At 37.8% G+C, this 60,948-nt stretch overlaps 3 protein-coding genes across 29 annotated transcripts in view; 1 reads left to right on the top strand and 2 right to left on the bottom strand.

The window, feature by feature from the left end:
- Nucleotides 1–425: 425 nt before the first annotated feature.
- On the bottom strand, nucleotides 426–14,695 carry LOC114468911 (SUN domain-containing protein 1-like). The gene is given in 14 exon segments (XM_028456082.1): nucleotides 426–1,618; nucleotides 1,695–1,787; nucleotides 2,393–2,560; nucleotides 2,644–2,759; nucleotides 3,357–3,441; nucleotides 4,762–4,887; nucleotides 10,904–11,089; nucleotides 11,205–11,349; nucleotides 11,467–11,561; nucleotides 12,464–12,550; nucleotides 12,644–12,919; nucleotides 13,028–13,158; nucleotides 13,789–13,847; nucleotides 14,598–14,695. Coding segments are annotated over 14 exon segments (1,713 nt in total). The 5' UTR covers nucleotides 14,630–14,695; the 3' UTR covers nucleotides 426–1,504.
- Nucleotides 14,696–18,132: 3,437 nt separating this feature from the next.
- On the bottom strand, nucleotides 18,133–48,813 carry sun1b (Sad1 and UNC84 domain containing 1b). 23 transcript variants are annotated; one of them, XM_028456063.1, is made up of 23 exons: nucleotides 48,490–48,663; nucleotides 40,581–40,678; nucleotides 33,280–33,468; nucleotides 31,696–31,874; nucleotides 30,850–31,098; nucleotides 29,333–29,479; nucleotides 28,534–28,683; nucleotides 27,442–27,525; nucleotides 26,876–26,983; nucleotides 26,184–26,255; nucleotides 25,968–26,061; nucleotides 25,159–25,217; nucleotides 24,660–24,790; nucleotides 24,321–24,551; nucleotides 24,142–24,228; nucleotides 23,160–23,251; nucleotides 22,898–23,042; nucleotides 22,468–22,782; nucleotides 21,064–21,148; nucleotides 20,350–20,465; nucleotides 20,098–20,265; nucleotides 19,402–19,494; nucleotides 18,133–19,325 (listed from the first exon to the last, which is right to left on the bottom strand). In XM_028456063.1, exons 2-23 carry the CDS (start codon nucleotides 40,661–40,663, stop codon nucleotides 19,212–19,214), a joined length of 2,991 nt encoding a protein of 996 aa, XP_028311864.1. In that variant the 5' UTR covers nucleotides 40,664–40,678; nucleotides 48,490–48,663; the 3' UTR covers nucleotides 18,133–19,211. The 23 variants fall into 23 exon arrangements, with proteins under 23 accessions (XP_028311864.1, XP_028311863.1, XP_028311862.1 ...); XM_028456062.1 differs by lacking the exon at nucleotides 48,490–48,663 and adding an exon at nucleotides 46,516–46,870; XM_028456061.1 differs by lacking the exon at nucleotides 48,490–48,663 and adding an exon at nucleotides 44,834–45,176.
- A 6,937-nt stretch (nucleotides 48,814–55,750) lies between these two features.
- The window catches only part of ccp110 (centriolar coiled-coil protein 110), a 12,468-nt gene continuing 7,270 nt past the window's right edge, over nucleotides 55,751–60,948 (top strand). For 4 of the 5 annotated variants that reach the window (XR_003674645.1, XM_028455494.1, XM_028455492.1 and 1 more), the window contains exons 1-4: nucleotides 55,751–55,953; nucleotides 57,477–57,691; nucleotides 58,662–58,790; nucleotides 59,803–60,922. Coding sequence is in view for 4 of the 5 variants with exons in the window: in XM_028455494.1 (XP_028311295.1) it covers nucleotides 57,527–57,691; nucleotides 58,662–58,790; nucleotides 59,803–60,922 (1,414 nt within the window). In the remaining variant the exon portion in view is untranslated. The remainder of the gene's footprint in view (nucleotides 55,954–57,476; nucleotides 57,692–58,661; nucleotides 58,791–59,802; nucleotides 60,923–60,948) is intronic. The other variant, XM_028455493.1, reaches the window with a different exon arrangement.

Here is a 60,948-nt window from a genome sequence, read left to right as displayed (position 1 = left end):
AGACCCTCTTTTTTTTTTTTTCAAAATTAAAATCTTTAATGGAATATATTCCAAAGCAGTTAAGTCACTTTATGACTGAACAAAAACAACAATTTACCTTAAAAAAAAGTCCCAGAATGTTTTAAAATGCACTGAAACAGCTTATGACCAAATATACACAGCATACCTTGCAGCCACTAATTGTTAATAAATAAAAAGATGAACAAAACAACTTTTTTTTTTTTTTTTTTATGATTTAAAGCAAATAATGACCACACTTTCATACTTCAAAACAAAATGTAGACCTTGAAAAGACCCTTTGCACAAATGTGTCGTCGCAGTGGTTCTTCTTAATATAAACATTCCTCTCTCTCATGGAAACAAGGCAAAAGCCACAACTCATACTGATGATAGAAATAATATTAGAATATTAGATGACAATGTTATTTAACAGAGCAACACAGGTTAAAGTAGATGATATAAAGGAGCAACTATCAACAGTGTAATATACAGATTACATTCCTTCAGGGTTTTCGAGCAGTGTCTCCTCATGTACTGTTAAACTGGGATAGGAAACGAGGAATCTTGAAAACAGGAAAAGCACTCCTACAGTTACATTATTGATTGTTTAACATGAATTGGGATTTTGAGCTCTAGGCACAGCGCTAATGTTGAGAGGAGAAATTCTCTTTTGCAAATCCTGATACGAGGAAAAGGAAAAGGGCATGATTCAGGGAGCGTCACATGCTAGCATCAATCCTTTGAGTCTGTTAATAAAACTACTGTACAGTTGACGTCCTAACACTTGAGTCACATAGAGCTCAGCTCAGTGGTTTATGTGGTCAAAAATGCATCGAGCTGCAATTAGAAAAACAACATTCAGAGCTAGTTTTTAGGCAGCACGTTCAGTTAAAAAATATGGCTATGTAGAAGCATGAAACAGCACAGAATATAGTAACACTGACTTTTCCTGCTAACCTCTACTGAACTCATAAAAGAGGCTGAATTACCTCAAGAGTGTGACATGTCTGAATAGCATTTCAGGCAAACGTGTGGAGTTCTTCCTTCTAAAAATAGCTGACTAATGAGGAAAGAAAAAGTTATGCACAAATCAATAAAAATCTGAAGAGTGAGAGACAGTGCATGAAGAAATGCTGGAGATGAGCCTGTAACAGCCCCATTATACGTGTCCTCCTTCCCGTAAAAAAGGAAGGTGCAGAAAGGGTAATGGGTTATACAGACAAGGATTTAGTGCAAGAGGCGTTCATGAAAAAGGGGGCGGGGACTTTTTTCTTCTTCTGTGGTTCTACCCCTTTTTCACAATCCTTTTAAAAACAACTTCTGTGATTCTTTGTGTACAAAGATGCATGTTAATGATTGAGTGGGAACTTTGCTTCAATAACCCATAACTTTTATTTCAACTAGTCTAGAGAGAGGTGCCCAGTTCATCTGTTTAGTAGAAGTAGGTTAAACGATGCACAGGTGGGATGGTGATGTCAACAACGAGAAGGTAATGAAGCATGGGTCACTGAGAAGAAGGTTTTCCATGGACCCTGAAGCGGTACAAGCAAGTGTAATCTGGGTGACCCCAGTTGGACAACACACGCACTTCGATGATCTGGAAGGCCTTGTTCTGCTCCTGAAAGAGTAGAAAGGGTGCAGACTCAGCAAATACTCTATTTTTCATTTGCCTTCCTAAAGTGTTACCGAGTTACCTCAACATTGAAGGTTTGTAGTGATTCCCCATCTTCCTGGTACGTGTATTGGCCCAGAAGCTTTCCCTCTTCTTGGGACTCATCATCAAGACCCTAAGCAGTTAAAGATTTCAGAAGAATTAATGCTTGGCATTTGTATTGGATTATTTTTCACTGGCCACGTTTACATGAAAGCATTCATTCTCCTTTAACAAATGAAAATGGTCATTCCAAATGAAACTTCAATCTGAATTAGGTCAATGGTTTATTTCCTAATTAAATAATTCTTCTATCTTGTAAACGCTTAATTTTGCTTTAAGTTATGGACAACGTATGGTCATTTATCTCCTTCTCCTCAGCTGACGAAAGTGAAAACATGTTATTGTCGAGCTGCTGCTTCAAAACTACAATCAACATAAAAGCAAAAACAGTTCTTATTATGAGGTCTTCTATGTTGTAGCCGAAAAGAGAGGGTTTGTTGTGTGTTTTTTTCCATATTGGCGAAATACGTCATGTTCGTCCAATTAGAACCCTTCCCAATCCCAGGACCTAAAGCGGAATTGAATAAAGCCAAATAAACCTGTTTTCGATGTAAACCTCAATTTGGAATTACTATTTCCATGTAAACATGAAGCAGAACACTTTAATTCCAACTTAATTTAAATTAAAAAAAACTTCATGTAACCGTGGCCATTGTATGTTTTAGATGTGCATCTTACATAAACAGTGAAGTCGCGAGGGGCACTTGCGATTTTTCCTGTCAGGGATAGAGACTTTGGGATGTGCTCCACGCTGAAGGACGAGGGCACGATGTTCATGGATAACCGGATCACCAGATAGCCTTGGGAGCCCTTAAATGCCCAGCAGAGACCTGGATACACATCAGGCTGATGGAGGGAGATTAAGAACTTGTAATCAACAAACACATACTGAAAAAAAAAATTGACAGTGTTACTAAGTTGTATTTTACCTGGATGGCCACACGTGGAGACTGTGAGAAGTACCAGAGGGGCAGGCCGAACAGACTAATCAGGGCTGCCTTTGTCTTGTATGTCTCAGAGCAGCGGGTACTGAGGATGCTGCCACCTAAACACATACAAACAAAAAATATATTCCACAAAATAACACTTTAGAGCCAAAAACAATGACCAGAGATGAAAAATAAAAAAAAATGATAGAATTTCATGCTCAGTGGACGATTTAAAACACGACAAAAGATGCTGTGTGAGTTGATTTTTCCCTGAAGGCTTCCAAGGACTGATTATCACTGAACGCACTGGCCCTTCTCTGAGGAATTTGTGTTGAGTCTGCAATTTGTTTAGACTCCAATTAGTGAGATATTCCATCACAGAGATTATCAATATTGCCCATTCATGTAACTTAACATGCTGTCGTTTCAAACACTGGTGATTGTGACAACTTGATTTGTGCCAAGTTTACTCCTTTCTTAACCACATGTTCAGTCGTCACACTGGTTTAGAGGTTTTGTGGAGAGGCAGCATTTCTGCATCTATAACCAAGCCTCTTTCTTTAGATCCAAATCTTCTTGTTAATTTATGTAAAGGTTTCTCAGTAAAAGAAACCATGCTACGTTGCTCGATCCTTATTGCATAAGAGACAAATATAGCACAAGACCAAGTTATGTATTGGTTATTCCACCGTTCCTGTTCATTTTCTGTTTACCTGCAGACTCCAAAGCATAGTCCACCAGGCCTATCCGATCCTGGGAGTAGAGCTTCAGCGCATTCTATACAATCAGTTTCACATGCTGATGGAGAACAAGAACAGAAAACACACAGAGTTAAACAATACAGAGAGATGACTAGGGCTGTGTTTGCAATCGCATACTAACGTAATACACGCTACATAAGCAGATACTGTCTACTGCAAACATCCTGTAATGACAAAAAACCTGAAGCACACTGACGCTAAATATCTGTTAATTCGCCACCTATGAAAGTTCTAAAAACAATTTAAGTGAGAAAGTGACCAAGTAGAATTAAACATGTGGTTTGATCCATAAAACATTTGGAAACACATTTTATGTCAATATTTCAGAGATTTTCGGAAACCCTCCATTGTGCCACTGACAAAACTTCTGGTTAAACAAGAGCCTTATTTACAAACGCGTTAAAAACTAATGGAAGACAAGAAGAGATGCTTTTATTTTGAAAAGGGGAAGTTTGATTTTTAGCCTGAAGATGGCCCAAGGAAGTTTTTATGACCTGCTTGCAATGCATCATGGGGCGGTTGAGTATGACTAGTGTGTCCACTAGGGCTGTATTCAACCAAGGAAATGGTTGGTTGACCAAGACTCTGGCACATGTAGCGATTAGTCAACCAAAAAAAATAAACTGAGAATGAATGAACAGGTGGAGGAGGACGAGGAGAAAGAAAAAGAGAGACACATATTTTGTTTTGTTTTTTTTGTGGTGCCAATTTGCTTTTAAACACATACCATTTATGATATGAACCTTATTCAAGCTTTGACCAGAACCCGACAAAGAAAAAGTGAAACCTACAGGTCCGACAGACATTGGGTATTTATATCAGAGCCTGACCTGAAACCGACAATTAAAACCTATTTTTTCCTCATACAAAAGTCATATTTACGTTTGTTTTAGTGGTAAGCCTGCTTTTATTAATAAACAACTGTTAATATCAACATCAGATCAGCGCACGGGGAAACAAACGCACAACAAACACACTCGGGTGCGCAGTGCGCGCTGCAGCGCCAGAGGCAGCAGTGGATCTATTTCCATAATCCACGTATCAAATATAAGGATAAACTGTGTTCTTGTGCAGGAAAAGGATTGATTCAATACTGGATGCTTGTGTTTCAAGCACGTCTTAATTCGTTCCGTCTCTGCTCTGATCCGATTTTTTTAATTAATTTTTTTGCAGCCAGCACTCACTCACACAGCTGTTGTTGGACATAGAATCATGTTTAGGCATTAAATAACTACATACTCATTTTGACGTCAGACTAAGTATGAGTAGTACGTTAGTATGAGATTTTGAACACAGCCTCAGAGTTAAAGCAGCTTCATTGTGAATTATACATGCTCATTACGTGTTCATTTCTTACCTTCTCAGACAGTCCCTCAGCAGTGGTGGTGTGTTGGACCGTCCCAGTTACCTTCTGGACTATGTACTCCTCAAACTCAGTCTTGTCCGACATCTGCACTCGACTCTGCTCAAGCTGCAGGGAAATCTTTCTTTTTTTTTTTTTTTTTTTTTATTAATCTTTTTTATTTGGGAATACAAAGGTAAACAAAAATTATACATAATACACATTTCCCATCATTTTTTCTTTTACAATGTACATAAAACTCAAGGCCCTAAAAAAAAGAGCCAAACAACAAAAACAGTGTCTCTGACAGGAATTATAATAGTAATGTAGATATATTAATACAATTGTACAGAAAAAAAAAATAAAAAAAAAATAAAAAAAAATAAATAAAAAAAAAAAAAAAAAAAAAAAAAAATAAAAATGAAAATACAAATTTGACATAAATTAACCCAAATGAAGACTCACGTACAAGTGATTAACTGTGATGAATGGTTGATTGGGTTACGAGAGTGCAGAAAAACGTGGCATTTGTAATGATAACCTTCACAAATACTGCTAATAAAACAATAATAATAAAAAAAATTAAAATAAAAAAAAAAATTAAAAAAAGGGGGGGGGGGGGCTGGGTGCGGCGGGTATTGGCAGCATGGAGGGGGAGTCAGTCAGGGGGTAAGGTTTTCAAAGAGTTAAAGTAGTCCGTGAAAGGTTTCCATTTACGAACAAACTTAGCAGTGTCACCCTTCACAGAGAACATTATCTTTTCAGATTTAACAAAATATATAACATCTCTAAGCCAGCGGGCAATCGAAGGTGGTTTTGGGGATTTCCAAAGGAATAGAATACATCGTCTTGCTAACAGAGATGTAAAGGACAATATATCTGACTGTAGGCGGTTTAAATTAGAAGAATCAACAGAAAGGCCAAATATAGCAAGGAAGGGACCCATTTTAATGCATTTCCCCATAACTTGTGACATAATTGTGGAGTAGTCGTTCCAGAATTTCTGTAAGCTCGGACATGAAAAGAACATATGGCTTAGAGTACAGGATGGAGCCTGACATTTATCACATTGATCTGAAACATTAGGGTATATTCGGGATAACCGAGATTTTGGTAGATGAACTCTGTGCAGAACTTTAAATTGTATTAATCCCAGCCTAGCACAGGGTGTGCTCGAACGTATATTATTGATGGCCTCATCCCACAACCGATCTGTAAACTGAAGACCCAACTCCTGTTCCCAAGCAACACGAGGTTTGGAAACCGAGTGGCCATCAAATGACAATAACTGGGAGTATATTTTAGATATTAAAGCTTTCTGGCTGGGTTTTAGTGATAAGAGATCCTCCCATGGTTGGCCAACAGGGAGAGAGGGATAGCATGGGAATAGGCTAGAGGTACAGTGTCTGATCTGGAAATAGCGAAACAGATGGGAGGCTGGTAAATTAAAATCTATACACAAGTCCGAAAATTTCGAGAAAACACCATCTTTATAAAGATCCCTGAAACACGTAATGCCTTGGCTCTGCCAGCTCTTAAACCCATTGTCAGTAAGTGATGGAGGAAACATATGATTTTTGACGACAGGTGTGAGAGTGGATGGAGACACAAATTTAAAATGCTGTCTAAACTGAAACCAGACTTTGAGGGTGGACAGCACCACAGGACTAGTTGTAAAACTAGAAGGATTTAGTGGCAGGGAGGAGGAAAGCAGAGCCAGTAAAGAGGATGAGGATAGCGATTGCGCCTCCAACTTGCACCACAGCAAATCTGAAGATTTAAGCCAACAAATCACCTTCTGAATATGTGCTGACCAATAATAAAACAAAAAATTTGGTAATGCCAATCCTCCACCAAGACGAAGTTGTTGCAGCAATGAATATCTTACTCTGGGTGTCTTCCCACACCACAAAAAGGTAGAAATACATTGGTCAAGTGATTTGAAAAATTTTTTGGTTAGAAATACAGGTGCACATTGAAATAAAAAAAGAAATTTGGGCAGCACAGACATTTTAATTACATTAATTCTACCTATCAAAGACAAAGGCAAGGAGTTCCACCTCTGTAAATCAGCCTTGACCTGGGCCAACAAGGGGGAGAAATTAGAGGCAAAAAGTGAAGGTAGAGTGCGGGTGACATTAATCCCCAGATACCTGAATCCCGTCACACTCAATTTAAAAGGAATGTCAGATTGTTTAAGTGATAATGCAGATTGGTTTATGGGATAACATTCACTTTTAAGAAAATTAACTTTATAGCCGGAGAAGGAGCCAAACCTTTGAAGTAAATCCAAAATAGATGCTATACTAGACAGTGGGTCTGAGACATAAAGGAGCAGGTCATCTGCATAAAGTGATACCTTAAGTTCAATATCAGACCGAGAAACCCCGCGGTAAATGGGGAGGGATTTTAAGGCAATTGACAGGGGTTCAATGGCCAGCGCGAAAAGTAGTGGGGACAAAGGACATCCTTGTCTGGTACCACGTGAAAGTGTAAAATAGTCAGAATAAGTATTGTTTGTGTGAATACTAGCCTGGGGTGAAGTGTAGAGAAGGCGAATCCAAGATATAAATCTATTACCTAATCCGAATTTATTAAGTACCGCAAACATATAATTCCACTCTACACGGTCGAATGCTTTCTCTGCATCAGTTGAGATGACCACTTCAGGGACTAAGGAAGAGTTTACAGAAAAAATTACATCGAAAAGAGTGCGGATATTATAAAACAGCTGACGCCCTTTGATAAAACCATTTTGTTCTTCTGAAATAATAGTAGGAAGAATCTTCTCGAGGCGCATGGCCAGGACTTTGGCTAAAATTTTGACATCAACATTTAACAAAGACAGGGGCCTATAAGAGGCACAAGAAGCAGGGTCCTTGTCCTTCTTTAAAAGTAGAGTTATGGAGGCCTGGGTCAAAGTCGGAGGCAGTAAACCAAGTTCAAGAGACTCATTATACATTGAAATGAGAAGAGGCATTAACTTACCCACAAATCTTTTATAAAACTCAATACAAAATCCGTCGGGACCTGGGGCTTTGTTACTTTGCATCGATCTAATGGCAGCTGTAATTTCTTGCGAAGTAAGAGGCGCATCTAACACATTTGCTACATCTAAACCCACAGTAGGGAAATTAAGCTTATCAAAAAAAGAATTCATTGCTGATGCATCGGATGGAAATTCTGATTGATAAAGAGAGGAGTAATAGGATTTAAAAATGGTATTAATAACAGCTGGGTCAGATGTGAGTGAGCCTGTTGAGTCTCTAACTTGAGGAATCAATCGAGAAGTAGATTGTCTTTTTAACTGATGGGCTAGTAATCTGCTCGATTTATCGCCATATTCATAATAGGTACTTCGAGAACGTTGTATAAGTCGTTCTGCATCCACTGTTGTTAAGAAATCAAGCTCTGCCTGTAAGTCAAGTCTCTGTTTCAACAAATCAGGGGTTGGGTTCACAGAATTTAGTCTGTCTGTGTCCAAAATTTTTGCCGTAAGCTCTGAATATGCTGAATATGAAATAATTTGTCCACGAATATAAGCCTTCAAAGACTCCCATAAAATTGAAAAACTGACGGAGTCGTTTTTATTCAATCTAATAAAATCATCTAATGAAGATGAAATAAATACATTAAATGCCTCCTCAGACAAAAGCAGAGGATTAAGCCTCCAGGGCGAAAAAAAGCGCGGCCGGTCAAGGAATTTTATGTCTAAAGTCAGAGGGGCGTGGTCTGAAATAACAATCGAATGATAAGCAGAAGAAGTAACTTTAGGAAGAAGAGAGTTGTCAATAAAAAAGTAATCAATACGAGAATAGGATTGGTGTGCATGAGAAAAGAAAGAAAAATCTTTGGCTTGAGGGTTGCAAACCCTCCAAGGGTCGACCAAACCATTCTCGAGCACAAGGTCGGAAACTGACTTGGCCATACGGGATTGTGTTAGGGTGCGCACATTCGAGCGATCCAGGGAGGGATCAATAACACAATTTAAGTCACCTCCCACTATCAAAAGGTGTGTGTCCAAGAAAGGTAAGTTGCTAAACAATTTATTCATAAAATTTGGGTCGTCGAAATTCGGAGCATAAATATTCACCAATAAAACTGGGTTGTGGTATAGTGCCAGCAACAATCACGTACCGACCATTTTTATCACTTATAATTTTAGAAACAGTTAATTGAATGTTTTTGCGGACCAAAATCGCCACTCCTCTTGCCTTGGAATTAAAATTTGAGTGAAAAATATCTCCAACCCATGGACATCTCAGTTTTATTTGATCCCTATCACGCAAGTGGGTTTCCTGGAGGAACCCTATATCAACGTCAAAACGCTTTAAATGGGAAAATATCCTCGAGCGCTTAACTGGGTTATTTACACCTTTAACATTCCAACTAAGAAATCTAATACAGGATCCCGAATTATGCAAGTTAGTACCGGTCATTTACATGATGATCAAAAAAAAATTGACCAACCCACCGCACCGTGGGGAGGAGGAGGAGGGGGAGAAAAGAAAAAAAATAAAAATAAATAAATAAATAAATAAAAAAAAAAAAAACACACACACAGGTATTCAGAGACACAACACCAACCCACCCGCCCACCCCCGCACATTAGTTGTTCCCATCCCCAAATGATAGGAGCAGCCGTGCTGACTCCAATGGGAGCCATTCTCCTATTGAGCTACTTACAGCTATTTAACTTAAGCCTAAATATAACGGGGAAACCCCTGCAATGAGTAAAATGTTAACAGAACGCAAAATGTAGGGCAATAAGAAGATAGAATAAACAAATAATAATAATAAATGAATTAAAAAACAAAACTAAATTATCCCAATTTCTGGATATCACAAATAGACAGTATAGTAAAAGTTGCCAACAGCACAGCGGTAATAACATAGTAAATATAATAAACAAACTATTGCAGCCTGTAGTTATACAAACTAAACCATATCCCTTCAGCTCGGTTCCCGTGGGAAGCCAGTGTGCATGAAAGTATTAACTCACCCAGGAACCTACAGCCATGCTAGAAAACAGTGCGAACAATGTCCTCTGGAAAAACAACCGTGCTTTACTTGGTCATCGTCTGAATGAACAACTTAGCCTCTTCTGGTGATGTGAAGTCTCGCTGCACGCCTCTGTGGGTTATGCGCAGCCGAGCAGGGTGTAACAGTCCGAACCGAACTCCCTCAATCTCACGTAACTGGCGACGGACGTCGTTGAAAGCAGCACGGGCCCGTGCTGTCTTGGTGGTGTGATCCGGGAAGACGGAGATGGACATATCCCGAATGTTTATGCGCTGCCTTTCTCTCGCTTTTTTTAGAATGTCGGAGCAGTCCGTGAAATAATGAAGCCTGGCCACAATCGCGCGGGGACGGTCGCCAGGTTTGGGTTTAGGCATAAGGGACCGGTGGGCTCTGTCCACCAGCGGCTCCTTTTCCAGGTCGAAAGCCTGCATTAGTAGTTTAGCCACGCCGATCGGAGATACGGGAGCAGAGTCGTCTTCTGGGACGCCAATAATTCTTATGTTCTGACGGCGGGCTCTAGATTCCAGGTCCTCACACTTGTTTTCAAGCTTCACGTATTCCTTGGAAAGCTGATCGACCTTATTTTTAAGGACAACTATGTCGTCCGTGCAGGTGGAAAGGGACTGCTCCATCTCAGTGACCGTGACTTTTAGTCCCGCAACCTCCGCTTGTGTAGAAGTGATACTGCCTGATAATTCCGTTTTTAAGGCGAGCAGCTCGGTCTTAATGGAAGAGAGATTCTCACTTAAAGCCGCTTGAAGCTCTGCCCGAAATACAGTCACAACTTCATTTCGAAGAGCAACCAGAAGCTCCGCCTTGAGTGCTGTGGTATCTATAGCATTGAGAGGCGGCGTGCAGCTGGGCAACTCCGGGGGTGGTAAATCACTCAGAGGCGAGGAGGTGACGTTAGCAACAGGCCGCTGATTAGGCTGAGCGCTGCCTCCTGCTTTACCGCTTTTTGGTGGCATTTTCACGGTGAGAATTCAGGCGCATCGGTTGAAGAAGAGGATAAGTCCAGTTAGGGTTTTAAAAAACACCAGGAATAGTGCCCATTTACAACTAAATAATTTCACTCAGCAGGAGCTCCCCAACACGCGTCCTACACCATGCTTAGCTAAACCGGAAGCCGGGAAATCTTTCTAAGAATGCTCTGCTCCAGAGCCGTCAGGGACGCCTGCAGGTCAGGTGTGGTCACGTAACGCTGAGACAACCAAAGGATCAAAGACTCGGGCACCTCCCCCTGCTCCTCTCCTGATCCAGTATTATCAAAGAACAGAGCCTGTAGCTGTTTACGCATCTGAGCGGTCACCTGAGAGGTTATCTTAATGGAGAAAGTAGAAATACAATGTCAAAACATAAGAAAATTGCTTGATTTCCTCAAAAAGCTGCATTATTGTGAAATTTAATTCACAAACGTTTGTATTTGTGTTACTCACCGTCTCCTGCAGCGTGCCCAGCTGTTCACACTTGCCTTTGCATCCCATAACACCTTGGAGATCGTGTCTGATTTTACAGAGTTCTAGTTCCAGTCGCTGCACCTCCGCCAGCAGAGCATCGTGCTCCTTCTGCTTCACACCCACACTGAGTCAAACACCAACCATATTTGTTAGCTGCTTAGGTTTTGGAATAGCTTGTACACAAGAGGTTGAAGAGCACGTCACAAAAACATTGAATTGATTCTCTTCTTAGTTTTTGTACCTGACAGAAAGTGTGTCAGCTGATGAAGTCACAACCTCTTCCTCTTGTTTCTGTGCTTTGTGCTCAAACTGCTGCTGCTGCTTCTGTTGCACCTCCTAAAAAAGAAAAACAAGTGTCACTAACAGAAGAGGTGGAATTTTCAGAGTCAGAAATGAAGGTGAAACAATAACCTGTGAGTTTTTCTATAGATCCATTGATCTGCATAACAACCAATCTAGTATTACAAGTTTTTTTTTATGTATATTTCATATTGTATTTCTTTGACATAGAATTTCATAAATCATAAACTGATATTCTTAGGGGGCTTTCACATATATAGTACGGTGGGTTGTATACAATATTGCTGTATTTTAATTTAGTATGGTTGGCTTTCAGCACAAATATTGTGTAAGTAAGTATAAAATCTTGTTTATCCGTTTGCAGTGAAACTTTCTTGAATTCATTAGGTGTGCCATGGTTCAAAAACTTTTGAACACTATGAGAAATTCGTGTGTTTTGGCCAAAAACTGAATAAAAGTGCCAAATTTGGCCTGCTAAATTCAAAATTGCAGACTTCCTGTTGAATTTAGATTTTAGTTCTCTTTTACATTTTTGCTAGTCATGGTCCAATGCATATACCTACCAAATGCCATCTAGTTCAAACCAGTGGAAAGTTATAAACGCTAGGTGGCGCTAATGAGTCCTGACATTGCATCAATAAACTACACTTTAGATTTTTCACCAAACTATACATTCCTGCCAAATTTCATGAATCTGCACCGCCGGGAAGGGCCTCAAAAACCCAAGTAAAGTGTCATAATAATAATAATAATAATAATAATAATAATAATAATAATAATAAAAAGGAACAATAGGGCCTTCAGTGCTCGGGCCCTAAAAACACACAAATTACTGCATAATAAGAAACCATTTTTACATCTAAATTTAGATGTAAGGCTATACTAAAGTCAGCAGGCTCCGGTCTTCAGTGGTATAGTTGTAAATCTGCTGTACATACCTCTGTTTTGTCAGAAAGCGCTTTGATAAGCAGCTCTACATCTGCCAGTCGAGCAGCCTGACCCTGTTGGAGTCGTTCCTCTACACTCTGTGAGGAATCAAACAAAAAAAATCACCCAAACAAATACTCGCTAATTCAAACCAATATTTGAGCAGTGAGTGTGGATCTTCTTGTTCTTACCTGAACTCTGAGAGTGTTCTCCTGGTCCAGCTCTCCACGCAGCAGCTTAATCTTCTGCTCCAGCAGGGAGGACACCCACAGACCCAGGCTCTGCTTGTCCGTCTGTGTGTGGAGCTGCTCCTTCAGGGAGCCGTAGAGACCCAGAAGCTCAACGTGATGTTTCTCTTTTCTCTGGTCGCTGTGCTGGATTAGCTCCAATATCTGGTCGAGCTGATGATCCATGTGCTTAAGATGCTCCAAGGCCAAAGCAGAATCCCTCTCAGGGAGACGAATTGGCTGTTGGAAAAGAAGGAGAAACTTTGCCACTTCAGTTTTACAGCACAAATCACAAATCTTATTTTAGCAAAATGTCACTTTTCTCTGGAAATAGGTCATTGCTTTTACCGGCACTTGTGAGGCTGGGGTGGCTGGATTCCTGTTCATTGTAGTATCTGACACTGGGACAGGAAGAGGAACAGAGGTGGTACTTGGAAATGAAGAAAGGAAGGCAAGGGATGGACCCCACAGCCATAAAGCTACAAGGAGAAGATACACAAACTTAGCAATCATAATGTTCACTCAGATAATAGTCATTCAATAAACTCAGTCTTTGCTAAAATGTCTTAAACAGGAGAACTTTTAAGGTTTAAATTGTGAAAGTAATTGTAAGGAGAAAATAATGAGAATGTGAAGTCCAGTACAGTGTTTCTCAAATACCCCTAGGGGTATGCGATGGCACTAATGTGTGTTATCACTCATTAATTCCATCATTATGCTCTATAGTTGTTTTTTCACAGAATTCTGAGCGAAATGTTGTAGTTGGTCAAAGGGGGGTACTTGGATTCAAAAAATAAGAGAAAGAAACACTGGTCTAGTGGCTCTAAACACGTCATAACTAGCAGCATATCTATTTATAAAACAGATTTTAAGCTTTTTAACACATAATTTAAGAATTTAAATTGCCTTATTGCTTCTTTATTGTATACAGCTAAAAAACTAAACTGCACCAGAGAAATGATCATGACAAATCTCAAGCATAACCATCTGCCCACACAGGGGGTGTTTGCTGATTATATCACCGACTTCTACACCACCAGCTTTCCTCTGCGTTCACTGCATTATAATCTGATGTGAAGCAGTGAGATGCTGCAGGTTCTCAAACTCACCCAAAAAGAGCAGCAGGGGTAAGAGAAGCCACAGGAGGATCCACAGTTTGGGACGGATTCTGAAACACAGAGTCATAGAGAAGGTTATTACTCAAATCAGAGAAGGAAGGTCAGAAAGAGCCATTAAATTATTTAAACATCTTTAAAACAAAAATGGGAAAGATGTGGAAATCAAAAAATTGTGTCATTCTAAGAATCCTAAAAGCTAAAGTTTTGACCTAATGTACAAATTAACCTAAAGTGAAAAAACCTACATGTAAGCTAAGTCTTACTTCAATCCACACTCTCATAGACATGTTACAGCTTCAATAGGAAAAGGTTCAAACTAATTCTAAAGGGAGGATAAATTCTGGTTGAACTTTAAATGATAAAATATAGTGAGGCACCAAAATTCCAGCCACATTCTCGGCTGAGAATGGCCCAAAAGTACATTTTCGGTTCTCAGAAGCTGATCTTCACCAAGAACCTAAATGCAATTTGTGTTTTAATGAGAGAACATATTTAATTAGACTCTTTCAGCAGCTTAGTCAATTATAGGCCTGAACATTATTATTTAACATATGAGTGAAGTCAAGTCAAACTTTTATATTAAATTGTACATTGTTAGAATATTCTTTGAAGCATTAATAGTCATTTATACAATTGAAATGTTTTAATTTTAGTGAGGTTAGTACACATTCAGAGCCAGAAATGCAATTGGACTAATAACTTGAAATTTTCAGTTTTCTACCTTGGTTTTACCATTTGCGGTTTTCATTTCAGTGCATTCATAATAAAATATACGTGTGTTAATGTGTAGAGATTCTCACCGTGTCAAAAAGAAGACGTTGAGGGCAGACATGAGATATACCAGCCCATACCATCCTGTTGCGAGTAGCCAGAAAACTTTCCTGACAGCAGTGTTGAAGTTTAAATTATTTATTTAAGTAGAGAGAAATTTGAAATATATCAAGATTACTTTGAAGAGGCAAAGTGTAAACTGAAGATGAACATTTCTGGGTAGAAAAGACCAAACTGTTACCTGGAAAAGCAAAAAGTGTCCAGAGCACTGCCAGTAAACTGTGTCCAGCATATCCCACGGCTGATCCCAGCGCTAGACACAAATTCATCACATAAGAAGTTGGTTGGCAGAGACAATCACATGGAAGACACAAACACAGCAGGGGCATTGTTATGTTCTGTTGGGAGTTTAGTTATTCTGTGTCTTTGTTTATTTTAAGTCTGTCATGAGTCTGCTTAGTTAGTCATTGTTTACCTCTTTATTCGCTCCCTGTTCCTTGATTTTGCCTGTTCCTGTTCATGTTTTTCTGCCTGCCCAGTTTTTCTACTCTCCACAGCTGCTCCTCGTTCCCTCGTCAAGTCAGAGGAGGGTATATATACTCCCTCAGTTCAGTCAGTCGGTTGCGGGATCATTGTGTTTGTATGTTGTCTCTCCTCCTCGTGTCCAGGCAATTTAAGGCACAACAAGACCACAGCTGTTATCGTGGAAATCCACATTTCAAATGGCTGTCAAAAATTCAGTTAAGAGATAAATCCTTTAAAAACAGCATGGAGAAATAAAGAGAGATATGGAGAGATAAAATCCTGTTACCCAAATGGCGCTCTTTTAGAGTTCATAAATGTAGCTATACTTAGAGCCCGAGAGTTTTAAAAATTTTGAATTAAATTAATTGGCGTTATTTATTTTGAAAATAAATGTACATTTGAACAAAACTTTTTATACAGATGCCTTTGTGGAAAATTGTGCAAGATTTGGTCCCTTCCTTTTTAAGATTATACATGAGATGTTTACTGTATGCAAGAAAACCGTGGCAAGATTTATTACCAAAAGTAAACATGGAGGCATGAAAATAACTTTGAGTACTATTTAACTGAGCTACTTTTTACCTGTACTTGAGTATTTTATGTATGGTTTACTTGTACCTGAATACAGTTCCAATCAACAGTAACAGTACTTCTACTTGACTAGGATACCTCTGCCAATAGGGGCCCAATAGGGGCCCTAATAATCTTACGTTGATGGATCCCTGTGGCACTTTCAGACTGAGCACTTGAAGGACACTTGGGCTTTTCTAACACTGAGTAACCAGCCAGTGCAGGGTGATGTAGGAGAGGATCAAAGTCTGCCAGAGGATCTCCATCCTCAGACACCTGTCGACAGATAACACACACAGACTCTGTAAAGATAAACATCACATAGACATAACAATAATTTACAGAGCAGAGCTCACCTTAACAGTGGTGAGTCCATAGAACACTGGGGTGTGTTTACTGGCACTGTACTGGGAGACCTGTGTGCTCACTGAGCTGCTGTCTGCCAGCACAGCACTGGGAGGACTGGGCTGCTCGGCTTCTACCTCTTAGCACAACACAAGAAATAAACTTCTTTTTTTCCACTATTAAAATGTATATTTAATAAGATTATTATTGTCGCTGACTTGCCTTCGCACACTTGTTCCCAAAGGGATTTCCTCGCCCGGATTGTTTTTGCCATTTATAAACGCTTTTCTCGGGTGTTGCTGGTGACTTGCCGACGTAGGAAATGAAAGGTGTGCCTGGTTACCATGACAACCAGTGTCAACGGGGCGGGAAAACGTCATGTGATTTATAACACACCGCAAGAGGGCAGCAGATAACGTTTAAATGACGTTTTTTATTTGTACACCGTTGTAGTTTGGTCAACTAACATTCTTAACATTTAACAACACAGAACAAAAAATAATTATAAAAATGAATTATTAATAATCATAAAAATGACAATACATTTTGAAAATAAATATAGGTTACAATTATATACAATATATGAAACAAAACCTTATTGAACAGAATACAATTTATATGTAATTCTAATCATATTTTGTTTTGTTTTATATTTGTATTCAAGAAACTTTGATGAGAATGACTGCGTATTGTTAATTACACTTTTATTTGGAAATAAAAAAAATTATAATAGATTTTATTGCTGTTAATTTATTTGTTTATTAAAAACACTTCTAAGAATGACTTACTGTGTTTGATTCCTATTCAAGCACTTTGATGAGAATGATTGTATAATTTTACAGGATACACATTTTATTTTTCAAGGTTGTGTGCCTTGAGTTTTTTTTTTTTTTTCAATGTAAAGTTGTACCTTGGCAAAAAAAAAAAAAAAAATTTTTTAAAAATGATGTAATATGCAAATAATTGAATAATTAAAAATGACTCCTTACAGTAAGAGTGTAAAAAAAAGTCAACGACGGAAGGGAAAGCAGAAACTTAACCATGGTGTGATAGGCCACATTAGACATTGATGCAGAAGCAATGGCTACAAATCCTTCAGATGAGCTCAGTCACAGTGTGTCAAGAGTCATGGAATGGTTTTATGTTAATAAATCCAAATTGCTTGGTAGTAAAGTCCATATGCATGTAAAGCACTTACTAAAAAAATAAGGGAAGTAAAAGAAAAAATAAACAAGAAGACAGTCATCAACATCCCCCACCAGATTGGATGTCATAACTCACAACCTTTTCCTAAATGTTCGAAATCTAAGAACTGAGATGTATACATAAAACATTATCAAATCAGAATATAAAATTACTATCTTAATCGTTTTCTAAGAAAAGCTGTCCCCTTTGAAGATACCTCGAACAAAGAAAAAAAAAACAAGGGGAATTACTCCGGAAAAAATAATTGCACGCTTCTTATTTTCGAACTTCATCAAGGTATTGATACCCTGAAGCCACACACCAAATTTGGTTATCTTATTTTGAACAGTTTCTGAGAAAAGTTGTCCCCTTTAACTGGGACTGAAGGATGGACGGAGCTCAAACCTATATCCCCCTTCATGGATAATAACCTGAGCTTTATATAACATTTTCTTACACAGTTAGTCATTCAGCAAAAATAATTCACAGACCCTCTTTTTTTTTTTTTCAAAATTAAAATCTTTAATGGAATATATTCCAAAGCAGTTAAGTCAATTTATGACTGAACAAAAACAACAATTTACCTTAAAAAAAAGTCCCAGAATGTTTTAAAATGCACTGAAACAGCTTATGACCAAATATACACAGCATACCTTGCAGCCACTAAGTGTTAATAAATAAAAAGATGAACAAAACAACTTTTTTTTTTTTTTTTTTTTTTTTTACAAAAATCTTGTTTTGCCCATGATTTAAAGCAAATAATGACCACACTTTCATACTTCAAAACAAAATGTAGACCTTGAAAAGACCCTTTGCACAAATGTGTCGTCGCAGTGCTTCTTCTTAATATAAACATTCCTCTCTCTCATGGAAACAAGGCAAAAGCCACAACTCATACTGATGATAGAAATAATATTAGAATATTAGATGACAATGTTATTTAACAGAGCAACACAGGTTAAAGTAGATGATATAAAGGAGCAACTATCAACAGTGTAATATACAGATTACATTCCTTCAGGGTTTTCGAGCAGTGTCTCCTCATGTGCTGTTAAACTGGGATAGGAAACGAGGAATCTTGAAAACAGGAAAAGCACTCCTACAGTTACATTATTGATTGTTTAACATGAATTGGGATTTTGAGCTCTAGGCACAGCGCTAATGTTGAGAGGAGAAATTCTCTTTTGCAAATCCTGATACGAGGAAAAGGAAAAGGGCATGATTCAGGGAGCGTCACATGCTAGCATCAATCCTTTGAGTCTGTTAATAAAACTACTGTACAGTTGACGTCCTAACACTTGAGTCACATAGAGCTCAGCTCAGTGGTTTATGTGGTCAAAAATGCGTCGAGCTGCAATTAGAAAAACAACATTCAGAGCTAGTTTTTAGGCAGCACGTTCAGTTAAAAAATATGGCTATGTAGAAGCATGAAACAGCACAGAATATAGTAACACTGACTTTTCCTGCTAACCTCTACTGAACTCATAAAAGAGGCTGAATTACCTCAAGAGTGTGACATGTCTGAATAGCATTTCAGGCAAACGTGTGGAGTTCTTCCTTCTAAAAATAGCTGACAAATGAGGAAAGAAAAAGTTATGCACAAATCAATAAAAATCTGAAGAGTGAGAGACAGTGCATGAAGAAATGCTGGAGATGAGCCTGTAACAGCCCCATTATACGTGTCCTCCTTCCCCTAAAAAAGGAAGGTGCAGAAAGGGTAATGGGTTATACAGACAAGGATTTAGTGCAAGAGGCGTTCATGAAAAAGGGGGCGGGGACTTTTTTCTTCTTCTGTGGTTCTACCCCTTTTTCACAATCCTTTTAAAAACAACTTCTGTGATTCTTTGTGTACAAAGATGCATGTTAATGATTGAGTGGGAACTTTGCTTCAATAACCCATAACTTTTATTTCAACTAGTCTAGAGAGAGGTGCCCAGTTCATCTGTTTAGTAGAAGTAGGTTAAACGATGCACAGGTGGGATGGTGATGTCAACAACGAGAAGGTAATGAAGCATGGGTCACTGAGAAGAAGGTTTTCCATGGACCCTGAAGCGGTACAAGCAAGTGTAATCTGGGTGACCCCAGTTGGACAACACACGCACTTCGATGATCTGGAAGGCCTTGCTCTGCTCCTGAAAGAGTAGAAAGGGTGCAGACTCAGCAAATACTCTATTTTTCATTTGCCTTCCTAAAGGGTTACCGAGTTACCTCAACATTGAAGGTTTGTAGTGATTCCCCATCTTCCTGGTACGTGTATTGGCCCAGCAGCTTTCCCTCTTCTTGGGACTCATCATCAAGACCCTAAGCAGTTAAAGATTTCAGAAGAATTAATGCTTGGCATTTGTATTGGATTATTTTTCACTGGCCACGTTTACATGAAAGCATTCATTCTCCTTTAACAAATGAAAATGGTCATTCCAAATGAAACTTCAATCTGAATTAGGTCAATGGTTTATTTCCTAATTAAATAATTCCTCTATCTTGTAAACGCTTAATTGCTTTAAGTTACGGACAACGTATGGTCATTTATCTCCTTCTCCTCAGCTGACGAAAGTGAAAACATGTTATTGTCGAGCTGCTGCTTCAAAACTACAATCAACATAAAAGCAAAAACAGTTCTTATTATGAGGTCTTCTATGTTGTAGCCGAAAAGAGAGGGTTTGTTGTGTGTTTTTTTCCATATAGGCGAGATACGTCATGTTCGTCCAATTAGAACCCTTCCCAACCCCAGGACCTAAAGCGGAATTGAATAAAGCCAAATAAACCTGTTTTCGATGTAAACCTCAATTTGGAATTACTATTTCCATGTAAACATGAAGCAGAACACTTTAATTCCAACTTAATTTAAATTAAAAAAAACTTCATGTAACCGTGGCCATTGTATGTTTTAGATGTGCATCTTACATAGACAGTGAAGTCGCGAGGGGCACTTGCGATTTTTCCTGTCAGGGATAGAGACTTTGGGATGTGCTCCACGCTGAAGGACGAGGGCACGATGTTCATGGATAACCGGATCACCAGATAGCCTTGGGAGCCCTTAAATGCCCAGCAGTTACCTGGATACACATCAGGCTGATGGAGGGAGATTAAGAACTTGTAATCAACAAACACATACTGAAAAAAAAAAATTGACAGTGTTACTAAGTTGTATTTTACCTGGATGGCCACACGTGGAGACTGTGAGAAGTACCAGAGGGGCAGGCCGAACAGACTCATCAGGGCTGTCTTTGTCTCGTATGTCTCAGAGCAGCGGGTACTGAGGATGCTGCCACCTAAACACATACAAACAAAAAATATATTCCACAAAATAACACTTTAGAGCCAAAAACAATGACCAGAGATGAAAAATAAAAAAAAATGATAGAATTTCATGCTCAGTGGACGATTTAAAACACGACAAAAGATGCTGTGTGAGCTGATTTTTTCCCTGAAAGCTTCCAAGGACTGATTATCACTGAACGCATTGGCCCTTCTCTGAGGAATTTGTGTTGAGTCTGCAATTTCTTTAGACTCCAATTAGTGAGATATTCCATCACAGAGATTATCAATATTGCCCATTCATGTAACTTAACATGCTGTCGTTTCAAACACTGGTGATTGTGACAATTTGATTTGTGCCAAGTTTACTCCTTTCTTAACCACATGTTCAGTCGTCACACTGGTTTAGAGGTTTTGTGGAGAGGCAGCATTTCTGCATCTATAACCAAGCCTCTTTCTTTAGATCCAAATCTTCTTGTTAATTTATGTAAAGGTTTCTCAGTAAAAGAAACCATGCTACATTGCTCGATCCTTATTGCATAAGAGACAAATATAGCACAAGACCAAGTTATGTATTGGTTATTCCACCGTTCCTGTTCATTTTCTGTTTACCTGCAGACTCCAAAGCATAGTCCACCAGGCCTATCTGATCCTGGGAGTAGAGCTTCAGCGCATTCTGTACAATCAGTTTCACATGCTGATGGAGAACAAGAACAGAAAACACACAGTTAAACAATACAGAGAGATGACTAGGGCTGTGTTTGCAATCGCATACTAACGTAATACACGCTACATAAGCAGATACTGTCTACTGCAAACATCCTGTAATGACAAAAAACCTGAAGCACACTGACGCTAAATATCTGTTAATTCGCCACCTATGAAAGTTCTGAAAACAATTTAAGTGAGAAAGTGACCAAGTAGAATTAAACATGTGGTTTGATCCATAAAACATTTGGAAACACATTTTATGTCAATATTTCAGAGATTTTCAGAAACCCTCCATTGTGCCACTGACAAAACTTCTGGTTAAACAAGAGCCTTATTTACAAACGCGTTAAAAACTAATGGAAGACAAAAAGAGATGCTTTTATTTTGAAAAGGGGAAGTTTGATTTTTAGCCTGAAGATGGCCCAAGGAAGTTTTTATGACCTGCTTGCAATGCATCATGGGGCGGTTGAGTATGACTAGTGTGTCCACTAGGGCTGTATTCAACCAAGGAAATGGTTGGTTGACCAAGACTCTGGCACATGTAGCGATTAGTCAACCAAAAAAAATAAACTGAGAATGAATGAACAGGTGGAGGAGGACGAGGAGAAAGAAAAAGAGAGACACATATTTTGTTTTGTTTTTTTTGTGGTGCCAATTTGCTTTTAAACACATACCATTTATGATATGAACCTTATTCAAGCTTTGACCAGAACCCGACAAAGAAAAAGTGAAACCTACAGGTCCGACAGACATTGGGTATTTATATCAGAGCCCGACCTGAAACCGACAATTAAAACCTATTTTTTCCTCATACAAATGTCATATTTACGTTTGTTTTAGTGGTAAGCCTGCTTTTATTAATAAACAACTGTTAATATCAACATCAGATCAGCGCACGGGGAAACAAACACACGACAAACACACTCGGGTGCGCAGTGCGCACTGCAGCACCAGAGGCAGCAGTGGATCTATTTCCATAATCCACGTATCAAATATAAGGATAAACTGTGTTCTTGTGCAGGAAAAGGATTGATTCAATACTGGATGCTTGTGTTTCAAGCACGTCTTAATTCGTTCCGTCTCTGCTCTGATCCGATTTTTTTAATTAATTTTTTTTGCAGTCAGCACTCACTCACACAGCTGTTGTTGGACATAGAGTCATGTTTAGGCATTAAATAACTACATACTCATTTTGACGTCAGACTAAGTATGAGTAGTATGTTAGTATGGGATTTTGAACACAGCCTCAGAGTTAAAGCAGCTTCATTGTGAATTATACATGCTCATTACGTGTCCATTTCTTACCTCCTCAGACAGTCCCTCAGCAGTGGTGGTGTGTTGGACCGTCCCAGTTACCTTCTGGACTATGTACTCCGCCTCAAACTCAGTCTTGTCCGACGTCTGCGCTCGACTCTGCTCAAGCTGCAGGGAAATCTTTCTAAGAATGCTCTGCTCCAGAGCCGCCAGGGACGCCTGCAGGTCAGGTGTGGTCACGTAACGCTGAGACAACCAAAGGATCAAAGACTCGGGCACCTCCCTCTGCTCCTCTCCTGATCCAGTATTATCAAAGAACAGAGCCTGTAGCTGTTTACGCATCTGAGCGGTCACCTGAGAGGTTATCTTAATGGAGAAAGTAGAAATACAATGTCAAAACATAAGAAAATTGCTTGATTTCCTCAAAAAGCTGCATTATTGTGAAATTTAATTCACAAACGTTTGTATTTGTGTTACTCACCGTCTCCTGCAGCGTGTCCAGCTGTTCACACTTGCCTTTGCATCCCATAACACCTTGGAGATCGTGTCTGATTTTACCGAGTTCTAGTTCCAGTCGCTGCACCTCCACCAGCAGAGCATCGTGCTCCTTCTGCTTCACACCCTCACTGAGTCAAACACCAACCATATTTGTTAGCTGCTTAGCTTTTGGAATAGCTTGTACACAAGAGGTTGAAGAGCGCGTCACAAAAACATTGAATTGATTCTCTTCTTAGTTTTTGTACCTGACAGAAAGTGTGTCAGCTGATGAAGTCACAACCTCTTCCTCTTGTTTCTGTGCTTTGTGCTCAAACTGCTGCTGCTTCTGTTGCACCTCCTAAAAAAGAAAAACAAGTGTCACTAACAGAAGAGGTGGAATTTTCAGAGTCAGAAATGAAGGTGAAACAATAACCTGTGAGTTTTTCTATAGATCCATTGATCTGCATAACAACCAATCTAGTATTACAAGTTTTTTTTTATGTATATTTCATATTGTATTTCTTTGGCATAGAATTTCATAAATCATAAACTGATATTCTTGGGGGGCTTTCACATATATCGTACGGTGGGTTGTATACAATATTGCTGTATTTTAATTTAGTATGGTTGGCTTTCAGCACAAATATTGTGTAAGTAAGTATAAAATCTTGTTTATCCATTTGCAGTGAAACGTTCTTGAATTCATTAGGTGTGCCATGGTTCAAAAACTTTTGAACACTATGAGAAATTCGTGTGTTTTGGCCAAAAACTGAATAAAAGTGCCAAATTTGGCCTGCTAAATTCAAAATTGCAGACTTCCTGTTGAATTTAGATTTTAGTTCTCTTTTACATTTTTGCTAGTCATGGTCCAATGCATATACCTACTAAATGCCATCTAGTTCAAACCAGTGGAAAGTTATAAACGCTAGGTGGCGCTAATGAGTCCTGACATTGCATCAATAAACTACACTTTAGATTTTTCACCAAACTATACATTCCTGCCAAATTTCATGAATCTGCACCGCCGGGAAGGGCCTCAAAAACCCAAGTAAAGTGTCAGAATAATAATAATAATAATAATAATAATAATAAAAAGGAACAATAGGGCCTTCAGTGCTCGGGCCCTAAAAACACACAAATTACTGCATAATAAGAAACCATTTTTACATCTAAATTTAGATGTAAGGCTATACTAAAGTCAGCAGGCTCCGGTCTTCAGTGGTATAGTTGTAAATCTGCTGTACATACCTCTGTTTTGTCAGAAAGCGCTTTGATAAGCAGCTCTACATCTGCCAGTCGAGCAGCCTGACCCTGTTGGAGTCGTTCCTCTACACTCTGTGAGGAATCAAACAAAGAAATCACCCAAACAAATACTCGCTAATTCAAACCAATATTTGAGCAGTGAGTGTGGATCTTCTTGTTCTTACCTGAACTCTGAGAGTGTTCTCCTGGTCCAGCTCTCCACGCAGCAGCTTAATCTTCTGCTCCAGCAGGGAGGACACCCACAGACCCAGGCTCTGCTTGTCCGTCGGTGTGTGGAGCTGCTCTTCTCTCTGGTCCCTGTGATGGATTCGCTCAAATAACTGGGCAAGCTGATGCTCCATGTGCTTAAGACGCTCCAAGTCCAAAGCAGAAACCGTCTCAGGGAGACGAATTGGCTGTTGGAAAAGAAGGAGAAACTTTGCCACTTCAGTTTTACAGCACAAATCACAAATCTTATTTTAGCAAAATGTCACTTTTCTCTGGAAATAGGTCATTGCTTTTACCGGCACTTGTGAGGCTGGGGTGGCTGGATTCCTGTTTATTGTATTATCTGACCCTGGGACAGGAAGAGGAACAGAGGTGGTACTTGGAAATGAAGAAAGGAAGGCAAGGGATGGACCCCACAGCCATAAAGCTACAAGGAGAAGATACACAAACTTAGCAATCATAATGTTCACTCAGATAATAGTCATTCATTAAACTCAGTCTTAAACAGGAGACACACATCATAACTAGCAGCATATCTATTTATAAAACAGATTTTAAGCTTTTTAACACATAATTTAAGAATTTAAATTGCCTTATTGCTTCTTTATTGTATACAGCTAAAAAACTAAACTGCACCAGAGAAATGATCATGACAAATCTCAAGCATAACCATCTGCCCACACAGGGGGTGTTTGCTGATTATATCACCGACTTCTACACCACCAGCTTTCCTCTGCGTTCACTGCATTATAATCTGATGTGAAGCAGTGAGATGCTGCAGGTTCTCAAACTCACCCAAAAAGAGCAGCAGGGGTAAGAGAAGCCACAGGAGGATCCACAGTTTGGGAAGGATTCTGAAACACAGAGTCATAGAGAAGGTTATTACTCAAATCAGAGAAGGAAGGTCAGAAAGATCCATTAAATTATTGAAACGTCTTTAAAACAAAAACGGGAAAGATGTGGAAATCAAAAAATTGTGTCATTCTAAGAATCCTAAAAGCTAAAGTTTTGACCTAATGTACAAATTAACCTAAAGTGAAAAAACCTACATGTAAGCTAAGTCTTACTTCAATCCACACTCTCATAGACATGTTACAGCTTCAATAGGAAAAGGTTCAAACTAATTCTAAAGGGAGGATAAATTCTGGTTGAACTTTAAATGATAAAATATAGTGAGGCACCAAAATTCCAGCCACATTCTCGGCTGAGAATGGCCCAAAAGTACATTTTCGGTTCTCAGAAGCTGATCTTCACCAAGAACCTAAATGCAATTTGTGTTTTAATGAGAGAACATATTTAATTAGACTCTTTCAGCAGCTTAGTCAATTATAGGCCTGAACATTATTATTTAACATATGAGTGAAGTCAAGTCAAACTTTTATATTAAATTGTACATTGTTAGAATATTCTTTGAAGCATTAATAGTCATTTATACAATTGAAATGTTTTAATTTTAGTGAGGTTAGTACACATTCAGAGCCAGAAATGCAATTGGACTAATAACTTGCAATTTTCAGTTTTCTACCTTGGTTTTACCATTTGCGGTTTTCATTTCAGTGCATTCATAATAAAATATACGTGTGTTAATGTGTAGAGATTCTCACCGTGTCAAAAAGAAGACGTTGAGGGCAGACATGAGATATACCAGCCCATACCATCCTGTTGCGAGTAGCCAGAAAACTTTCCTGACAGCAGCCACTGTTGAAGTTTAAATTATTTATTTAAGTAGAGAGAAATTTGAAATATATCAAGATTACTTTGAAGAGGCAAAGTGTAAACTGAAGATGAACATTTCTGGGTAGAAAAGACCAAACTGTTACCTGGAAAAGCAAAAAGTGTCCAGAGCACTGCCAGTAAACTGTGTCCAACATATCCCACGCCTGATCCCAGCCCTAGGCACAAATGAGTCACATAAGAAGTTGGTTGGCAGAGACAATCACATGGAAGACACAAACACAGCAGGGGCATCCAAAAGTCAATATACAGTAAGCGGCAAGAAAAAAATTGCAACGAGAACAAGCTTGAAATATTTACCCATTTGTAATGTGTACTGTTTACACAAATTATTAGAGATGTCCCGATACAACTTTTTCACTTCCGATACAATACCAATTGTGTAGCCTTGAGTAATGGCCAATACCAATATCGATCCAATATGAAATCAGCACGAATCATACATACTTTTATGACTTATTTTGTAGTGTGGAATGTTAGAAAAGGCTTAATCAAGTGATGTTACTCAGAGAACAATAGTCAGCAATAGTAGGTATGAGAAAAACTGACCCATTTATTATTAACCAATTGGTTACATACATTTTAACCTTCAACATAATATCTACAGTATTCTACAATTGAATAAATATAATAATATTATATATCGGAGATTTTAGATGCAGTCCGATAAAATCCAATATTCGTTTTCTGGCTGATATCGGACCGATATCTGATATCAATATCGGATCGGGACACCCCTACAGATTATCATCATTATTAGGACAAAGTATTGATTAACCTGTACTAGGTAGGGAGCTCCATAAGGTGTGTCCCAGGCGGTGAAACCTGGACGACTGCGCGTGGATGGAGTGTGTCTGAGAGAACTGCTTCCCTTTACAGTCATCACCTGTTTATGTCGGCAAGCAAGATCAGACACAAAAAAACCCCTAATATGTTAACGAACGTGTAAAAATTCGATTCTGAACAAAGAATCTATTAAATTTTACAAATTAATTATGAAATAAATTGCGAGTTAAAACAAAATAAGCAGGCAAAAAGCACGGTGTGTCCTTCAACATCAAGCAGCTTTTTGCGTTGACATCCATAACTTTAACTTTCCTTCTTCAACTTTCAGTAGAAAAACAGTGATTAGGTTATAGCATGTGCAGCTTTTCTCTTAGCGTTAAAAGGAGAAAACGTCACATCTGCGGGTCCTAGAGGTCAACAGGCTGCGGACCAGAAAAAGCCACTCATGCAGCCTCTGCTTGACATATAATCCCTTCTGTCAATCACATCTACACACACACACACGAGTGAGTATAAATCGGCCAGCTGGATATTTGTCTTTGAGTAACGTGTTCTTACACAAAGAGCCATTGAGATTGAGATGAGATTCATCTTGCTTCATCAGCTCCTTCACATTCATGCTTCCGCAGAAGCTGGAGTGTGCTGCAACATACACAAAACAACTGTGTTTGTATAAGAAGAACACATGGTTTAAGAAAGTAGCGACGGCAAAAAAAGTTCTGATGAATACAAGATGCAAGCTGAGAAGATCTGTGCCTCGATGAGAGATGAGTAAAGAAAGGCATGAAAACAGGTCGAAACGCATACGGTTAGAAATAGAAAGGAAGGGTTAAATGATATTCAGGCTTCTGTGAAAAGAATCATAGTTTAAAGTGTTCTAAATGCCTATGAACTACTCAACACGTTTGTGGAAGTAGATCCTCTAGAACATATGTGTCAAACTCAAGGCCCGGAGGCCAAATCCAGCCCTTTAAAGCTCCCAACTCGGCTCACAGGAGAAAGTTAAAAAAATGACAATGAAAACATGAATCCTTGTGTAACTAATTCAATTATAGCTATCTCAGTAGCTCTATATACACAAGTTCAATGAAACTGCACATTTTCCCCATGATTACAGAGTATCATATGATGGCAATTATTTTGAACTTCAAATTGTTACAAGAACAATCAATATTTCAAAAATCCTACAATTTTCCTCAAATTATTCCCCAAATAAATACAAATTGGTCACAAAAATCAAGGAAATTTAAGATCCTGCATGGACTGATATCTGTCACTTATTGATTGGATATTGTCGGTGCCTTGCATACTTTTAAATACTAATACGGTATACGTGGAAGTGCAAACTAAGCCACGTGAATGATGAAATCTGTGGCCCACTTGGGATTAAATTGGTCTGTATTTGGCCCCTGAATTAAATTGAGTTTGACACCCCTGCTCTAGAAAGTTAAGATGAAAGAGGAAGAAACAGCTGGATGAGCTGGAAGAGAAACAGACACTAAATAAAAGTACCGTATTAATCCCAATAACATGCATCTCTGACCCTATACACAAGACAGGTGCTGGAGCTCAGACAGAGGAGAAAGTGAGGCTGAAAGTGTTATTTATAAAGACGGGACGCATGAAAGGCCATGGGCGACGACCTCTGACCTTTGCTGTGACAGCAAGTACCTTGTCCTTCATAGTCATTAGCCCTGTGGCCCAGCATCCTGTGGAGAGTGCTCTGCTTTAACATCCACAGGTGAGACACACTGGAAGACCCGGCTCGTCTTACCGTGTCCATAAACGATGTAAAAATACCTGACAACACACCAGGCCACACACTGAGTTTTAAAAAACACACGCCTGTTTTGACAATAAAATTCGAGAAAACCTTCACAGTTAAATATGGTGACAGGATTATAAAGAGGTGAATGTATTAAGGGAAAAACAATTCACACCAAATTTAAACACTCATCATGTGAACAGTTCCAGCAACATATACAAATGTCAAAAACTGTAGATTTAGATAAAATTTGGGCTACTTTAATAATCCCAGGGGGAAATTTGGGTTTTTACACTCTTATTCTAGGGACATGCTTCTCACACACATAGGCCCGAATTACACACATGCACAAACAGGACCTGTGGACATGCATTAATGGAGAGATGTCAGAGCGGGACTACTTTTACTATGAAGGGAGCGCACAAGAGCAGTGTTGGGGTTCAACGCCTTGCTCAAGGGCACCTCGGCAGTGCTCGAGAAGTGTCCTGGCACCTACCCCGGCTACCAGAACAACTTCCGCATTTTGGTCCGCACCGGGACTTAAATCGGCGACCCTCCGGTTCCCAACCTATGTCCCTACGGACTGAGCAACTGCCGCCCAAATAGGTTTTAAATCAACATCTCTAGAAGTCCTCAAGACGACTGAATGAAAACAGACGTTTAAAAATGAGGAGAAATGTTTACCTTTATGAATACCTTTTTCTGATTGGCTCCTGACCTTTGAACCAACCCAGAACGCATAGCTGCAAATTGTGATGAATAACGACACGACAGAAGCCATAGCTTGCTTGCAACAGCGCGCACACCCATTTGAAACTGTTCCCAAGAAACCTGGAGCAACACAACCATCACAAGCTTTAACATCATAACCAAAATATAGTCATTTTTATAGTCTTATAAAACATTTCACTCTGCATACGTTAACTCATTCAGTGCCAGCCATTTTCAGATTTTCTACCCCCCTCAGTGCCAGACGTTTTTGAGCATTTTGACTGATTTTAAAGACCCACAGAATTATTTCTGCTATGACTACCTGAAATCTGACACCATCTGAAAGATTGAAGCCTCTACTTTCATCAAAGAAAAGAATTTGTTCCTGGCTTGTTTCGTTCTTTTGTAATCAGCAGTTGAATAGAGCAAGTTATACACAAATCTTCAGTTTCAGAGCAAAAAGCTGAGAAAACAGCCTAAAAAAAACCCTGTCAGTGACTTTAAAGCTATTATTTTTGCTTTAGTGACAACTCTAACATCTGAACATTGTTTCCTTATATATAAAAAAAAAAAAACACTGAGACCGGGCTTTTGATGGCAAAATTATTATCATTTTGCTATCTGGGTCAGATTTGAATAGATTTCTTACTGTATTTTGGCATTCCTCCAAGTTTCTCTCCTGTCAGTCTGCACATATGCAACTTCCTCTTCCTCCCGGACATTCAGAGAGTCACTGCGTTCCCCGTTTTTTTTATCGTCTTATCTCACCATTGCCACACTATCCATGAGTTCCACACATGCTTTGGTCCAGTGTGCGCTGCTGGGAACGTCAACTCTTGTACATAGCGCCATTTTCTGTCTCGTAAACGCCTTTCCTACTCTCCCCCTTAGTTCTGCTGAGCACAGATGATCTCTCATCCAAAGGTGCGCCACTATCTCCTACGTGTCACCTATTATTTTGTTATCTGGCTCACAGGCTGGGGGTATTTTGTAGCCCCCCTCCCACCTCCCTCCTCCCAACACGCAGCAATGACCCGTTTAGCCCTGTTAGTTAATGGTTTTATCTCACCATCGCAACATTATCAATAATCTACTCATGTCCATACATGTTCTGTGTTAGTATGTGGTGCTGTGAGCTGCTGGATACTTCACAATATCACTCCATAGCGCCATAAACTCATTCGTTCCTGCTTCTTCCTCCTTAGGTAATGGTAGCATCAGTGGCTAATCTCTCATCTAAAGGTGTACTGCTGCCATCTTCAGGGCACAGTTGGTCACTACAACACCCCACAGCTTAGATACTGATGAGGGACCTCCGCCAGAGTGTTTTCTAGTAATCCTCGTGAATAACCGCAAATGATGAGTTATCTCGTCAATGGCACTGAGCGTTTGGATTTGAAATGACAAATTATCTCGTCAATGGCACTGAGTGAGTTAAATGTAACAAAATAATCAGTGTGATTTAATCCAAGGTGTTTTGTTTTTTTTACCAGCTTTCTTCAGACGCCTGTCTCTGGTGTATATGCTTGTGAAGGGTGAGGATGATGAAGAAAGGAAATCGGCGCCCGTTTCTGCTGCTTGCGATGATCTTGCCTGTGATGAAGATTGCGTGTAGCAGGAGTCCGTTTCTTGAGAGTTTAGCAAGCAGTTTCTGCACATGTAGCCGTTCATTGACAAGGGAGATTGTGACACGCTGGTGTTCCCGTTGACACTTGAGGGGTTGTGGAAGGCATAGTGGTCTGAAGAGTGCAGTGATTAGGAGCATTACTTTCTTTATGCACATCATCCTTTTCTCACAATTTCAAATAACCTATTTATGTATTTTTCATTTGCAATGGCGACAACATTTTAAACTTTCAAAAAGAATAAATAAAACAACTCCTGTAAGGCACACTGTGTAACTTTTGACCACGAGAGGTGCTAGACCTGTAACTTTCCCTAGTGGCCACAAGCGCCGCAGCACTGTCAAAATCAACAGTCAGTCAGTCGGGCCAGCCTCCCTTGTCTTTTGATTGTGTATGCAGGCAGTAGATGACCTGTAACTTTGGGATCAGGATTGGCTCTAAGAGCTGGGTCAGTGGGGCTGGGGTGTGAAGCAGGTCACATGACCTGGCCAAAGAGGGTCCATCTCTCCAAAATTACATGGACAGATTTTCAAGAGGGAAGCCCTGCTCAGAGCATTGATACTTTCAAGTGCCTCATATGGGTCAACTCTCTAGGACAAAAAGTCCACTGTGTGCCTTTAATGTATACGAGTTGTCAAAATTTGGTTAATTATCTGCATGTTACACAAGACATATTGATATATACTTCTAAAACTTTTGCATTTCACTGACCCTGTTGTTCATTGACGGTCCCTGTGGTAACGGTTTGTTGTATCAAGTGGGACTGGTCAGTCTCTGTGTAGTTGCCCCTAATTGGGGTGCTGGCAGCTGAAAACGAGAGGTTCATCCTCGGGGTAGCACGTTGATTCGAGGATAGAGTAGCAGAGCTGGAAGTAGTGTTCCAGTGCACCCTGACAACAAAAGACACAATGTTGCTGTTAAAATGCTGTCAGTTTTGATGTAGTGTGAGCTCTCGCACTGGCCCTCATTTATCAACCTTGCGTGAAAACGAGTGCAAATCTTGAGTGCACATTTGGTGGTACAACAGGACCAACGTGAAACATTCGCATCTGACCAATCCCCGCGTACAAATGATCAGGTGTTGATAAATGCAGCGGCTGAATTTGATCGTCATTAACATGTTACGCACTCCTGTTTCAGAGGCCCCGCCCACTGAGGTCAAACAAGAAAAGGTTTTCCAAGATGAAAATTGGCATCCTCACATCTTAGGTGGAACAAAATAAAGATGTGCTTTTTGAACATGTGAAAACTGTAATTAAAGAAGCACATTTAAACGCTCTGTGGAAGAGGATCAGGTAACATCTGCCCCCGTGTGCGCTAAAAACAATTTCACAGCAGGGATCCTGGATACACACGCGGATATTATGTTTATATCAATCTCAGTCTGCACGCTTCAGGCAATAAATATCACATTAAAAGAAATTAATCAAAACGCTAAAAAAAAGCCTTAAAAATGACGAAATGTCCCTTGTCAATGTTTATTATGTCAGTGCATTTGGTAAAGTTTAAGGAACAATTTACATTTAAAAGCATGAATGAGGTCCTATTTACTCCCTACAACTGTGCTGCACGGAGGAAATAGGACCATATTCTCCAAGATAGAGCATAGCAGCGCGTCCTGTGCATGTGCACTGGGTGAACCTATGCGCTCTTGCTCGGACGGTAGCAGAGCTTAATAGTGGGGTTATTTCCATGAAAGGAAAACCAAAAAAGTGGTGTAAGTCATAACATGGGCTTTTTTAGATTATTTTTAATTAGTTTAATTCATTTTAATAATCCATTAAATCTGTTCTAAATGTGTGTTTATGCTTAAATGACAGCTGAGGCTTGTTTAATACTTTATGTTTAGTCTCAGTCAGATGTTGCTGTGCTGAACCTCAAATCCACACACTCAGATTTGCGTACACGAGGTCAGACCTGGCGTGCGATCTGATCGCAGCGTACAATCACTTCTGAGTTGATAAATAATGAAGCTTACGTATGGTCAAAGGCACATCTCACGCTCAGATCTGAAGGTATGAACGGTTGATAAATGAGGGCCAATGTGCTTGAACCACATTTAAACTACACTTCGATGAACCTACAAAATAGAATAAACCCAACAATTCCATTTAAGCCAAAGTTTTATACTTTTATCGGACATTAGACCGTCCATACTGAATGTCATCTCAACAGGAACTGTCAGAAGTCAGCTTGTTAGTCAAGCTGACACTTGATGGCTCAAACAATACACATGCAACTAATGGGTAATCTATAAAATGCCAAGCATTGTGACATTTACAACTTTGTTCTCACCGTGTCTCTCTGCTGGTGGGGACGTAGCCGCTTCCATAATTTTGGGAGTTATCAACCTGGCTTTCGTCTCTATGAAAACCGGCACGGTTCCTCAAACGCAGGCTTCTTCGTGACATCCTTGGTGAATCGTACACAGGATCCATTTGGTTCTTCTTCTCAAACTCTAGGGCCGCTTTGGAGTAGCTAGAGCTGAGAAACAGGAGGGACGAGTGGGGTGGGGGAGGAAACAAACAGAGCGGAGGTGAGTAATAACAGTATACAAGTCTAATAAAACAAGATCAATAAACAATTGCATGTCAGTTGCTACAAGAAAATGTGTGTTTAATTTATTTGCAGCATAGAAATTCTTTTATAATCAAACAAGCCTTAAGGGCCATTTGGCATCAAATCCATACTGGAGGAGGGGAAATATCCTGCCTGTTTGTCAATGTGCAAAGCATCATGTTCAGCAAAACAAAACCAACAGTCCTTCATAGAGTCGTGATGCTGTCTTGCTCACAGAAGGAAGTGACTCACTTACAATTGAGAAAAAAACCCGACAAGAACAAAGGCACAGCAGCGTGATTCTGAACGTTCAAATCTACATTAGAAAAAATGTCAACTGGCCCGAAAAGCCTCTCCTTTGCATACTGCCAACCAAAACTAACCACGGAGTGGAAACACACACCAATGCTGTGAGTCATAATGCCACACCCACATGGCAGAATAAACACACAGAGCCAGGGCCAACATGAGGACTGGACAAACAGGGAGCAAGTTAGAGAGAAACCATACTCAGAAATGTGGTTTGAAATCCAAAGCCTGTTTTATTACTGGTGATCAATGGTCTACAAATCTAAGGAGAGATACGTTAAAACTTTATATCATGTGTCCCTAATTGGTGTTTGGCTTAAGTCAGTAGCTCTAAGAGACAGCCACGGGCCAATGCACATTCTGAGCAAAAACAAACCCCAAAGCACAAGATTTTATACAAACTGTAGGAAACTGACATTTGTGCATTTGATTTATTATGTACACTCGCTGAGGACTGGTCTTCCCTCTACCTTTAAACCCTGAGGATTACAGTGCATGGTAGAGCCTATTAGTGTAAATGCTTTCGGCCTTCCACTGCCTGCTGCTACCTGCTGATCGACTCAATCTTCTCCCAACACATGACAAGACAGAACATTTCCCTCGACTGTAGGAGAGTTAATGTTAGAATAAGCAGTGTGTTTACGATAAAAGACTTTGTTTAAATATGTTAAGGATCTCTTTGTTCACTAAACACAACTCAGTGAATTTGACTTGATCCAACACCAACGGCATATTCTAAGTAATAGAGATCCTGTTCGGTAAAAGATAAACACAACGTTTTAAGTACTAAAAAATCTCCTTAAAGAATATTCTTCAAGTTACACTTTGTAATGACAACTAGAATCTAAGCTTCAATTCACAACAAATACAGTATGTAATACATATATTGAGCTAGTAGAAAAAAAACCCCACAATAAATAAAAATGCAACAAACAAAACAAACTAAGCCATTGCTTTCCTAACACAAAGCATTCTAGTTCATTTGAAACACCCACTTTCATCATAAATATAAGTTTGTTTGTTAAGTTGAAACTAGGGCAGAAAATGTAATCAAATTTTACTCGTGATTACAACTAAATTAATCTGAGCGTTGGGAATATTTACATTCAAAATACGGGCTCTGCACTCAGTAATAATGTATTTATTTTGTTAGCCGGTAAATTTTAAATTATCGGTTTATTTGTTTATTTAGCATTTTTTAGTATATATTTTTTTAGTATAATTGTTATTTAAAGCTTCATTTTGCACTGCAAACTTTACACATGTTTGTCAAAAAGTCATGTAAAAAAACTGATATTTTTTGAGATAATAAATAATTGTGATTATAATCGTGATACAATTATAATTTTGGGCATAATCGTGCAGCCCAAGTGGTATTAGTAATCTAATGTAAGTAACACAAATACTGGTATGAGGCTAATTATTTTGCCTAATAGTTTATAGTTTATAGATGTGGTTCACTAGAAAGTCAAGATTAAAAAGCTTTGGTTGTGATCTAGCAGTAGCACCTTACTAAAAATAAAAAATAGTTTAATCAAATCGTCCCCCTGGTGCTAAAATTGTACAGGAAACACTGGATATGTTTAAACCTGTGCTTGAGGTGGAGTTGTGTTGCACAACCACTTGTCTGCGTTAAACATGTCAATAAAACCGTTTTTAAATTGCCTGGCAACTATCTCAGATGTCAGTCAAGCCTCACCTCTGTTTTAAACAAACGCCACCAACACTCTATTTTCATTCATGCTAATTTAAATGTATGCAATGGTACAGATAAACTAGCAATCTGTTAAGAAGTCAACACATAGTATGTCATTAGGAGCTGCAACTACGGTAATAATAAATGCGCTCTTCATTTGTTCTGAGTGCTTCTTAGGAATCAACTTTTCCAAATGGTGGAATGTGAAGTGACTGATCGTATCCATATATTGAGGTGTGAATGCATATTGCGTCAGTGACAAAGTATCTGCCCTAAGGGTGAAGCGTTAATCCTTCAGTTTCTCCAGTTTGTCAAGATAACACCAGGAAATTAACTTTAAGGCAATACCTGAGGCAAAACCAACAAGTTGTCTCCACTTGTAGATCCACCTAATGACACATGGTATAGGCCTCAGTGCAAAAAAATGTATGTCTGGAGACGTTCCCTCAGGAGAGTCTAAACCAGCATGTCAGGGTTTCATTTACAATGCTTTGAAAATGCAAACAAAGACAGTTCATATGATAAGTAATTACAGAAGTGGAAAAGGTGATCTGGTTCTTAGCCATCAAGTACGCAGATGTCTGTATCCAAAATCACTTGAACGTAAAAATTGTATCTTTGTACTTTTCATCCAAAATCCAGTTCACAGTGAATGTGTGTGTGTGTCTGTATGACAATTGTGTGACTTGTTAAAGGACCTCAACTCAGAGCTTTAAAAAAATAAATACATAGTTTTGTCTCGACTAAACTCAGTATATCTGGCAAATTGTCCCAATTCCTAGCTCTAGCAAAGAAACTTAAAAGGAAGCTTGAAAGAAAACCAACAAGAATGTTTCTCCTAAAAAACAATAACTTGACAAACAAAATTAAAATACATTTCTAACATATAAATTTGGTCTCAAATGACAGATTCAGCAAACAAAATTAATCTGAAAATATATGTTGATTTAATCACCTATAGATACTTTAGTTTTTGTTTTTAATGCACAGTGAACTGAACATCATGTAAACACACTATGTTTTTACAGATAGTTTAGAGCAGTGGTGTCACAATCATTTTAGTTCAAGGGCCACATATGACCCAGTTTGAAATCAAGTGGGCTGGACCAAATAAAAGTTAATGTTTTTGTGAAGGAAAAAACACAAATTCAAACAAAATCCTGAATATTAAGCAATTGGTCAAAATTCCTTGATTATTTTGCAACTCATTTTCTTGAAATTTGCAATGTAATTTGCCAGAGAATTTTCCAAGTTTTTTAAAAAAATTGCATGTAATATTACTGTAAATAATGTAGTACTGCAACCCCCATCTTATTTTATCTACAACTTGTGATAATTTACAAAAAGTCCTGTTTTTGCTGTATTTTTTTTAACTTTAAACAAAAACTTTCTGTGGGTCGGGCTAGATGGTCTGGCACGCTGAACTTCAGTTTGACATAAGTGCTTTAGAGTATTGGGAACTCTGGGAAGTTGTAACCTGGAAACAATATATCTATTCTAAGAGCAATTTATCAAAATTTGTATGATATAAAAATCCTTGCCACAAGGCAAGAACTCTTTTTTTTTTTAATAATACCGTTCTCTGTAGAAAGCTGTAAATTAATCTGACCTTTTGCAGGGAAAGTTTTAAACCAGAAGCACATGAGGCTGTATTTATAACCAAACAGGAAGTAGCAGGGGTCTTTAATATTTTACCCAATCAGCTGTGTGTGTGGGGGGGCAGGATGCAACACTGTACCGATGATCATAATTTTTCCACAAACAGACAACACGTCCCTTCTGTCCTGCTCCGTCTCTGTGGCTCTGCTTCCCACAGTGTCTGCTATTATGCTACAGAGGCCCCTCTAAACAGATGCCCAGATTGAGATATGCATAGACAGACTTGGTCACAAACAAAGAAGAAAAAAAACTTGAGCATCCATGTTAAATTTCCTTAGTTTCCCTTCCTTTTTTTATTTTAACTATCGTGAGACTTTTAAAAGCAGCACAGCTAACTACTTTATCATGCAGCTGTCATTTGCCAGACATTGCATTGGTGCAAATAAGACCACATGCCAAAACAACTGTAACAGCAAACTTAAACAACTGTCCGGCAAACTCCCCAAAATGTGAATTGATCAAGCTTTTGAAATCTCTCCCCTGGAATCAACTACATTTTATTCAGGTTTAAAAACGTTCAAAATAAGAAGCAGTTTGGGAGAATATAGATGCAAAGTCATAGACAGATCCTCTCTGCATTTAATTCTGTAACTAATGTTTAAACTTCCACAATTCAACCAATACGGCTGTAATCCTTCTTTTTACAGCCCAACTATCTCTTGTAAACACATGGGCCCAAGCCCCAGCCCTACTGACCCACTTCTAACATCATAAATTATGAAACGTTCTGCTCACACCTGCTCTTACTGAGCACATGCACTGAGAAATAAAGGGTGTATTCATCCTTAAAAGTTTGTAGTTAGAAAATGTTGGGGTTTTTTGGCAACAAATGCTGATGAAAATATAAACTATATAAACTAGATCACATTGTTGAAATTACTAACTAGAATAAAATAGAATAGAATAGAATTAGCCATAAGGATTGATCAACTGATATGTTTTCAAAGTAATCTTAAACATGTCACATATTAACTGTGTGAACAACAGTGCTAAATGTTAATGCCTTCAGCTTGTCATTGACACTGATCAAACAACATTAGAAAACTTTTTAATGTTTTAAGAGGCTTTTAGATGAGGCCTTTAGTTGTCATGTTCCACTCTGACAATCATTGATTCAAACATGAATGGGAACTAGAGCAGTTGTGAGGACGTGAGGGGAAACACAGAACACTAACGACTCAATTATGAACCTCGTGTACGGTTAAATAATGCTTCTATTCACCATGTGAGCATAAATTGGAGTATTTTTTTTTGTTTGCCACCATGACAGCTCGTCACCTCAACTTTTCTCAATCTACACATTGCTACAAAACACGTCTTTCATTCAACAGATGCCCATCCCAACGGGCACTGTCACCTGACCCTGTCCGTCTCCACAGCGCCATGTCATTTCACACACAGTACACCTCGTCTAAAGTTCACAGTGAACTGAAGCTTCAGACAAGAATTTTATCTTGAGCTGAACTTAAACTTGAAATGCAATTAAGGCGTATTGCTTATATGCATTTGATCAAGTTTGTTTCACAGGAAAGCCAAAGATAATCAGGCTCTCAACTGTAGCGACGAATAACAACCACAGATCTCTTTATTGGTCAGTCAAGAAGCGTAAACTATTAGCCTAATCCTGGGATCAGGGACATGATGGCGACTGTGAGGTGCATTAATAGCCTCTCAGCTGACTACATTCAAAGGAACATGATTAGGTTGTTCCAGCCTCTCCGACAACAAGGGAGATTGTGTCTTCATTGTATCTTAACAAGGGGACTAAAAAGTAAAGGCTGTATTGTAATATTCTGCTTTACACAGAACAAATCAAGATAATATGGAAGATTTAATCAAAAATATGCGCATTGATAACACGACTGTGCACAAAGTGCAACTTATTTGGAGTTACTTTCTATTCAAAAACTAACACCAAATATTAGCTGTGTTTCCATTACCCTTGGAAATGTAGAAAATCTAAATAGTGCAAAAAAACACTCAAATACGGCTAAAAGGTTTTCACGCTTTCATGAGGAAAAATTTGTCTCGCAATGGCACTATAAAACAATTTTCAACAAATGCACTTAACAATACAATCTTTCAGTATTCCCATAAAACACAGTTGTAAACCTAATTACAAGTCTTTGCTCAAACTTGTTTTTATGACTCTCTCATACTTTCACTAGAGTATTTGGGATGCTTTTGCACCAACGAGTTATGCAATCGCATTTCTTCCCAGAAAGTGGGCTGCATGAGAGAAAAGTGATAAATCACGCGGTGGCTAACATACCCAGACGCTCTGCTCCTTCAACGTATGCACAAACTACACCTTCAGCTTTGATTAGAAAGCCCAGTGTAGACTGCAACTTTATCACAATCTCTCAAAAGACTTTCCCAACAAGGATGTTTACATGATTTTTAGATGAGTAAGGCAGGATAAAGTAGGTCACTGCTTTTTTCTCTTTACTAGGCTTTACAAAACAACACAATCATGAGGCTGAGTCATCAAGACCACAAGTAAGTTTCAGGCCAACGCTGAAAACTTTGAAAACATCAATAAGTAAAAAAAATGAAATCAGTAGCATAGACCAGGGTTGGGGTCAATTACATTTTCAATTATCCATGTTCAATTACAATTCAATTACGATTACAGTGACCAGCTTAACACAATTACTGAGCCTGAAATCAATAACCTAATAAAACTTAACCTTCTTCTTGCATTAGCTTTCTGTTAGCATATCTTATGATATCAAGTCCTAAATTGGCTGTGAAATACACTAAACACAAATATCTATAATCAAATTTCTTTCTGATCTATTGTTTATCTTGATAGGCTTCCTATATTTTTGGTGTGGGCATCTGACCCTTTTTTGTGTCAGTATACCCCTCAATTTCAGTTTTTTTTTATGGTACAATGTGGGAAAGCTTGATGTGAAACATATTTTAATATTTAACTCCATATGTGTAGAACTGTACATAGATCTGTACCATGGTTCCCCTGTTTTGTGTTAAATTATAATTGACAGTTTTTATAGATTTTTTATGGCAATTACAAAGTCAATTATCTAAATTAAAATACAATTTCATTGCAATTACGACAACAACATTTTTTTTCAAATTACAATCATTGACCCCAACCCTGGCATAGACACGCTTTAAGTCATCATCTTCTTCTGATTACGACATTTAAAAAATAAAAATTATTTCAACAACGGTAAGGTTGTTGTCATACGGGAGGAAAAAAAAAGCAAAAGTATGTGGAATATTTATGGCACGTCACCTACAATAGCTTCAAAGTACTTGGCATGCTACTGTTTTTTTCTTTGTTGATTTACCATCTAGCCAGCAGCCACGAGAGACATGCATAGCAGCAGCTGCACTGAAATCTCACCTGAGAGCGTAAGTATAGCCGGTGTTGTCCGGATCACACTCTGGGGGTGTGTATGAGTGCAGCTGGGAAAAGTCCATGGTCATTCTTCTTTCCTTATACTGCAACAGTGAGGATGGAAGTGAAAGGATACTTTGATCAAACGCCGACATTGTGAAGCACGACTACAACTAACTAAACATCCACACAGAAATAAGCACACTCCCGTTTTCAGTCTGTCTCACGACAATACAGAGCTCAACTTATGCCACATTCTACCACAATTCTTACACCGCATTAACAGGATAAAAAGCCAATTCCAAACCACTTCTCCAGTCCACTCCACACTATGTCATGCTGCTCTCCACTAACGCAACAGCACCAGTTACCACCAACACTAAACAATACAACACAATACCAAGAACAAGTCCAGCACAGGCTGGCCATAATGAAAGCTGATAGATTCTTGTTAGGGTTTTTTTCTCTCTCTCACACAACAGTGCTACTGTGGTTCTGCCTGTGGCTGCGAGTTGGCCAACCTCTTCCTGCATTTTGGCTTCTGGCTGGTCGCTGACGGAGAACATGGACACCAGTGAAGCTACAGTGAGAAATCTGCCTCCTATCCCCCGGTCAGGAAAGAAAAAAAGACAACTCCAAAAAGCTGATAAAGACAGGAAAGAAGGCGCTGTAATCCTCTCTCTGTGAGAACCTTGACCAGGGAAGCTAGTCCTGCTGCAACTGCTTTAGGAAGCTGCGCATTAGGGGAATCCAGTGAGACACAAGGGGTGGGGCAGACTTTGGGCAATAGGCGGGAAGCAACTGGTCTTATGAGCGAGGGTTGAGCCTCTTGTAGTAAATCCTACAGCATGTGGACAACTTCTGCAAGAATATCATTACCAGGACACTCCCTGAAAGCAACTATTAAAGCTTGTACTGGTTCAAATGACTCAACGCTTCACTGATTAGGGGCTATTTATCTGAAATAAATCATATTAACGCTCATTTTGGCAACAATGTTATGTTACAGAACTAACAACTTAAATACATTTTGTTTTTAATTAGAGCTGCACGATTATGGCCAAAATGATAATAACGATTATTCATCATGTTAGAAAAAACCATCTGTAGTTTTATTTAACTACAATGTAAAGATTAATCATGAGGCAGTTAAAATAGATTCAAAGGTGTCACTGTTCACATTGATACTCTGAAATTGATTCGCAGTACATTTTTTTAACAACAGAGGGTGCTATCTATTTAGAATTGGAAATTCAGGACGCACAACCATGTTTTAAAATGAAAGAGGTGAGAAAGAAAGATGATGTTAAACCCAAGGTAAGAGGGGAATAGAGAGGAGCCCAATTGTTAAGGCACAAAAGTTTACTGTAGAGCCAGAATAGAGGCTTCAACTTTAAATATTTCATTCTGGATTTATTTTTAATTAAATTGCATTGTTTTGCATAGTTTATAAAGGGATTTTTTTTTGACAATGAAATATTAAAAATAGTATATATATTTTTTTTTTTGAAGAAGAAGAAAAATACTTAATATTTTTCAGTCATCATTTGTCTACAGCCTCATTTTGTAAAATAAATTGTGAATTGAAATGTATCGGGAGTTGAGTGAATTGTTACATCTGACTTTTTAACAAACAATATATAAATAGCTTAGAATGCAAAAGAAAAGCTTTAAACAACAATAATGATAAATAAATACTATAAAATGTAACCAAAAATTTAACATTTACTATGGGCAAACTAAATATAAACACACAGACTAAGTGTAACTCTTTGAAAACAATTACAGAGTATAAAAGAAAGTTAAAAACATTAGGCTTAAACCTACATGTTTTGAGCCAGAAACCGAGGCTTGTCAATATTTTTTTTCGTGAGTGTCCGCTGGATTAATGAATTTAAAAATCGTCAACTTTATTAATTTAATCGTGGAGGCCACAATTGTGATCACATTTAAAAATTAATTAATTGTGCAGCCTTATTTTTAATATAATGCTATAAAAACAATGGCCGAATGAGGTGACTTTTGTCATCTAACAAAATATTAACAATAATTTCATATTTCTTTTTTTTCAAACTTTTTATTTACAACATTTTTTTTTTTAAAATATAATTGACGTGTTGCAACGGGCATCAGTGCATGAATAAATTATAAAAGATTCATTGTAACATTTTTGAACCATTTGAAGGACTGTTTTTAGCTTATAAAATGAGTAAATGAAACCTCTGGTTTATGTTTTCCAGCTAAAACAACAAGTGCTTCTCACAACCTGTTCTGATTATAAACAGACAACCTTGCCAAGGAGGAAACTCAAACCTTAATACAGATATTTAGTCATTGCGAAATAAGAAGGTGAACCAAAACCAGACACAGATGGGCATTACAAAAATCTACAACTACAACCTCAATGCTTAATCTTAATCATGTTTTAAATCCGCACTCAAGACTGTGAGCCCAAAAGAGGGATAAATGGAAGAAACGTCCCAGAAGTAAGAACGGGTTAGCAGCAAGGATTAGCACAGTATAAAAGTTCAATAAAATGTCAAACAAACACAAAAACAAGACACCAGTTGACTCGATCACCACCTATTGCAGAACAAGGTGTAACTTTAACAGTTTCTTGGTCAATAGTTTACATTGGTCTGTGAGCTAATTGGAAAAAATGTGGCAATAAATCCTTGAGCTCATCAACAAAGAGACAGACTGAACAGTCGATGCTACCTCAACTTACACACGTGTTTTGCTGCCTTCTTCACCAAATCACCTAATAATAATAACGATAATATTTTTTTGGTTTGTTTAGCAGTTAACATTACCGTTAAAAATGTGACCTGTATCAGATTAAATTGTGATCCGTATGCATCGAACTGACCTGTAAGCGCAAAATAACAGTAAAAATTACGTTGGATGCCACACGCTGTTGCACAAACGTAAACATGGAGGACGTTTGACTCAAAGATGATGTGCAGTGGAACCCAGAGAATGAATGAGCAGGTGCAGAGGGGGACTAGGAAGAAGAAAGAAAGAGCCAAAAAGGGTTTGTTTTGGCTTCTCGCGCTGCTGACATGCTTTTAAACAGACCAGTTATGGTATAAACCAGTGTTTGTCAACCTTGGGGTCATTACCCCATGTGGGGTTCCCTGAAGTGTCTAGTAATTGGTGGGGAAAAAAAATACTGATTAAAATGTGTTTGATTTTTATTATTATTATTTTTTAAATCAACACATCACTCACGCACAATATCAAACAACTGTATTCTATACTTAAACTTTTTTCAAATATTAATCTAGTTAAAGGTCCCATAGCATGCTATTTTTCAACCATCTCCATTTGTTCTAAGAACCCCAAAAACATAGTATTTGAGGTTTATTTTCCCAAACTCGCCTGTTTTCCAGAGTTTTATCCCCCAAAAAAGAAAGGAATATTTTTCAGTCATCATTTGTCTACAGTCCCATTTTGTAAAATAAATCGTGAGAGAATCGTATCGTGAATCCAGTATCGTGAATCGAATTGTATCGAGAGTTGAGTGAATCGTTACATCTCTATTATAAAGCCATGTCAACTCATGAAACGCGCATTAAAACCGTTTTGGCTGTTCACACTGAGGTCGCATTGAGAGGGAACAAAACCAAAAAATATCAGATCTGTATCTGATTCAGGACCACGTATGAAAGTGGTTTCAATCCAATATGGAGAGAAAAAAATCAGATATGGTCCAGATTTGAGTGTTTACACTGCTTCTAATTTATATACAGTATATCACTTGACTTGACCCCCAAATAAATCAGATTGGGGACACTTTAATTGCCTGCATTGTGAACGTAGCGTCGTGTCACCACACTGCATCACCGAGACACTGTTGAAAATAAACACACGCTGTAACTATAACGGCACACATATCTCAGTTAACCCTAGCGTCACCCAACGCTATATTTAGACATTAGATAAATTTAGAGCAGACAGATACTCATAAAACGGTCGATTTACCCGCTTGTGTAACGACGCACTATCCATATTTATTATGGAGCAGCTTTATTAAACGATACTCGCTAAAGACTAAGTCTCATTTATTTCATTCAATTATAATATTAAAGGCAGAATGACATCAATCGGGGCCTGAGATTGCGTTAGCTATCAAAACAGAGGTTGGTGGAAAAAAGCGCAGCAAAAACACCATAAATACCAGTTTGACCCAAACACACTCACAACACACACGTACAGCTATGAAACCTCAATAATAGCCTATAAGCATGTCAACTTGCCTCCGCGGTGATAGTCCGTGTGTGTTGTTATTATCATCCTTTAAGAACAGTATAATCCACAGATTCCAAACACTTGTGTCGCAGAAGACGCGCAAACTTCCGCCAGCATCGCTGCGCACTGAGCGCCAAACGGTGATTTAACTCTGCAGATGCGCAGATCAACACGCTGGGATTTCTAATAGAGAGGCAGGCGGGGAAAAAAGCCAGAAAGTTTCCGAGTAGAAATGGACTGTTGTGCTAGTAGTGCAACAACCAGCAGAATTCCAAAATGGCTTCCCTGGCGTAACAAAGCCAGAAGGACCACTGCCTGCTGATCCTCCCACTCCATGGCTCTCTATTGTGAGCCAGCGCGCACACTTTAAATCTATTGGAGGAAAAAGCAGCGCTGCGGCCACACGTATTATTATACTGCTAATAAAGCAAGTCAATAATTACACATCACTCACGAGCCTGTAACATAAGTGGAAGACAACACACCCTCAGGATAAATGACTACAGCTTAATAATAGACATGCACCTGTCGATGTTTGCACCTGTTTTACATCTATAGCAGTACATACTGTGGATAATCAAGTGTCGCTCTGGTAATAAAACATAAAAACAAGGAATATTTATTCTAATCAAGCAAATAACAAACACTAAATAGTAAATAACAAAAAATAAATAAAAATACACTACTACTACATACTGTTCTCTAAAATACTTTCAATACGTTCATATTGGACCATTAGAGACTTGCAAACAAAACAAACAAACAAAAAAAAACAATGGCTATACAGTGAGTCAATGTATATCCATAATAGCACAGACAGTGGTCACTTGTACTCCTACACAAATAAAGTTCCTTGCTGTACAAAGTCTGTAATAACATGTGTAATACATAATAATTATATATAATACTATTCTTCTAGTTTAAAAAGGAAATGGCACAAAATCATAATACATATATTGAAATACAATCATTACAAAAACAACCAGTTACAAAAAAAAAAAAAAAAAAAAAAGAAGAAAAAAAGGATCCAATTGTGATCATTGTGATGTTAATAAAATCCATATTTACTATTATTCAAGAAGGGTAATTCAGTTAGAAAGTAAGAGGAGGTGACGACCGTTGGCAAACGCAGGAAAACAATTCCTCTAAAAGTGCTGCAAATAATGCAATAAAAGACATTTGTCTTCAAGGATAAGACGACTTTTATTTGTCATTAGTACTCGAGAACTTGTACGAAATTACAAACCCGAGTCCCCGGTTAAGCCATTTATAAATGAAAAAACAAAAACAAAACGTTAATATAAACGAAAGCGGAAGTAGATGAGGGGGAATCCTCCCGCTTCAGACTCAAACTCTTTGGCTAAGCTACATAGCTAAAGTAGCCTCCACAAGCAGTAGGAAATAGGAATGTGTTTACCAAGAACTTGTTTTATTATACTACTTTTAATTAACTTCAGCCATTTAAACCATGATCTCAACTAATACTAATAAAATAATAATGAATTGACTTCATTTCGTAACTTAAGGAAATGTAATAAATGTGCTTTGTTTGTTAAATTGAGTACTTTACACTTCGTAAATCACAAATCGTGCAGCTACAACATCTAACTGTAACCTAAAGCTGCTAACTTAGAGTGTAAATAAAGTTTCAGCCACACATGACAGTTTAGGAGTAATATAGTTAACTTACCTGCTGGTTGTGACTGCAAACAGCTCAAGTTGAGTAGAAATAGTAGCAGAAATAGCAGAAAAGACTTACTCCAACGTTTGGCATTCGCGCGCACACTCTTGGGCTGACCTCGAAATCACGCAAAATGATCTAAGCACGAAATTAAGTTCCTGGAAGTACACTATAACGTCATCCTAAAACTTATCGAACGACCTGTGACGTCATAACTAGTTTCGAGCGTGTCCCAAGATAACGTACCTGAGGAATACCCGGATGTACACGAGACATTTTTGAAGTGTACATGGAGGGTAGTGTGGAAGGCTCCACAAGGCTTTCCATGTCAACAAGTGTGTGATACGGGGCGCGCCATTTTTGACAGACCATGTTTTCCAACTGCGTCACACACGTCAGTCCATATATGGTAAAAAAAAAAAAAAAAAAAAATGACCACATATGAGGTCAGTTGGAAACGCTACTGTTAAACTGTATTTGTGCAGAGCATCATCTAGTGGTCATTTATACTAACGACACGAATAAGTTGAGCTCTTATTCTACCATATTAGAACCGTTGTACATTATTTAATTTGAAAAAGGTCTGGTTGATCTCAGATACATATCTGATTAGTAATTACAAATAAGATAGAATTAGTAACTTTTAAAATATCACATAAATACTATCCAGCCAACCATTACATGACTACATTTAAAAGAGACAGTGATTTAATTTATTTATTTATTTATTTATTTATTTGTAGAAACCACCCAGAGACAGTGCAACACCTCTTTTGGACCTGCTCACACATTTTAGTGGGTTTGTCATTGTCCATTTATACAAAGACATTGTTTTCAGTTTCTTCATAAGGCATGTTAAGGAACATGTACATTATTATTAATCAATTTGAAAATTTTAATGGAAAAATTTTACATTTGCGAACGTGAATACAGCAAATAATTTTGTACACTTTTTTTAAGGTTCCAAAAACCATGAACATTTGTACATCCTACAAAGCATTTGAATGTATATGAACCCCGAGCACACTTATTGTGTATTTAAGATGTTGTATTTGGTTTGTATACTGTTTATTTTCACGGTAAAAAAGAATAAAAAATGAAAACAAAATACATTTAAAAAAACAAAAGAAAAGAAAAAATTAATGTTATGCATATACAGTATATAACGATGTATCGAGTGCGATTTAAAAATGTCTACCGTACTGTATATATGTAATGCCTTTTCCATTCATTTCATGTTACTCTAAGGAGGAAATACTATATCAGGATATAAATCGTTATTGGGCTATAAATCTACCTATATCGTGATTTCTACACATGCTCCATAGCAAAGAATGCAAAAAAAAGAGAAAAAAATAATAATGATAAGATGTCTTCATTCTAATATAATGTTATAAGATAATAATAATATAACACATATAACAAAAAATAAGCATGTCAGGAATAAAATGTCTCCCTTTCTGGCAGTGAAAGGTAGTACTAACCACTATCTCACCACTTTATTCAACACAGCATATGGCACAAAATCATAATACATATATTGAAATACAATCATTACAAAAACAACCAGTTACAAAAAAAAAAAAAAAAAAAAAAAACGGAAGCGGAAGTAGATGAAGGGAAATCCTCCCGCTTCAGACTCAAACGCTTTGGCTAAGCTACATAGCTAAAGTAGCCTCCACAAGCAGTAGGAAATAGGAATGTGTTTACCAAGAACTTGTTTTATTATACTACTTTTAATTAACTTCAGCCATTTAAACCATGATCTCAACTAATACTAATAAAATAATAATGAATTGACTTCATTTCGTAACTTAAGGAAATGTAATAAATGTGCTTTGTTTGTTAAATTGAGTACTTTACACTTCGTAAATCACAAATCGTGCAGCTACAACATCTAACTGTAACCTAAAGCTGCTAACTTAGAGTGTAAATAAAGTTTCAGCCACACATGACAGTTTAGGAGTGATATAGTTAACTTACCTGCTGGTTGTGACTGCAAACGGCTCAAGTTGAGTAGAAATAGTTCTTTAGCAGAAAAGACTTACTCCAACGTTTGGCATTCGCGCGCACACTCATGGGCGGACGTCGAAATCACGTAAAATGATCTAAGCACGAAATTAAGAACGCAAGAAATACCCGGAAGTACACTATAACGTCATCCTAAAACTTATCGAACTACCTCTGACGTCATAACTAGTTTGGAGCGTGTCCCAAGATAACGTACCTGAGGAATACCCGGATGTACACTTTATCGAGACATTTTTGAAGTGTACATGGAGGGCTCCACATGGCTTTCCATGTCAACAAGTGTGTGATACGGGGCGCGCCATTTTTGACAGACCATGTTTTCCAACTGCGTCACACACGTCAGTCCATATATGGTAAAAAAAAAATAAAAAAATGACCACATATGAGGTCAGTTGGAAACGCTACTGTTAAACTGTATTTGTGCAGAGCATCATCTAGTGGTCATTTATACTAACGACACGAATAAACTGAGCTCTTATTCTACCATATTAGAACCGTTGTACATTATTTAATTTGAAAAAGGTCTGGTTGATCTCAGATACATATCTGATTAGTAATTACAAATAAGATAGAATTAGTAACTTTTAAAATATCACATAAATACTATCCAGCCAACCATTACATGACTACATTTAAAAGAGACAGTGATTTAATTTATTTATTTATTTATTTGTAGAAACCCCCCAGAGACAGTGCAACACCTCTTTTGGACCTGCTCACACATTTTAGTGGGTTTGTCATTGTCCATTTATACAAAGACGTTGTTTTCAGTTTCTTCATAAGGCATGTTAAGGAACATGTATATTATTATTAATCAATTTGAAAATTTTAATGGCAAAATTTTACATTCGCGAACGTGAATACAGCAAATAATTTTATACACTTTTTTTAAGGTTCTAAAAACCATGAACATTTGTACATCCTACAAAGCATTTGAATGTATATGAACCCCGAGCACACTTATTGTGTATTTAAGATGTTGTATTTGGTTTGTATACTGTTTATTTTCACGGTAAAAAAGAATAAAAAATGAAAACAAAATACATTTAAAAAAACAAAATAAAAGAAAAAACCTCTTCTTCTTCTTCTTCTTCTTCTTCTTCTTCTTCTTCTTCTTCTTCTTCTTCTTCTTCTTCTTCTTCTTCTTCTTCCATAACATGGTCAAAAAATGAAATAAATGAAAATGAATTAAATTGTGGCTACTAAATAATAATCAATGGTCACAATTAATGTTATGCATATACAGTGTATAACGATATGTATCGAGTGCGATTTAAAAATGTCTACCGTACTGTATATATGTAATGCCTTTTCCATTCATTTCATGTTACTCTAAGGAGGAAATACTATATCAGGATATATATCGTTATTGGGCTATAAATCTACCTATATCCTATACCTACACATGCTCCATAGCAAAGAATGCAAAAAAAAGAGAAAAAAATAATAATGATAAGATGTCTTCATTCTAATATAATGTTATAAGATAATAATAATATAACACATATAACAAAAAATAAGCATGTCAGGAATAAAATGTCTCCCTTTCTGGCAGTGAAAGGTAGTACTAACCACTATCTCACCACTTTATTCAACACAGCATATCATGTGCATTATTTAACCCTAAATTGTTAATATGAGAACATATGTATATTTAGGAATTGATTAAGGATGACTAACAGTAAATTACTATTGTGTTTGTTGCAGTTTCTTTCTTTCTTTCTGTTTTCCTTTCTTATTTTATTAGTGACCTACATTGTTAGATACTTCAGAAAGCAAACAAACCTCAATAGGATATATGTATTTATGAATCATATATAAATAAATGTAAACCTCACTAAAACTGAAGAGTCGTGCTGTCAAAGTTTAAAAGAGACCCACTTTAAACAAGAAAAACTAGGGATGTAACGATTAATCGTAAGGCAGTTAAAAATCGATTCATAGGTATAACGATTCACATCGATGCTGTGAAAATTGAATCGCAGTACTTTTTACCCAGAAGTGTTGGCGGCGAGCGAAATCTGCTAATACTTTCTTTCTGGCCGCCTTCTACTCTTAAACATGCTCATAAATGATTCATTACCCCTTTAGCACCGAAAGAATATCTGTAATATTACGTGAATATCTGTAAAAGTCACGTTTTTCTATTAGCTCTGTCTGCTAGCATAGCTTCTCTTCTTCACTGCAAAATATCTGCATGCCAACCGACCACTGGGTTACCAGCGCCCTCTGCTGGTTCAAACAAATATCTGACCTAAATACAGTAAAATGACTTTTTTTTGTTTTGTTTTTTTAGTCCAATTGTTAAGGCACAAAATACATTTTCAGTTGCACTTTTAAAAAGAAAAATAACTATTATGCAGTTTTGTATTGTTTACTATAGAACCAGAATTTAAATAATAAGCTTCTTCTTCATTTGTATTCTTTTATTTATTTCATTCAAGATTTATCTTTAGTTAAATTGCATTGTTTTGAATAGTTCATCAAGGGATTCTTTTGACAATGAAAAATAGTATAGCATTTTCCCAAAAAAAATAAAGGAATATTTTTCAGTCATTTATATACAGTCCCATTTTGTAAAATAAATCGTGAGAGAATCGTATCGTGAACCCAGTATCGTGAATCGAATCGTATCGGGAGTTGAGTGAATCGTTACATCCCTAATAAAAACCCGTGTAACTGGTTTCCTGTTCATGGCACGTTGCGATGAGATGACGTCGACTCAGAATCATGTGACTTCATTGTCTGAAAGAAAAGTTGAAGCCAGTGTCCATGCAGTTAGCAGAAGAACCTGATCAGTCCTTATGCATACACTGTTTCTGGTTGCTTATTCACAATGAAACAATTCCTTTGTCTATTGTTATTATGGTGCCTGTGTATTTCCCTGCATGCGGATATCGACCAATGTAAGTTCAGTGTTTTGTTTTGTCCAGTTTCCCATTTCTGTTTTTTGTTTATTTGTTTGTTTTTCTGTTCAACAGACACCTATTGTGAGAGTTGTTTGGCAGCTGCACAAGGTATACCAAACGATCATGTATCTATGGATGAGATCATACATGTATCATATTTTAGGATCATATTCATACCTATTTGTCTTTGTTTCAGTAGCTTTTTGCTTTTGCATTGCAGAGATTGAGGAAGTCCTAAAAGAAACTTCCATAGCAACTCGACCGAAAGTATCTGAAAACCTCCTGAGTAGGAAATTATGTGATAGAATCTTATCCAGCGACAAAATGAAAACTGCTTGTAGGCACTTGTTGGGTAAGGATACAATATTTGATTCATTTACCAACAATTCATTGGTTAACTCTCCTATTAACCTCAAATATGATTATCTTTCAGGTTATTATTTGCCTCCTGAAAATGGTTTTCAGAAAATTGTTGACCAAGTTTTTGTATCAGACACTTTGTTTAAATGTTGAATACATAAGTAACCATAACAATAACAAAATGAAAACCTTGACCTGTTCTCTTGCACCACCAATTCATTTATCTTGAATAGTTTTCATCCAAATCTTCTCAAATTTAGTGACAACACTAATGACCACGAGAGTATGAACCCTATTGGTTGTGGTGATGATATGACATGTGCTGCAGCGCCACCACCAGGTCAAACTTTCAGTTTTGGAGTTAGTGTATCTTGAAAATCTTTAATCCAAATCTTGTATTTAGGGAAAAAATGTTTTTTTTTTTTTTTTTTTTTTTTAAAAAAAAAAAAGTCATACATTTATGATTTTTCAAAACAAATGCAGAAATCTATTGGTCATATTTTAAAATGGCTTTGAACGTGTATTTTCTTCTTTTTTTTACCTAAAGATGCACAAAACAGAAATAATAGGACACAATCATGAAAAAAAACAGACCTGCATTTCAAAATAATTTACAGTATAGCATAATTTACCCAAATATCTAAATTATGAATATTGGTAATATAAAAGAAACATGAAAATGTAATATATATATATATATATATATATATATATATATATTTTTTTTTTTTTTTTTTTTGCTACTTAAACTAAATGAAAGATAAGTTTTTGCTTTTTTAAGATTAGGATTATATATTCTATTCCAGGGATTCTCAACTGGTCTCACCCTGGGACCCACATTTAGCCACATTCATTAAATAGCAACTCGCTTTTTTTTTTTTTTTAGAATTCAACCAACCAAATTTAGTTTTTCTAAAATAGCTTTTAAAAACACATATCCTTTTTTTAAAAAACATAAATCCATATTATTTCATGTGCAACATACATTTCACAGCATGCCTTTCAAAATAAAAGACAAGTCCAACATGAGAGACAATAAATATGTATTTATTTTTGACCAGAACAGGTTTTTTCTAAATTTGGGTAATGAATCATATTGGTTGATGTTGATGACCCTCCATTTCCTCTCATGAACATATTTATTTACTTATTTATATGTTCTTTTTTGTAACATATTTGGAGTTATTCACTATAACTAAAATATAAATATATATGCGTGCATTATGCATTCAACACAGTGAAAAAATATCACCATGATCATTTTATGTTTAATCAATTATACCCATCAAGTAAGAGAGTCAACTATTATTTTTTGAATGATAAACATTGAATGTGGTCAAACTGACCCCATGGATAATAGGAGCGTTAATGTCTCCATGCAGCTTCAAACCATGAAGAGTTCAAGGAAGCTCTGTTGAATGAAGACCCAAAGAAGTTGAAGATAATCTTGTGTTACGAGCAGTCCAAAGCATGCATGGGGGTCAAACGCCATTCTTTTACAGTAAGTTATTAGACTCTTTATCAGATGCTAAAAATAAGGAATAACACTATTCTTAACTGACTGATTCATTTTTCTTTTTTTCTTGTGACAGGACGACAAAGCCTCCTTGACTGAAAGTGACATTGAAGCTTTAATTCAAGACAACAAGGATAATATACGCATTTCAAAGCCTGTACAATTAGGTCGCTCCACACACCTAAAAGATGAGATGTAAAAAAGAAGTGTAAAGTTGTGTTTAGGATCAGATTGACTGAACACTATCATTATATATGTAATGACTTACTACCACAATGCATGCATTGTCCTTATTGTGGAACCCCAAGATGTTAATGCAATAAAATACCTTGTTATTAAATCAATCAATCAATCAATCAATCAATCTTTTATTTGTATAGCGCCAAATCATAACCAATGGTATCTCAAGACACTTTACAGTAGAGCAGTCTTAAGGACGGACTCTTCATTTTATGGATACACACATATGCATATATACGTATATACACATACATATAGAACGACAGACCTTCATTTTGCTGACTTCATGGATGGGGCCCCTAAATAGAATTTTACACTTCTCAGGAGCAATGTGCTTTTATTGTGTGCCTGTTTTTGTTAATCTATGTTATAGCATGTTGTACTGTGTACAAGTGTTAATCTAAACCAAAGAAGGGCAACTTTTATCACATTGTGGGGGCCACAAAAATGTGATTCTCTGAACTGAGAGCCATATTGTTATAATAATGAATAATCTTAGCATTAACACAGGGAAAAAAAAGTGTTTTTGTCGTCATTTTGTATATTTTTCTCTCATTTTGTGTGTTTCTGTACTTTTGTGCGTTTTTGGAGTCATTTTGTGTATTTTTGTTGTTGATTTGTACATTTTTCTGTAAATTTGTGCATTTTTGTGGCAACCTTGTGTGTTTTGTAAGTAATGTTTAGCATTTTTGTTGTCATAGTGATTGTTTTTAGAGTAATTTTGCATATTTTATGTCATTTTGGAGTCTTTTTTTCTGATCAGAGGTCAACTTAACAGAAGAAATGATACAATGTATTCCTACATGCGCTCAGAAAAAGAGTCGGGACATTCTTTGCTGTCAAAATCACTACACAAGCCACAATGTGTTGATGTACATCTTCTAAACATTCTTCTTGTCAAAGGTTGTGAGGTGATGATAGACACAGGTGATAGACAAGAAGGCTGGACTTTGGCTCACTGCTCTAGTTTTTAGTTTTATAGTGTACAGTTAGTATAATGTGAAAGGATTATTGTCTACATTTCCCACCGTAGCAGCTTGTGTTTCCACACAACAGGCAAAACAAACACAGGACAGAAATGCATTAGGCCTACATCATTGTTTGAAGTGATTGGAGTGTGAGAAGCTATTAACTTTTGGTATTTATCGTCTTCTCTTTCACATAATGCTGTTATATGTCATTCCACAAATGACAGCTGACCAGTTTTTCAAGTTTCCTTTGACGTTGCTAAGAGATTTTCACTGTTGTTTTAAACAAAAATCCAAGCTTGTGCACCATACAAAACAGATATGGTTTCAAGATGTAACATGTTGCTAAAGTGCAACAAACTGCTAAAAAAAATATTTTGTTACCAGAAAAACCATTTTAGCAAACTCTGCTATTTTCCCTACACATTAATATAATGTTAAGATTCAGGCCCTTTTGTCTAGGAAAAAAACTACTGTAAAAATGTCATACATTTTTGATTTTTCATAACAAACATAGAAATCCATTAATCACATTTTAATAACGCTCTTGTTTTTTTTTTTTTTTTTTTAGTTTACCTAAAGATGCACAAAACGCAGAAGAAAAAAAAAGACAATCACGAAAAAACATACCTGCATTTCATCATTATTTACAGTAGAGTGATTTATCCAAATTATGAATGTTGTTGGTAATATAAAAGTTACATGAAAATGTATTTTATTTTGTTTGCTATACTTCTAGGAAACTAAATGAAAGATAAACTCAGATTAAGATTATGTATTCTATTCGAGGGGTTCTCAACTGGTCTCAACCTGGGACCCACATTTTGTCACGATCATTAAATCGTAATCGCGACCCACTTTTTTTTTTTAGAATTCAACCAATCAAATTTTTTTTTTTTTTTTTTAAATAGCTGTTGAAAACACACACACACACACACACACACACACACACATAAAAAATTAAAACATAAATCTAGATATTTTCCTGTGCAACATGCATTTCACAGCATGCCTTTCAAAAGAAAAAGTTTCTTTCAAAATAAAAGACAAGTCCAATATGAGAGACGTATGTGGCGATAGAATAGGAGCTGGGCCACTCCTCGCTGAAAGCTGGGGCGGCAAGTGGCCCGCAGGCCCCCATTTGACCACCCAGACAGCGCAAGCAGGTCGTGCACAGCTAAACAGAGCACGCCCCGGGTCTTGTTGCTAGGAGGCGCTGTAGCAGCCCGGAAGTGTGTGAACGGATGGAGCTGCTGCTGATGATGATGATGATGATGATGATGTCTGCCAGTCCGAGATTGAACAGGGAGAAACCGGCTGCTGAACACACCGCTTACCGCTCCTCCTGCGACGTTTTCTCCGAGTTTAACCCGGTTCTGTGTGAAGAAAGGAGGGATTATTCCACTTATTATCCGCTGTGAAGGTAAGAATGTGTCCGGGTGTGGCGATATAGCAGCTGTTTGTCTGTAGAGCACATCTGTATGAAAATGTCCATCTGCCTCCTGGAAATATACAGAGTAGGAAATATGTGTAGGGTGAAGGATTCGATGTTTGAATTTAGATTTTATTTTATTTTTATTATTATTTTTAATCTATTGATTTCTAGCTGTTGCCATGTGAACCGTAAAGATTTGTCTGCACTTCATATACTATGTGTTTATTATTTTAAATATACCCAAAGGAGCATATTTTTTTTACAATTTTTGAAGAATAGCTACATTTTAAAGCCAAATTAAGATATAATTGATCAACTATATTATTACAGTATATTACTGTTATCCTTCCACAATGACTTTCTTCACTGAGATATTTGCGCAGTGACATTCACAAATAGACAGTGTATTGATTAGAAATTGGAACCTATGCAGTGGTTGATAGGCAGAAGCTGCAGACAGTGAACAGCAGCAGGGTTTGGCAGGAACGACAGGAATGTGATGAGGGTGATAAAAAGACACCAACAGCACACAGACCCTCTATTGTTACACCTGATTTGTTCTGCCTTCTCCACATACATAGTTCTTCTTCATAGGCCCAAACCCGATGCAATCCAACACCTCATCTTTACACCATTTATTCATTCATTCCCTCATTCATTCATTTAATAAGTGGAATATTCATCTATTTGTTTATTTATTTTTGAATGAATGGATATATGAGCTTACTGTGTAAATATAAAAGACACATACACATGTAATAAGAAATCAGTGCTACAAAGTCAAGATCAGATCAGGAACACACACAAAAATAAATAAATCAACAGCTCAGCTATAGAATAAAAAATAAATGAAGCACAAAAGCAACAGAAAAGACTACTGTATAGCTGGTCTGTGAAGGAAAGGATTTTATTTTACTGACATGAAACTAAATCCTCTCTTTAAACATCTCACAGATGGTAAAATCTTCTAAGATTAGTCAACATGCTATATAAGGTAGTTCACTATATACTTTGATGGCGTATACTGAAGATTTCAGGTTTGGTATGTTCTACGCAGCTATGGGTGTTTAGTTACACATGCAGGACTAATGTTCTTGAAGTGATTTTGCAAAACAGTGTCTAAATCTACCATCAGATTGTTTAGTGTTTGCTGAGCAATGAACAATAAGCAGGAAAGGCTCAAGTGCACCAGCAGATAATTATAGTTGCTTAACTCCCCTGATTGTGCAACACAATACCATCAGTTTAAAGCTACGATGGAATATTGCTATCACAGTTTGTCATCCTGTTTGTTAAGGAAGACAGTAAGATCCTGCTAGGTTTCTCTTTTTTTCCTGAGTTTCTAAAGAGAGAAAGTTAATAATGTACCTTTATATAAAATTGCACATGCAGGAATGAAATTACAATGGCTCTGGTTAAGAACGTATGTGTAGTGAAACATGAAATCTGTTCCAGTTTTCTCGAGCTATTCTCAACTAATTCCATCTTTTTTTAAACATTTGGTTTCACAGCTGAGTGACGAGGCCACATACATGGTGTGTGTTTCCTCTTCAGTCTGCATATGTGTGGATGCCCAGAGATGGAAAGCTATGAGGAGTTCTGTCTGCGGAGCTTGGCCTTACTGCAGGAGGAGGAGAAATATAAGAAGAAAGCACATGCACCGCTGTGTTCCCTGAAGTTCTACTCTGTCATCCGCTTCCATGGAAGAGCTGTTCTCTCCCCCCTGGTAAGGAGGAAATACATGCTGAACGCAGCTTTAAGAGACATCACAGGATCTCACTTATCTTGTCAAAGCTTTTTGATCAAATTCACTCAAACTAAGTTCACCAATGTTAACTCTTCTTGCTATGCCTGTACTTCATCAGGAAAAGTAAAACATTGCGCTTCCCAAAAGAAGGAACAAGAAATCTATACTAAATCTTCATTGACCTGCTTTGTCAAGCCTTTTAAATTAAATTCTATCTTTATAAACATACAGTTTAGTCACCTTCCTTAAGGTTATTTATGGTATATAGTCAATACATGAGAAGAAGTCGTGAAAATGGGCAAACATCAGGATTGAAGCAAGTTTGGACAAAAGAGAAGAATGTTTCGGACGCTGCAAGTTTGCAGTAACAAGTGTACGACTATATAATAAAGGCTGTTGCTATTGGTCCAAATCCGGACCTCAGACAATCCTGACTATAGTTCTGGCAATTCCTGTGCGCATGCGTCCGTATGCGCAATAAGCCGAATGCTGGTAGTTCCGTCACTGCCGGACCCGTGTAGTTCTGTCAGTTTTATTTTAGCCGTAACCCTAACCCTAACCCAGGAAATACCCTAATTTTTTTTTTTTTTTGTATATGTATTTTTAAACGTAGAATGCGCCGTGTTAAATATCTTAAAATTAAAAAGAAATATGTCAGAAGTGGGATTCGAACCCACATCAACTCAAGGAAAAAACCTTGTCTAGCAAATTAGACTACTTGTCCATCCTAACACTGTCACCTCACTGTTGCATTTGTGTCACATGTCCCTGCACACATTCATTTATACAGCATAAAGTGTTGAATTTCCAAGGTTTTTATTTGTTTGTAATGTCTCCTTTCATCATACAGGAAGTTGCACCCATAATAAGGAAAGTGCAAGCATGATTTATTTTTTAATTTTTTTCAATCCTTCTTTGATTTTTGTTTTATATTTTTATTTATTTCCAGTTGAATGCCGAGCAGCTGAGTGAAATGTGTGTCTACAAACAAAGAGCAATCCAACGGGAGGAGGAAAGGCACAACCAGCAGAAAAACAAGCTTCTAGCTCATGTTCAGGGCATTCTGGATCGGGCTCAGGTCTGTTTTCATCTCATTTGGGTTTAGGTTATAAAACGTGTCATGTTAGTGAGTTTGGAAAGGTTTAACAACAGATTATTAGTTAAACAGAAATATTTAGTAGGTCTCTGGGGTGTCTCTCCCGTCTCTATTGATGTGTCTAGAGAATGTATTCACAATTCCTTATAGACCGTTTAAAGAAAATTCAGCCATTTTCTTCTAAACACATAAAATAGGTCACAAATGTATTCTTTAAAACATGTACAAAGCCATTCAACCATTTAGAATGTAATTGTGGAGCTAGGCTTCACAAACTGTGTTTGAAATTTCTGTGTTCAGGATTTAATGAGCGGGTCAGAAATCATAGCCGCGTTACATAATGGAGCCATCATTAGCATAAACCCGACCCTGCTGCTGAAGCACACCAAACTTCTGTGGCCTCCAGCGGGTACAATTCAGCCCCTAGCTGAAAACAAACCACATATTTGGACTCAGGGGAATAAAACGCGTCCGCTGGTGCCACATTTTCCATGAAATGAGCACTTTTTTGCACCACTTTCCCGGGAGAGATGCACATATTTGGATTGGGTGGAGCAGACCTTTCCGCTGACACCTCGTTTGGCCCGATCCGGGAAAACCAATGGTAGAGGCACTATCGACACTGAATAGTGGATAATCACACTGCTCTCTCCCATAAACACAGTACACGGAGGCGGCGCCCTTCCCGCGCGGGGGCGTGGTTCCAGCGCCTCTAACTGACACGTCCCCAACATTTCATAGCAGAGAGAAGTGCTTGTTTCTCCATGATTTTTGAGACGTAATTTTATATACTTAGTGATTTTTTTCACTAAATTTCATGTTTCTGTGGTGTGACAAACTCGCAACACAAATGTGTTTCTGTCTTAAACAGACTTTAAAGTCTGTTTGCTAAATCTATGCAGTATATGAATGAACTGTGGATTGTGTTCATGTCACTATTCATTGAATAATGAGCTTTAAGCATCTGCTGTTCTGTTTTCTTGCACAATTGCAGAATTTGTCAAGACCAGAGGATGATAATCAGCCATTATCAAGATCTACCACAGTCAATGGGTACACACTGGTAACTGACTCACCTGGGCTTCCCAAAGACCCTGTTTTTGGACTCCAGACAACTGACCGGCCTGTCAGCCCATGTTCTGACACTCCCATCTTAAATGGCTCCAAGCAGGATGAGAAAGCAAACACAGAGAGCCAAGATAAAAGTGAGGAAGAAGAAGAAGAGGAGGATGAAGATGACTTTAGTTTGGATAGCCTTCTTAAGAGATCCAGAAAGTATGTGAAGCGGGAGCAAAGTCGGCAAGAATCAAAAGCTGCGCAGACCCCTCCACGGGGATTGTGTCCTGTCCAGGGTGAGAAGACCTGCAGCCCAGCTGGAGATACGGGAGTAGATTTTGGATTTAGTCTTCACCATAGTCCTGTTGGTCCACCTCAGATCCATCATCAAGTCCTGCATGGCTCTAATTCTCCAACATCAGGCGGCTTTTCACCAGGTCCATCAGAACCTCACACTTGTCTTCGAAGTCCAGACATGACACAAAGACGCAGACCACGCCCAGTTTCTACAGGAAACATTCATATCTCCTTTCCAGTTGGTCCAGCAGAACGTATCCCTCAAAGCACAGGAAAACCTTGTGAGGGTACAAGGGTGTTGGAGTGGAGAGAGGCGTCCTCTGGAGTTTCAGCATCATCAGGAATGGATGCAGTTGATTGTAGTGGCAGTCGTCGATGGAGTCACTGTCTTGCCAGTCCAGTCCAGGATTCTTGTACCTCTGTCAGTGCCTCAGTGCCCACCACCACAATGGGACCCCATGATCATCTCAGCACAGGATTTCGCCGACGCTGCCACACACTGGACAACCAACTCCGTGCTGGCCACCCTGGAGCTGATTTCATAGACCGCAGCCAGGAGAGAGTGCCTCGCTTCATGGCAGGCGTCTCCTGGGTAGCTCCAACCAGGCGCAGTCATGAGGTCCAACTGAACCCATCTTATCAAATGGAAAATCCCTCTCCGACTTTTCCAAGACCTTCTGGGACTCCAGACATGTTGAACAATGGCAGGAAAACAACAAACGTCCTCAGAAAGAAAGAGACGCCAATAGTAATGAAGATAGGTAAGTCTTTATAATTCTCAGCATGT

This window comes from Gouania willdenowi, chromosome 8, assembly GCF_900634775.1.
Source record: "Gouania willdenowi chromosome 8, fGouWil2.1, whole genome shotgun sequence".
Taxonomy (NCBI): domain Eukaryota; kingdom Metazoa; phylum Chordata; class Actinopteri; order Blenniiformes; family Gobiesocidae; genus Gouania; species Gouania willdenowi.
This window is presented reverse-complemented; position numbering and strand designations above follow the sequence as displayed.

Excerpts from the sequence above, each read along its gene's own strand:
- sun1b (XM_028456057.1), bottom strand. The coding sequence starts at position 40,729 with ATGTCGGCGTTTGATCAAAGTATCCTTTCACTTCCATCCTCACTGTTG. Across the intron at positions 29,480-30,849 it reads CAGGCGTCTGAAGAAAGCTG|GTTTCTTGGGAACAGTTTCA; the intron begins GTAAAAAAAACA and ends GTGTTGCTCCAG. Across the intron at positions 21,149-22,467 it reads CTGAGGGACTGTCTGAGGAG|CATGTGAAACTGATTGTACA; the intron begins GTAAGAAATGGA and ends GTTCTCCATCAG.